Below are 72,089 nucleotides of genomic sequence, written 5' to 3' on the forward strand. Positions count from 1 at the left end.
CTCTCTAATACACCCAGTTTCTTATATTCTGATCCAAATCTCACCAAAATCAATGACAGCAATTTTGCTGGGTAGTGGAGCAGCCCCTTTGTATTGGGATCATGCATTTACTGATATATAGAAGCTACAGGACACATTATGTAGAATTTCATCAATATGGATTTGTATGCCAAGTGCTTTCTAACTTCATTTAAAATACTAATGCTTAGACCAGAGAGGTACAGAAAAAGAAAATGCTATTTGGATGAAAGATTTTTCATAGGAAACACAACCTAAGGCATCTTTGTCTTTACTCAAGAACCTTTCACTAGAAATATTTTTTATCTTTGACTCATCAGTTTCAAACTACTTGTAGGTATAGCAATTGTGATTCAAAGCAGGTCTTAAGCCTGTTAGTAGAACCACTGATGTCTACAGGATTAACCTGATCATTAGGGATTAGTTATACATAGGAAGACGTGAATAAGTCATAGCAGACCACAGTTACTAAATCGTGATAATGGACATTGAATCACAAAAATAATAGCTGTTTTAAATAGTTTTCATTATATATATGGTAGACAAGATATTTGTATGTAAGTAGCAATGAGTGAAATAAATGACCAAGTGAAAAGCACAAATGAAAAAATTATGCTGTGTATCTAGCTCGTCTGTGTACAATGGCTTACATAATGCCCATGCAGTGTCCAGGTTTTACGGAAGGCCTTCAAATAGGCTAAATATTCGTAATATATATCTTTAAAAAAATCCGAGTTTATCATGTTAATCCAGTTGTCTTCTCATTCCCAAATCAATTGAAATTACTGTGCCATTTCAAAAGGAGAATGTTTCTCTTTTCTGGAAATTAAATATGCTTTCTTTTTATCTAATGAATTCCCACCAACTTATTTTAAAAGAAATGGAAATACTCTCGCTGGCTTCAACCAAGTGATCTGGCATAAAATCATATCTCTTTATCACTCTACTAGACAAGATTTGTGAAAGTGCATTACTAAATATAAAAATTCAAACTGATGTGCTTTCTCTTTGAAGCTTGAGGTCACTCAGTAGTCATAAAATAACTTTTGGCTGTAACGGATTGTCATGTTGAAACTAGACAGCATTTCAGGCCAGAAGTGAGCCTTGCCATTAAACATGCACGTTTTCCAATTTGACAGTGTTACATAAAGTTAGGACATCTTTCATGAGGTTTAACTATTGCAGAGCTTATAGTTAAACAGTGCCTTCCTTTAAAAACAAACTTCTAAATATTTTATCTGAAATTATTATTAGTAAGAAAGAAAACTCCTTCCTCCAAGGATATATCTGCTATGATATTCTTTTCCCACACTAATTATGAACTCTGTTTACATATTCCTAGTAGCAGACATGATTATAAAATCATCGTCTATCAGATGAAGTTAGTGAGAGAACTGACTTCCAAGGGGATAAAATCAGAATCATTTTAGTTTTAGTTTTTATTTTGGCTGCAAATATTATTTCAAGTTCTCTGGCTTAACAGTAATGAAATGATACATTTTCCATTTTTATCGAGCCAGATGATTTAATTTTAAAAGACCAAATTATATTTCTCATAGATCGTTTATAAATTAGATCACAGAATTCAGAGACTCTGATTTGTGCCCTGATGGCTGTATGCAGCTGGTTGGCCAGTAGCACGAGTGGCTTTTACAATAAGGATTACAATTTTGTTTCTTTTCTGTTTGTCTATCCACTTTGTTTTGTGTGTGTGTCTTTTAAAAACATAAATAAGTAAGTATATACTTTAGTTTTCCTGAAGGATGGGGCAAGGGCGTTAAGTGAACCAATATGTATGTTTATAGAAATACTGGCTATCTTTCAAAAATTAATAAATGTCATCCTTCTGCAGAGGAAGATTTCATGTTTATTTTGAAAGTTTTAGAAGTGTGAACAAACACTGAGATATCATGGCCTGAGGAGTTAGTCGCTGTCAATGGCTGAGCATATACCTGCTCCTCACCTATCACTGTGAAATAAAACATGCTAGCTTAAATCACATTTAGTGTGGTGTTCACAACTACACAGGTATAGACTCTAATCAGATCTGTACAATTATTATACAGGATAGCTGTAAACTGTTCTGGCAATGGTTCTATTAAAAATAATTTAAAACTAATACATGCTTTTTTCTCCCTCAATATTTTGGAATTGCCTGACCTTGTTTCAACTTTTTCATCATGGTAGACCATGCGAATAGCAACCAATGAAATAATTGCTCATATAGGGGCTATTCTGTATGGATACTTCATTGACTACATTGACTCAAAGTCAACGCTGTTAAAAAGAGTTCATTATTGAATCATAAAATCCTTACAGAGTCAAATCAGTATTTTCAGTTTTTCCCTCAAAAAATTGATTCTTTAGCTGAAATGTATAGACAGGATTGAAGAAAAAATGAGTCCGAACAGAATCTTGTGATATATCAGTCTACCCAGTGTCACAGAGAAAATTTTTTTTAAGTTGTTCAGGATAAGCTATTAGTTGCGGTGCTAGGTGCCAGCTTTTGCCTGACTCACATTGTCTACACTAGATGGTTTCAAGGAAATTACTGTGGTTAAATCTCAGTTGGGTTTTCTTCAATTCTTGCCTTTTTTTTTTTTTTTTTTTGGCCAATTCTCATTTGGTCAAAATTATGCATTGAAAATGATCTGAGAATTTGTTCAAACATGTCTTTAGTATGACCATCAGCCACATGCCTAGTAATAAGAGTAACATTCAAAGTAAAGTTTTTCTTCTCATAGTAGTTGATAAAAACACAATTTGTGTGTGGTTTCACTTAGTGCTAACATCTTTACTATATTTTTTACTTTCAATTCAGTTTGCTTTGTATTTTTTTGTTAGAAAGTGGTACCCATGGGTCTATAAAAGGAATATTGCTGATGTGAAGTTCATAATGGGAAAGAACCTGCTATTAGATGCCTGACCAAACCTTCTCACAGATTTTTCCCAAAGACTGAAGTCCTAGTAGAGAAAATTGAAACAGCATGAAGCTGTTTTCAGTGAAAAGAGAAGAAATCTTTTGGTGAATTCTCCTAAAACTACCTTTGTGAAGATCTCATCCATGCTATCAGGTACACACACAAAAATCCTTCCTAAGCTGAAATTTGAAAGCTTAATGCTCTTGAAATCCTTTCTCAATTTCCATATTTTTTCCCCCAAGACAGCAATAGGAAATTGGTTAGTCAGTAATGGATAATTTGAATTGAGACAGATTAACTTAAAACCCTCATGACTGGCACTGGGACAAAGTAGCTGTATTTAAACCACAGCAGAAGGTGGCTTAAATTCATCTGCTCGACCTTACAGCAGGAAAAAACAGGTTTTCCTTTTTCCATTTCAGGTCAAAGTCAAAGCTACAAGCCATCTTCAGCATGGATTAAAGATATTCAGATAGTCAATAACTGCTCCATATGTGTATAAGAAACTGCTCTCTCTCCTCTGCTAGCGCTCTTTGCAGTGATATAGTAGTTTATCATCTCCAAGGTTTTCAAATAGATCTGTAGGCCACTTTGACTTGTGCTTATGTGGCTTCATGACTTTGTGTGCTCTGGCACCTTCCATTTACCTCAGTTTTCCAGCTTTGGGTTGTATGTAGATGGCTGTCTTCTGTAGGGATGTGGTTTCAAGATCACAGTACCCAGGTAGGGACATCCCTTACCTGGGTACGTGAGTGGTCACCGATACACTGCAAGTCACCCTACAATGCAGATTATAAATGGCACAAATGCTAGCCGAGTGGAGGGTGTTCCTCTGCCAATCGTCCACCCACTCAAAGGCCTTTTGTGGTAAGCTTGATAAATAGTGGGTCTCCGTTCAGACAGTTTTATTGCTCAAGGATAGATTTCCCCAGAAATCCAATAAGCATATCAGTCAGCTTATCTTGCTTAGTTCAAGACACCACAAAAAAGGTGGATCCTTGGTTTGTCTGCTCCCCTTCGTTGGTCCCAACTCAGTGTCTTCCACAAAAATCCAAAGCAGAATGACACACACTACTTCAAAATAACTTGCAAAACAGCTATTTTGTATTATATCCTGTATTAAGAATCATTGATTTGTGTTGTAGTCTTATTTTGTTACAGTTATTTTATTTTGCTTACTCCTTCATGAGTTCACTGATACTGATCAACAATGCAAAAAAGCCTGAAAGAAAACAGGCAGTGTCTGCATCAAGGACTTCACTTTACAATATGTTTGTATGGCACCTACATCAGTGGAGTTTTGATGTGACTGGTTTCTGGAAGTTGCTGACAATATCAATATTAAGCAATGCTAATAAGACACAACTTCTTCCCCTGCTTCACTTTAATCATTTACTCAATAAAATTCAAATGTAACAGTTCACCATAAGGACGTGTATATCTTAGATCAGATTCACTCTCATTTACCCTAAAGTAAAGCAGGAATAATGCAATACAACTGGTTTAAGAGAATAATAAAAAAAAAGTTAGCACATTCCATTTTCTCTTTCAATTCCTAATTTCTTAGTTTCAAAACTTTTATGACAGTTTTCTCTACAACGGGTGTTGGAAGGTTAGATTAGTTCAGGTTGCCTGAAATTTCTCACAAGAGGAACCTTACTGTCAATCACGTGCAGCTTTGCCAGGCATCAGGCTACCAGCTGAAATTTTTCATGCCAGATGTCTGACTTAGATTGAATATTGATTTTCTTTTCTTCGGCATTTCAGCAAAAATAATTTTAGTTGTTTCTGAGATTTGTGTAAACACTGAATACAGCAGCAACTGAAATCGACGGGAGCTACATTTTAAATATATAAAGCAGTATAAAATGCTATCTATTCCCTTAGTGTTTTATATATACAAAATTATGAGTATTTGTGAAGCACTCACAGGCAGCACTCCAGAAACTCCTGCAAAAAATCACCAATTTTGTTTTCATTGCAAAGTCTGAATGCAGTGCAATATATAGGACCACACGTTTAATGAAGAAGGTAACTAGAAATATTAAACACCTACTAAAACCATTGAAAGAGACAGGCATCCTATGGGAAAAATAGCATGTGATCATGCAATTAATACTATCATAAAAGGTATATGGACACGAGTGCTGTATTAAGATTTCACACACAGTCTTAACTCTGCTTTTCTTATGTTTTTAAGTACTACACTTTACAGTCTTATCATTCTTTGCTGGGTTTTCTATTCTACAGATTGCCAGAAATTATGCCACACAGTATTAAACGATATGTCATGTATAGCATTTGCCACAGTGGGAAAAAGAGCTGCGTATTTGACATTTTATCCAGTTTGCTATCAAAAGAGTCACATCAGTGATCTACACTGTCTGGAATCCTGAAAGCTCGAAACTGTGACTGTGGTTGTTTCTTCCCTCAAGGTAACCAGGGACTGTTAATATCTTTCAAATATATCTTCCAAAACTGTTTTCATCCAGGTGTTTTTTCTGAACTATTGAGCAAATGGATGGATAATTTCTTTGGGGACTCCATGGTTAATAAAACAACTGTAGAGGGAATGTAAGATGAATACTATCCCCAAAACCACAAACTGATCAAAAGACTCTTTTTTAAAATAATTCTACTATAAACCTTTCTGTAGCATCTGTCTGAGGAAAGCTTTTATTACAGGCCCTGAACTAAGCTGTAGTAAAAGCTTTCTTACTACACAAACCCTCATCAAATATATATTTTTTAAAGGAAGTTAGTGACTTTTTTTAAGGAACTCTGCAGTCCAATCTTATAAAATGTATAATAACACAATGTAATATTTTAAACCTAGAAATATATCCGAAAATAGATTTTTACCTCAGGAGTATACTTAACTAGATAGATATTTATTCCTTAGAGGTCTTAGATTATGCATAAGCCTGAGGCATCTCAAATTTTTGAATTATAGTTTTTAACATAGATGCTCACTGAGGTCAGACTTCAGTTTCCGTTCCTCATGTTGCATTTTGTTCAGGTTCCTCTGAAACACCAACTAGCAGGAAGCATTAAGAGAAAGAAACTAGGTGGCAATTAGCCTGGCTGGCCCCAGCCCAAATGTTTTTATTTTGATCGGCTTCATGAATTGCATTTAAGGTGACCTTTTTCTAAGCAAAGTCGTAGTGACGGACATAGGTTTAAAACCCCAAAATCTTTACTGGTACCTAGACAGAGTTCTAGACAGAGATATGTATGTCCAGGAAATCATTAGAAATTTTAGAAATATTGTGATAGTTTTGCTTTAAAAAGGACAGATATTGTACATGAAAGTTAGCTTCCATTGCTCTAATAGCAAGGAAATGAAGGAGAAAAGTACCAGCCTCAGCTGGATAGTTGGGAACTGGCTGAAAAGTCAAAGCTTGAGGTAAGCTGTCTAATTTGGGTTGAAGAACTGTTTTCTGAAACAATCTGAGTAGAGACTTGTACCTTAGCCTTCTACTCCTTGATAGGTATCCTGCCACTGCACACACTCTTCACATATTATTCAAAAGATTTGACTGTCCTTGCAATAAACACACAGTTTGATGCTTGGAAAATTGCCACAGAACAGAGATTTGAGGATAGTTTCTGTTAGTGGAGTAAATCAAAAGTGCATTCAGTAACTTAATTTGAATTTTTCCAGGTTTGCCCATGGCAAAACCTGGCCCTTCATCAGTGTTTCATAAGGTGCTCAGAGGTAAAACTGCGACCTGAATAACCCAAAGTAGAATAAGACCTTGGAAGCTTGCAAGAGACAGGAGGGAGGGTTCTGGATTATTTGCAGAGGTAACTGCAATCAGCTGCATCAGGTTTATTCTTCAGTGCTTCACACTGGTTCAGCTAACTTAAACTAAAAGTAAAGTGCAGTAAGGGATCTTTGGTCAACCAACCTTTGGTCTGTTTGTCAACTTTGGACCCTGTTGGGCTATCAAGGCCTGTACTGTCTCTGTTCAAAGCATAACTTTTACATTGGGCAGAGATGGCCCGAGGCAATGGGCAGCCACAGAATCACTAACAGAAGTACAAAAATTGGTATGATTCAAGGTGAGCAAACAGAGGCTTCTGTGCTAACTCTCTTTTATATTGAAACAAAGTTTGAAGATTTTTTTTGACCAACATGTTTTCAAGCTCTGTTTATAAGAAAAAGGACAAAAGAGCGTTCAGAAAGAGAATAATTTTTTACAAGCACAAACTGTCAACAGACAGCAAGATTCTCCTTCCCAGAAGACATTATCTCAGATCTAAGCATTCCTATAACAGAAGGAATTTTCTTTGGAAATGTGATCATGCCTAACAAGGAATCTACCTTACAGCTGTAGTTAATATCTGTGGCTGCATGATGCAGATGCATGATGCATCTAATTCTGTCTTTTCCCAAGAGCCATAAAATTTACTGGTATCCAAGGAAACACTTACACGGACCTCAAATATATTGAGAAATTAGCTTTGTATATGGCTATAGTTAATGGATGCTGTTGGGCTGCAGCCGGCATAGTGTACACAGTGATTCAGTGTAGCAGGATCCTTTTCCAAGACAAATATCTGCAGCAAGCACCAGAAAACTACCTGAAATGCAATACTAGTGGGTGAGGTAAGAAGAGACACTAAATTATTAACTCAACTAACGTATTTGGTTCACATCTCACCAAAACAATCGTCTTTTCCCAGCTGCTTCCGGGCAAAGGTAGCTTCGAAACCCAAAGCTGTACCAGCTCAAGGAACCTACAGATTAGACTGATCCCTTACAAGCAACTGCATGGAATAACTCATCTGTGGTTAAGTAAGTACAGAGTGGATAAATGTAGAAGGTAAAACTTAGCCAAAAATAATGAAAATCAAAACTAATAAACTTCAAGATTCACTTTAATGAATTTTCTTTAAAATATAATTTAAAAATAATTAATTTTCAGAAAAGAGAAAAATACTGTCTTCCACTCCAGTTCTATAAACAGGGGTTAATTACACTTATTAAGGATAACAGTTTTGCAATACTTCAATGAAGACATGAGACTGTATTCATTCTAAGAAAAGGATTTTTTTTCTTTTTCTTTTTTGCCACTGGTTGCCATTTCTTGCATATGCTAAGGAAAGACTTTTGGCTAACTATTTTTTCCAAAGTTTCCCACACTTTGTGTTGTCATGGATTCTTCTTCTGTATAAACAGACTAAAATATAATTAATCCCTTCTGTAAATTTAAATCAACATCCAAGTGAGTATGCACGCACTTTCTATCACATTTCGCTTACCAAAGTTCATTTATTTATTTGTTACTGAGACATATTCAACATTGTTTCCAAGGTCTCTGACTTCTTATTATTTATATTGGGTCTATTTATAGGATTTTTTCTTTAGAAGATGCCCTGATTCTCCCCTCTGTCTGAAGTGTGTCTCTGTTGCCTTTTACTGGGAGAAGCTTTTTACTGCAGACTCCCAAAACAGACGTTGCATCACTAGCGTTACTCCACAGTCTATGAGATTGGCTGATAAAAATAGTAACACATATAACCTTTCATTCTTTGGTCACCTTTATTTGGGCATCTCCATCCAAGGCCAGGAACCTCAAACACAACTTATGATCATTATTTATTGCAAGTAATGTTCCTAATAAATGGCTGGGACTAACATACTACTTGGCCAAGCATTAATATCCTCATCTGACTGTGAGTGGGCAGCCAGCAAGGCAAAGACGTGCCAGCCCTTGTCGTTCCTTGGGCTTTGCTGAGCTGCCATCTTCCTCCTCTCTGTTTTTATACCTTCCCAGATCATGGTTTCTCTCTCAAGTATGGGATGATTTTGTATTTCTCACTTGAACTTAGTTCTATTACCAGCCTCAGTTCCATATTTATACTTTCCTCTCTTTTCCATCACATGAGCGAGCAGCCCATGTTACCTACCACGGATGGTGACTGCTATTACTCAGCATGACCTTTCCTTGGTAAAAACTCGGCCAAGGCCCATGGGGGCCAGTTTCACATGTGTACCCTCATTCTCAGCACTCAGGGGCCCACTGCCCAGCATTGTTTGCAACCAGACAGCAGGAGTCTTTCCACCTGAAAGCTGATATTAGTGAGGCTCAGCAGGTGCAGTTTGTAAGGGTCATGGCAAAAAAAGGGCTTTCCCTGCAGCTGGGAAAGATGGCTGCAGAGTCAAGCAGGTCTGCAGGGAGCTGTGGGGAAGGCAACCCCAGCAAGCCATCCCCTGGCCATGCCTTGGTTTGCTGCTTGCTGTGCGTTGGGCCCAAATGCAGTGACAGACGGGTGCCAGGGAGGCACCAAGAACAAGCAGCTCCTCTTCCCTCTCTGGTCCTCTGCTCTCCCTTTCCTCGACCCCTCTTTCCCATGTGTGCCTCTTTTGATGAGCTTTTTCGCTTTTTCTTTTGTTCCTCTCCCTGGTTGGTCCCACGCGATGTCTTTCTTCCCTTTCTCCCCCCACCCAGCTCCCTCCCTTCTGTCTTCTCACCCCAATATTATTCCCTACCCCTCGCTCCGCTGCCCTGACATGACAATCACTCTCCCTTGAGTCATCCTCGCTTCCCCCCGACGTCCCCTAGCCCTCTGACGTCTTCCCCCTTCCTCCCCCCAGCTCTGACGGACACAGTCCTCTCACCCCCCCCCCCCCAACCCTCCTCCTTTATAAAGGGATTTTCCTCTTTTTAACCCAAGAACACCCCCCTCCCCTCTTTCGCAGCCTCGGCGCTCGCACCGCCGCGGGGGGAAGAGGACGATCCCGCCGGCGCTCCCTTTCCACCTGTGGGAACAGGCAGCGGGACCCGCGGCCATGGGCGGCCGCCGCCGCTCCTAGCGCCCGTGCGTCCCCCCGGGGCCGCGGGCGCGGCGGGAGCCCAGGTCGGGGGCGGCCGGGGGGCGGCCGGGGGGCGGCGGCGCTCCCCGACGGCGCCGGGCGGGCGGCGGCCCCCGGCGCGCCGGCGGGAGAGCCGCCGCCGCGGGCGCGCGCGGGTCGCGGAGCCCCGCGGAGCCGCCGCGGCCGGGGCAGCCGGGCGCCGCCGGTGCGCGCGGTTGGCCGCGGGCGAGCGCTCCGCGCGGCGCGGGGAGGGCGCTGCGAGAGGGGCTCGGCGCGGGGCGCTCCGCGGTCGCCTCGCCGGGGAGTTTTCACCCACTGGGCTTCACGTACCTTAAAACCTCCGGCGTGCGGCAGCTTTGAAGCTTTCCGTCTTGCTTCGAAACTGATCACAAAAACAGATTAATTCTTCCGGTGCTGGAAAGTTAAATCTCTTACTAGAAAGAAAGTGCAGGAGACGGTAGAAGGGGGAAGAGACTCGCCCTTCCAACACAAAGACTCAGAAATGTGCTTTACTCCTGTAGTTACTACTTACCTGTAGTCTTCCTGTTCCTTAATATAGTTTTGTAGCTTGTCTTTTAACTAGAGACTTTGTAAAAACCTGAATGGCTGAGATCTTCTATCCTGGGTAACAAACTGTTCATTGACAGAAGAGTTTCCAAATGGTGGGGACTTGATGGGACTAAAAAAATTCTGTGTTTTGTAATTGATTTATAATTAGTGCATTTTTTTCCTCGTAAGTGCATGGCTTTTAGCCACAGCATTCACTTTCCATTGTTGGTTGTAATTGTTGTTAGAACTTGGTTGAAGAATTGTTGGTTAGAAGTCCATAGGCATTTTAGTTAGTATGTAAACTTAATTTCAGTTACTTCTGAAACACTCACGTCAGAATTTCACCAGAATAATCTCTGCAGTAATCATCTGCATTTTCTTTATATGCTTAGTTGAAAAAGCATCTGACTAGGTTTGTTAAAAGGAGACATATCATTGCATTCTTTCCAGAGGTCTTAATGAAATAGTGATTAAAGAAACAGTCGGGACTTCAACATGCCTTTTCATGTGGAGGGGCTGGTGGCCATAGTTGTATTCTACCTTGCTATCCTGGCAGTTGGGATATGGGCTGCTTGGAAAACCAAGAATACTGGCAGCGAAGGAGATCGCAGCGAAGCTATTATAGTCGGTGGAAGAGACATTGGCTTGCTAGTTGGAGGATTTACAATGACTGGTATGTAAAAATCTCCTTTTTTTATTTTTTCTTTTTCCTTTCTACACAATACATATCTTGTCAGTTTTCCCTCTGAATGAAAGCTAAGCGTAATCTATATTTTGAATAATGTAAAATGGAGGAAAAATATATACTTTTGGCAGGTCGATGCTAACACTGCTTAATGAAAAGCCAAATGTAACATTATGTGAAAACATCAAATACTTTAAAAATATGGAGAAAAAGTGTATTCTGTTTCTTTTCCACTGCTTTCATATTCACCTGTAAATCAGATACGTTCGGGACAGAAATGGTTTATATAGATTACTTAGAAATCTAATTTTAAAATAATTGTTATAGTTGTTACAACCATCCAAAATGGTGAGTTATTTTTTATATGGAAAAAAGATGGGGGGGGGTGATAGCAATTCAGAACAAGTTTTTAAAAGAAAACTGGCATAAATCCAAGCATGTAATTTCATTAACTTCAACAAACTTTCTGTGGATTCTTTTAGCTTCTTTTGCAGAAGTTTGACAAAATAATGCTTACAATGAATAGAAGTATCAGTAGGAAAAGCCTGAGTGAAGAAAGAGTTCATCATTAATTTTATAAACAGTGCAGCCTGACTCACAGAGACACCCTGCAGTGGTAGATGGCTTTTTGGCCAGTTGAACCAGACAGCTTCCCAGGGTAAACAAGGGGGCCACAAATATGACCCGAAATTTCAAGTTGTGTATGTTCCTGTATGTCACTGGATTAAAACCACATTATAAGAAGAGTGAAATGGCCCTGCATTTTTGTTTAAGCAAATAAATTTTGTGTAAGCATGCTTCATTTCTTTGCTATTCTAAATACTATTTGGACAAAGCCCCTACAACTCTCAAATTGGATTAATCGGGTTATATTTATGCTTTGTTGTTTTGCTGTGTTCTGGTTTCACAATTATCTAATAAGGAAGAGACACATAAAAACTTGCCCCAAAATTCTGTATTCCTTAATCAAGAGAAATTCACATTCACTTAGAGGCATTTTGCCAATTCAAAGACTGAAGATTAGGATATGGAATAAAGGATGTTTGTCAAAATCAGTTAAGTTTGAATCCAAGCTGACATTCCACTTCCAGCACTTTGCTGTAATGTATTGTATCATACACTGGCTACTGAAGCAGTCAGATGTGGCTAGATTTTACTGAAGACAAGAGCTAGTTTGACTGATTTCTGATGGATGAAATATTTTCAAGAGCACCAAAGCCAGAATATTTTGTAGAGACATTGCTTCCACAAGACTGTAATTGTTAGGTAGGTGGGTGGAGTGGAGAAGAAGCAAGACATTCCCTGTGTAAGTGGTTATGACTAACAGCCTTGTCCGCTGAAGACAAGGCTTTTAGCCTCCTTAATCCTGTTTTATAGGAACATATATAAGTATACACATATATATACTTTTATATGTATAGTAACAACTGAGGCAGAAGGGAGAATTGAACTGGGGTTTCCTATATTGCAGGCATTTTCTATAACCAATGCAATTCACACCTACACACACTCATCCTATTTCATGCAGCCTCTAGAGATGGTGGAGTAAACCATCTCTGCGGTAGATACCAGATAGATCCTAAAACTTTGGTTCAGCTAAAATAATCACAGACTTTATAGTATCAGGATTTACATGCTTTCTCACCTCCGTGCTTCATGAAATCAACAACTAAAGCTAATTGAGACAGTGAGTGAACAATTTCAGTGGACCCACACCTGGGACACGGTTAGGTGTATGCGTTGGTCCACACTATCAGGGGTCGGTTTGACTCTTGTCTCGGTTAAGGTGATTGGGATACTCAGTTTGTAAAGCCATAGCAAAAAAACTGTGAGTGTTGGCTGATCACAATCAGCCATAGTTTTTACTAAACAGTCACATTGACCAAGGGTTTATTTGCTGCTTTTAACGTTAAAGGTCTGGATTTTGTATCTCACAACCATGCCTCCAGAGCTATGTGGCTGTTCCAACATAGTCTCTCTGTTTACCGTTTTAACTGTCTAAATGTAAATTAACAATCAAAGCCTACCTGGTAAAACGGAATATAAACTAGAAAGTTTTAAAGGTCTCAAGAGAGTATATTGTATGTATGTATTTGAAGTACTTTCAGTTATGAGATAGGGCCTAATTCTGTCTCACTTGTCCAAGATGGACACTACCATGTTTCTTATGTATCATCTGAAAACGGCAGCGGTTTCTAGGGCTACTTGGGTAAGCATAACTGAACTCTGTCTATAAATTTAAAATCAAATTCAAAGCATCATGACTTCATAGGAATGGAGTCAAAATGTTTGAGTAAATATAGTTGATTTTCCAAGTGGTATCTAAAAGCCTTAAAGCAAGTACATTCCCTGTGAATAATGCCTGCAGACGTATTTGGATGTTTAAGAAACAGCTGTGTCAACTAGCTACTGAACTGCCTGCGCACAATGCCTATTGAGGGCTGAGCGTATCAGCAGTTATCGAAATAGAATGAGAAGCCTGAATTGTGGATGGATTACAGTAGCTCATATTAAAATTAACTAAAGCAGTACCACAGTATGTATGCTTTAATTTAGGTGGACATAGTTAAAATAGTGGATTAACTGTTAGCATTCCTTAATTTGTGGAGTGAAATTCCTAAATGGAATCTATGACCAGCTTGAGGCTATCCTGGTTTCTGTGATTGAGATCAAACCCTAAATTAAATATTGGAGATGGTATAATCAATATGATGACAAATACAACCAAAACAGTAATGATCTTTTACATCATTTTCATTTTAGTTGGATGGAACTATATATCCGTCCACAAGGAAGAAGAATCAGTATCTATATTCTACTTTCTGTAATCACTAGGCCAGGAATTTCATTTTACAGAACTTGATGAGTTGATTCAATAATTTAAGTGATCAGTCAAGGGATTATTTTACAAGGAAGTACCCAAATAATTGATCTGCTGTTATATATTGGTGGACTCTGAAGAGTTTCTGTGTTCCTCATCTGAATTAAGAACAAAATTCAACTCCATACCCTCAGTAGTTTTCTGATCAATAACATCTTTTAGAGTGTGTTTTAAGTGGAAGTAAGTATTTTCTGCATTTTGGGGGCCCTTCAGAAGGCAGGCAGAGAGAGGATTAGAACAGATTACCGCGTGAGTGTTTCTACAGATTATTAAATTTTGCATTCCTTTTGTCCGATTAAAAAAAAAAAAAACACCAAAAAAGATATTACACTAACTTTAAATTGTGGCTTAGCAAACTAAGGATCAGAAAATTAATATCTAAAGATGAAAACCCATTCTATCATATCCCATTATTTTCTTTCTAATGTATTTATTGATGTGAATGTACATACTGACTACCCATTTCCTCTCCTCTTCTATATCCCTCCCCCCCCCCCAAAAAAAAAAAAAAAAAAAAAAAAAGCTACACAGCTCCTTCCTAAGGCTTTGGGGTCATTGGCATGTTCCAGAACAGTTTTGTGTATGACAAATTGATAAGCATTTATTATTTATCCCCCAATACAGAAATCAAGTAATCAAAAATGAAAATGAAACTTAGATCTTCCATGCCACCCTACTAACCAGTACTTCTAAAGCCATGATGCAAGATAGCATCAGGTTAAAAAAAAAAAAAAAAAAAAAAACTCTGAACTACTAAGTAGTCGAGATGTATCACGGGTAAGTGGAAGAGAGTGGTCAGTTAGAGTTCCATTAAAGTTATTTAGAAATTTTAAATAAATTTGCATTCTCCTCCATTTGATTGTCTTAAACACACAGACACGTTTTCTGCTTACACTGGCTGCTTGGAAAAATCTGAGGAATGTTTAAGATAAATAAATCTCATTCAATTTTGAGTTTTTACATGGAAAGCTTGAGTTGTTCATATATGTGAAAGCAAAGGCTTCTGAGACAAATCAAAATAGTATCACAAAAATATAGTACTTGTATTGATCTACCCTTGTTCAAATATAGACTCAGTTATGAATTCATAAAAATTACTCATTATACATTAGAGAAAATCAATAACTATTTGCAATGAATCTGCAAACTGAAAAGATAAACTTAAGTAATTTGTTACGAACGATTTTTGCATGTCTAGTCACAATATATTTCTGTATTTGAGAATGTCTTTCAGACATATTGTAGTTCTCAAATTCTGAAATGAGGAAACTCATTTGAGTCAAAGAATCAATTTATTAAGGGCCTGAGCCTGGTATGTTAAAAATATTGTTGATTTTTAATGAGATTAAATCTGAACTGTTACAGATAGCACAGTTCATTTCTGGAATCTGTCTTCAGGGTGCACAAAAACAGATGTGTTAAAGTTGAGAATTTAAGCACCAATACAAGACCACTGCAGCACTATATAGAAAGGTAGCATTTAAAGAACTTGGAATTTGCTAAATCTGCTTAATGTAGCCACAATTTAAATAAGATCTTAAAAATAGTTTTTTTTTCATGAAGGTCTTAATATAAGATGCATTCATTGTATTCATTACACTGTTGTCTGATCCAAATGTTTTGAATTTTCCAGACAGGGATGACTCTATCATTGCATATTTATTGTTCTTCAGATCCCCCCTTACATCTCTCCTTTGACTGCCACAAGGACGATGATAATGGTAGCGAGCCGATCTGCTTCGTTCCTTGTAAACAGAAAGCGTGGCACTCAGCCCCCACATCTTCACTGACTGTGCAGAGGCTTGGATGCCTTAGTCGTTGTCTGAGTCCATGTGGTTTCTCTTGTCATATGCTTAGGCTATAAATTTTTTGAAGTAAGGATTATCTTTTATAGAAGGATGCCCTGCCTGGGACTCATACAGTAACATATATGATAAAAAAAATAGTAATGTTGCAAGTGATGACAATTTCATTCCAGAATGTGAGAGATTTTCCTTCTTTGTGTGCCTTAAAGATTTTTCCACCTCTTCTTTTTCAGCCACTTGGGTTGGAGGAGGTTACATCAATGGGACAGCAGAAGCTGTGTATGTCCCAGGCTACGGTCTGGCTTGGGCTCAGGCACCTATCGGATATTCCCTTAGTCTGATCGTAGGTAAGCAAGCAAGAAAAGCTCATAGCCTTTCATTTTAAAAAAATTCTGATGACAAGACCATCATTTGAAATGCCACAACCAGGGTATGATAAAAGACTATTAAATAAACTGTATTCCTTCTGCCGGTAGGCTGGGCTCTGGAAAAGAAAAACAATGAATGAATAAATCACTAGAAACTGTTCGATATCTTAAGTTCTCCAAATGCCTTGACAATGCCAATCTGATCATTACAACCTCACTAGTGAACTACAGAGACCACAATAAGAAAGTTTTGGGTTTTTTTTTTTTTTTTTTTTTTTGTAATGTATGCTCAATTCTATATAGTCAGGTTTAAGTGCTCTGTGACCTGGAACATTATAATATCAGTATACTTCAAAATCTCAGGCCTCAAGAGTGGCATATATTTTTGTATGTTAGGGAAGTGCTTATCACTTACACATCTCCATAGACAGACCAATTAATTTGCCTAATTTTATGCTGGAAATCTGTAACAGAACTAGTCTATTGCCATAAAATTGGACTTGCCTTCCTCCTAAATGCAATATGAAGCTCCAAATCATATGTCAAAATGCAGATACTTAATCTTGCTGTGTGCGGGGTCAGTGTCTAAAATACGAACAGCATGGCAATTTTCAATGCCATGCATCTATTCCCAGAAATGTAGTCTCAGAACTTCCTTATTTTCCCTAAAAGTAATAATAATACAAGAATTCTCACCATGTCTCAAACACATGGTGCAGCTCTTAGCGAAACTATTGTGCTGTGAGTCATCATGAATATCCCAAAGTTATCAACTGCATCCTCTCAGTTTGTGAACAGATCATGTCCCTACGGCAAGTGTTTATGCAACCACTTAAAAAGAACGTGTTTGTAAAAAGCATTCTACATTTTTCATCTTTCATTAATATGATTGATGTGTTAGTCTTTCTAATGATACTTGATTTCTCAGTCTATTTTGAGTTATTTCCTCCCTCTTATACAGCCCCTTTGTTTCCCGTTCCAGGTCTTCCTGCCTCTTTTATTTCTTTCTGTACAACTTGGTTTCCCTCATGACTCTTTTCCCCCTCCTGGAAATGCTTTCCTTCTCCCTATCCCCTTTTATCCGCTTTCTTCCCAGGCAGTAACCGTCCACATCATGGATATTATTCTCTGGCTTGTGCGTGCCAGCTCCGGTTCCACTAGTAGTTGCCATCCCTGAGAGTAGCTCTATTTCATGTGAGGAAAACAGTAATGGTAGATGCCTGCCTGGAGATCCGTTGATGTCATTGCGAGGTCTTGAGGGTCGTGATCCACTGATGTCATTAAGAGGTCATTAGGATCATAGCCGCAAGCATCTTCCTGCCTCTTAGCCCTTGTGTAACTAGGACAGATTAATAATAGCCCCCAAGGGGGTGTGTTAGTCTCTCCCCTCATCTCCAGCTGCTTTTAAAGAAATCCAGACTTTTTCACTGAAATGGTAAGGGTAGGTAACTGCAGAAAAGAGGTATGTCTGTAGTTTTGTGACCATATAGTTCTCTGTAGAGCACAGTGAGGAAAGGATTTATGTAGACATGACCTGTGCATGCAGACAAGGAGAAGGGGTTGTTTATCCTAAAAAAAAAAAAAAAAAAAAAAAACAAAACTAAGTCAAACTTAAAAATAAATGGCTAGAAATATTGTTGCTTTAGACTGGAAGGATTTAAGATTGGTTTAATCTGCCTTTTCGTTCAGTGGTCCACGGTATACAACTTTCCCTAGTTTTTCATGCAGTTTAGTTTTAAAGGTTGAAATAGCTTCTGTTTCCTTAGATAAATGATTTAACTGTCTAATAGTTTATACTACCAGTGCTTTTTATTTTTCTCTTTCAATTGTCTTCTGTGATGATGTAACAAGAAGAGTAGGAACAGGATTTGTGAACAATGCAGGAATAGCAGAAGAATTGCTGGAGAGTTTCTGTATCCAATCAAGCTTTCTAACGACAGAGTAACATAAGGGGTTTAAATGCTTTTTGATTGGTAAAACAGTATCTTCTCTTCAGGGAACTTTATAAAATGGAAAAGTAGGAGTGATATGAGGCAAGACAGAGAAATTTGGAAAGTGTTCTGTACAGTGAATATATCACATATGTTGTGACAAAGCACCTAATGAAGGGTCTGCAAACATTACACAGTTGATTTTATTAGGAGCTGTTTGGTTTCCTAGTTTTATTAGTGTTGGATATATATTACACTTCAGTAGTTTTATTGTAATAGAAGTCTACTTTGTTATAGCCCTGCACAGATCTGAACCACATACTTCAACAGAACTGCTATTTCAGGTTTCCTGAGATATATCCTTTCTTTTTCTTCCATACCAGAAGAAATCTGAGGAATCTGAGGATTTTTGCACATTTATGTACATACCCAGCCCATATGCCAGCCAGTCAGAGTAGAATTGTGATACATCAGACTTCCTGAACATGCACAGAAATAAGTCTATGACGAATGTTCAGGGAGCCTGACACCTGCAGAATCAAGAAGGCATCTGACCAACTAGCAGGTTTAGTAGGGTTGATTTAAGCATACATAATAAATCTGAAATGTCCTGAAAGAATAGTGTGCAGTATGTCATGTGTGAACTCGTATTTCTGAACCAGGAATCCCAGACAGTTTTATCTTTAGAGCAAAAACTAAAAGTCAGACCCATCATCATGCTGATTTCAGTACTAAGTTAGATAAAAAGCTATTCCCATAGGCTGATCCAAAATTTGACAAAACCTTGACATAATAGCAGGTTGAGTAAACTGACCCAGACAAAATAAACCAAACTCATTTTTTCATTGTCAGACCATAGACATTAATGGTATGGGCAGGCGTATGTAATTATCTAGATAGACATAAGGTAAGAGTTCTTAGAGGGTATTTTAATTGTACTTACTTTTGAAAAACAGTAACACAGATATTTTTCTACCTTTAACTAACTGACAGTCAGTGTTTTACTCCTTCATGGCAATGCACTTCTCCACTGCAGTTGATCTCTTATGCTACTTTTCTTTGTAGGTGGTCTGTTTTTCGCAAAACCCATGCGATCCAAAGGCTATGTAACAATGCTAGACCCTTTTCAGCAGCTTTATGGAAAAAGAATGGGAGGGCTACTCTTCATTCCAGCTTTAATGGGAGAAATGTTTTGGGCTGCTGCCATCTTCTCTGCCTTAGGTAAGGAATCATCAGTATAAATATTAACTTATCACAGGTGGAAAGGATTAAGAAAACCAGAAATGCATAAAAATCATGACTTCACATGCTAATAATCTTAGCCAAATGATGCAGAGCATGGTGGGTCTCTCAGACCCATGGTACTCTATAGTCAGAACGTTGCTCATCTTGGTTGTGCAAAGACACATAAGGTATCTGTTCATTTTCAGTTACCCAGAAGGAGTCCCTTTTCAAAGCAGCATGAAAAGATTTAACAACAAGTTTTCTTTAATTGTAAGGGTGACATGAGTGACTGCAAGTGTCTCTTTTATGTCAGAGCTGACCCAGCTTCTCTTTTCCTACATACAGATCACAGCAGTTGGTATTTAGTTCTTTTAGAGAGGGGATAGTCATGTAGCATTATTGTCAATGCGTCTAAATGAAGTAAACCTTTGCATATAGGAGATCGAGATAGACAGAATTTTCTATCGCACAAATTATAGAAGTAAACCAGATGCTGATCAATAAATTCAAGTATTATTAAATTGTAAATGCTTTTCTACTTGAGAAAAATGTAGAAAATACTTAGGATTCAAGACAGGATGCAGAGAATTAGTGGAACTGTGATTCAATAGAAAATCACCCAACTACTTATCCAGTCCTGAAAAAGCAGTTTCCAGGGTTTTTAATTATATTTCAGGCCTAAATTTCACTACCCCTTCAAGAACTGAGAAAGCCCTTGGCTTGAAGCACAAGCAGTTGACTTTTACCAGCTAATCATACTTACAGTGCGCATGTATGAGGTAATGCTTTCTAACACAAGCTATTTTAAACAGAAAATAAACTTTGAAGGTACTCTCCAACTGTGTTCTGATGAACTGCAAAGCAATGGGGAGCTTGTTTATCATAATTTCATCACAAAACCCTTAAAGGTCTAAGAACAAACTACATGCTGAGGTGATAGGAGTTGAATAGCTTGAAGAACTCCCTGAGTGTTTGGAATATACTTTCTTCCTGATTGAGGACCAGCTGATCTGTGATATTTCAAAGCAAGTGGTGTGAATGCCTTTCTAGCAGGGTTTATATTAAAAGCCAATAGTTAAAAAGAATGAAGGTGACTAGGAGTCTCTGTTTTAACTGTTATGTGAATAGACCTAATTATATTATACCTGCTAATCTGCACACCTGTCCTCACCAATGAAGATTTAATTCCAGTATTCTTCACCAGCTTGTTTATCATCTTCAAGATTCTTTGCTTGCAGGGTTGTAGAAAGGAAAAATAAGGCTTCCCACATTGCAACAGAGGTCCAAGACTGTAACCTTTGAACACATGAACCTTGAAGGTTCACTGTACAACAAAATGCCACCTGGCAGCTCTCTGCTGCTCTTGCTGGATCTTCTCTGCCTATGTGGTTAGGCCATATCCATAAATGCATTAAGACACTAAAAGTTATTGCAAGATATTTCACTTAAATTGTGCTAATCAGAGAGAGTTGGATGTTTTTAAGCAGGTTTTGTAAAGATTGCAGTCACTTAAAATGGCTAGTTCACCTAAGACAAATGTATATTCATCCTGATATGTGCTGGAAAGGAAACACAGCAACTCAGGAGGTTTCTGGAATACAAAGGTGGTAATTTCCTGACACAGGTGACTGATCAATCAATGAGGGAGGGTGCACTACTGAACCTCTTACTTGCAAATATGGAAGATCTGGTGAAGGTCGGTTTGCAGTGACCATGAGATGGGAGAGTTCAAGATCCTCAGAGGAGGGAGCAGGACAAATTGCAGGACTACAACCCTGGACTTTAAGAGAGTAGATTTTGGCCTCTTTAGGAACCTGCTTGGAAGAACCCCATGGAAAACAGTCCTGATGAGAAGAGAGGTCCAGGAAAACTGGTTAATTTGCAAACATCACTTCCTCCAAGCTCAAGAATGATCTGTCCTAATGAGGAGAAAATCGAGCAAATGCAGCAGAACATCTGCATGGATGAACAAGGACCTCCTGACTAAATTCATACATCAAAGGGAAGCATACAGATGCTGGGCACATGACCTGGGAGAATATGGAGGTACTGTTTAAGTGTGTAAGGATAGAGTTAGGAAAACCAAAGCCTATCTGGAGCTGAATCCAGCAGTAGATGTGAACAACAACAAAGTTTTCTACAGGTTTATCAGCAGCCAAAAGAAGACTAGGGAGATTGTAGTCCTGGTGCTGAATGGGGCAAGTGCTTTGGTGACAAAGTACATGGAAAAGGCCAATATACTCAATGCTTTCTTTGCCTCAATCTTCATTAGTAATAGCAGCCTTCAGAAACCCCAGGCCCTTGAAACCACAGGAGAGGTCTGGAGCAATGAAGACTTACCCTAGGTGGAAGAGCATCAGGTTAGGAAACCTGGACACACACAAGGCCATAGGACCTGATGAGATGCACCCACAAGTGCTGAGGGATCTGTCAGATGTCATTTCAAAGCCACTCTCGATTATCCTTTAAAGGTTCAGGAGATAAAGTTCTTGAGAACTAGAAGAAAGCAGATATCTGTCTTCAAGAAGAATTTTGGACACTGTCTCCCATAACATCCTCCAAGACAAACTAATGAAGTACTGGCTAGATAGCAGACTGTGAGATGGACTGAAAAGTGGCAGAAATGCCAGGCTCCAAGGGTGGTGATCAAGAACACTAAATCTAGGTGGAGGCCAGTCACTAGTGGTACAACCCAGGGAAAAATACTGGGGCCAATACAGTGTAACATCTTCATTAATGACCTGGATGATGGGGCAGATTGCACCCTCAGCAAGTTTGCAGATGATGAAAAATGTAGAGCAGTGGCTGGTACAGCAGAGGGCTGTGCTGCCATTTACAGGGTCCTCACCAGGCTGGAGAAATGGGCCAACAGCAACCTCATGAATTTCAACAAAGGAAAGTGCAAAGTCCTGCACTTAGGGAGGAATAGCCCCCTGCACCAGTACAGGCTGGAGACTGACCTGCTGGAAAGCAGTTTTGCAGAACAGGTCTTGGGAATCCTTTTGTACAAGAGGTGGAACAAGACCCAGCAATGTGCCCTTGTGGCAAAGGAGGTCAGCAGTATCCTAAGCAGAGCACTGCCAGTAGGTGAAGGGAGGTGATCCTCCTCCTCTACTCCGCAGTGGTGAAGCCATATCTGGAGCACTGTGTCCAGTGTTGGCTCTCAGTACAAGAGAAACATAAACATACTGCCCAGTGACAAGAGGCAATGGCTACAACCTGAAATGCAGGATATTCTGTTTAAACCTAAGGAAAAACTTTTTTACTGTAAATATGATCAAACATAGGAACAGGTAGCCCAGAGAGGTTGTGGAGTCATTGTGGTGTCTCTATTCTGGATACCTTCCAAGCCCGACTGAACACAGTCCTGAGCAACCCGTTCTAGCTAACCTTGCTTGGGACAGGCAGGTTCAACTAAATGATCCCCTGAGCTTCCTCCAACCTCTGCAATCCTGTGATTCTGCAACCATATGAGCTATTCTGTGGAGACTAAGTCAACAGTTGAACAATGTGGTTTCTTTTCTATAAATTAATCTGCTTGATCGTGTTTGCAGAAATGCTGCCTTTCTACACTGACAGTGGAGGATGGATTCTCCAATTTCCAAATAAACCACTTTGTCCTGTGTAAACAATTCAAGGGCACTTCAGAGAGGAGAGTGAGCAATTCTCTGTGTACAGCCTGTTGTATCATTCCTTCCTAGCCAAAAGGAGCCAGTTCAGAGATGGGCAAGATATGAAACAGTGTGATGGTATGTTGAAGCAGTAGTCCCTTGGGCCCAGTCAGGCCCAGTCCTCTACTGTAATGGTACACTTGCTCCCATGCAGCTGTAACTCAGCCAGGGAAGTTTCAGTTGTGTATGTGTGGCTTCTTTTCACCAATATACCTGGACCAAAGGGTAGAACATGATAGAGTAGTCATTGCAGAAGTTAAACAGTGTAAGGAAAGACCGGTGAGAGCCTTTCCTCCTCCTTTTGGTAAGAATATGAAAAAATGGCAGAACCTAAACTTAAACAACAGGGGCTTTCTTTTTCCTGCTCCCTTCAAAGGTACAGATGGTTCATGGAGAAGATAAAGAGGGCTATACCTCCCTGCTCTCACCAAATATCATACTGCATAGCAGACCAGCACCTGTATATGCAGATTCTCCCTGAAATGGTTTGCTTCACTGAAATGATACAAAGATGATCCTTGTCGTCAGATGTACCACTAGTGACATGGTGTTTTGTTTTTCCCCTTAGGTGCCACTATAAGTGTGATCGTTGACATTAATATCAATATTTCAGTCATTATTTCTGCCCTGATTGCAACTATGTACACTCTTGTGGGTGGGCTTTATTCTGTGGCCTACACGGATGTAGTCCAGCTCTTCTGCATCTTCCTGGGGCTGGTGAGTTTGGCTTTCTTTTCCCTTCTTCTTTGAGGCATGGGGGATTTTACCCTGAGCATTATGACAAATGCTGAGACCTACTACCTTCAGCTTAGATTTTGAACTGTATCTACACTGAATGGGAGGAGAAGGAATATCCCCACTCAAAGAGCAACAACTTTATAGAGTCTGCATTTACGTCAGTGTGCAGCCAGTACTTTGACTGCGATGCTGACAAGAGGCCTAATTCTTTGGGGGTTTTTTAAATCGGTTTGATAGAGCAAACAGCCTTGTAATTTCCCTGCTGGGTGTAAATCTAACTCAGGATAGGGCTAGAGCTGACTCCATTCCTATCTGTCCCTGAGACTGTGGCACAGAGACAAGACATCAAAGGCACAGAGCAGGAGGAAGACAGTCCAGAAATACTGGCATTGGAACTAGAGGGCTGAAATACTCTCTCGCTTCTCTTTTCTGTAGGTATTCACAGCACTTACCCATGGCAGCTCGGTTATCCTCCTGTTTCAGGTATTCATACCACCTACCATGGCAGCTTGGTTAACCTCCTGTTTTAAATCACTTTCTTCATTTTTCCCTCATTTCCTCCACCAACCATGGACACCATAGTTTGGAGATACTTACCAGATGACCCTGCTCTTTGAATATGGTGGTATGAATATCCTCTCATCATCAGTTAATGATATGCTAGTGAGTGGCCTTTGGGGTTTTTACTCTGTGCTTTAAGATGTTAATGCAAAAGATCTTCTCTGGGGTCGAATCACTGGGGCACAATGAAAGGAGCTGCTGCCTCTGTTTCCAGTGCCAGTAATAGTTGCAGGTGTACAGGGATCTGAGACATGCAGAAATAAAAGGAGTGGCTGAAGGTGAAGAAACTGAATGGCACCTTGGGGAACCAGACTTGTTTCTCTGCTTTCAACAGAGTTCTTGTGCAGCTCTGGGGAAATTGCTTCAGCCAGAGCTTGCACACAGATGGTCACTAATCATGTGTGAGTCCTCACTCTGTGGCTTCCTACAGTCAGGCTTGTTGCTGTATTTCCAGAAATGCTAAGCATTCCCAGTTGTAACTGACTTCATGGGAATGGTGCTAAAGACTCAGAAAAAGCCAAGCTAGGTTCCAGCTGGCCACCTCAAATGAGTAGTTACTCCAGATCTTATTTGCTAATAGCCTTCACATACACAGGGGAGAAAACACTATCCCTTTCCCTAATGTATAGGTTAATATCAGTGAACCGTTCTGTTTCAACAAATGATGTGCATACAGAAATTCCCAAAATAAAAAATAAATACCTATGTGGATAAATCAAAATATAGAAATGCTTTTCCAATGAGGATCACTCATGCATTGCATAAGACCCTAATCCTGTGGGAAGAATAATGTGTGATCATGTAAATAAAGGCAACGTGAACCTGACAGTGAGGGGGGAGGCAAATGAAGGTTGCATAGCAGTCTTTGAAATACTTGGTTTCGTAGCTTTAATAGTTTTCTCTTACTTCAGGTTGGGCTCTTTATGTCATTTCCCATTTAAAATAAAGAATAATTATGTCATGTAGAATAACGTCATTTTTATAACCTCATGGGGTTTCAGCCCATCAGTGGGGCTCAAAGCTTTATATAGCAGTCCTAAATGATCATGCTCTAGGTGGAGTGGTTTTAGATGAGATGGGACACTTCCACAGTAGGTGTCACAGCAGAAGATGTCACAGGCTCAACTATCTTGGCTGCCACTCCAGAGTCTTGAAGCAATTTTTATTCCCTTTGGCAGAGACCCTTGCTGTTCTTGCCTCTTACGTCTGTTCCTCTCCTACTCTTTATCCTCCTTATATTTTTGCTTTTATCGTCATTTATCCTTTTTGTGGCTCCTTATTTCAGCCACATCCTCACATCTCCATAGCTCCTCCAATCCAGCCTGCCTGCCTGCTATCTGCTGTCCAGCTTCCCTGGCTTTATCTTTACCACTCCATGTAGTATCTCTCCTTTCCTCCTCACCTTCCTTTATCCGCATATGCAATTCTCAGCTCCAGTCTGTCTCAGTTTTGCCCAGTGAGTGTCCTCTGACCCTGTACTAAATCTCCCCACTATTTACTGATCTTCTCCTCAGTTGTATTATTTATTCCCAGTTCTAAACTCTTTGTTCACCATGCATAAGTCTGGCTTCAAATTCCATGAGTCTCTGTTCCTCCTGGCTACCTGTTACTTCTACCCCTAAGCCTCAAGTCCATGGTTTCTTTTCCCAGTATATAGTCTCAATTTCTCCTTCGACTCCATCAACCTTGATTTTATTTGCTTTACATTCTAAACAGCAAATTTGCTACTCCATTTGGAAAGGGCTAAAGGAGGAAACTGGGCAAGAGAAGGAGGGAATTTGGGACTACGTCTATATTAGCAAATTAAGCAGTGCAAAGGTTTAATTTGACAAAATTAAAGACAAAAGATCATCCATACTGTTTAATTGTTAACATAGTCCTGGCACTATTTTGGTACATGCCAGTTAGTGCTTTCCCAGATAATTCCCATACTCAGTTCAGGGCCTAGCCAGAGAAGATTCCCAACAAGCGGGGGAGGCAGCCATCCATTTTGGCAGGAAAAGAGAGTCTAGCTGCATAGACATAAGCTATGACATGTCAGTGAGCTGCAGGGCCAGAGTATAGGTCTTGACTTGTTTTATGACTAATGCAGAGATACTCTCTGCGACCACAAAAAACTAGGTTGCTGTCAAAAACCTGAGCAAATTACAGAAGCTCATATTGCATTTGCAGTATAGTCCCTGTTAAAACCTGGGCTGTGACATGGAGGCTGCAGATGGACTCTATAGAAATTGACCTTCCTAAAATTCTCATCTGAGTATGTGCAAACTGCCATTCTTCAGAAGCCTATCACTTGAACAAATTTCAGATTTGAGAGTCATAAGCAAGAAAAAAAATCTGTTTCACATCCTTGTTTCCTGTGAACTTTTCAACAAAAAGAGTGTTAACATCCTTTCATTTTGACAAGATATACTTTTTCCTCAAAATGTCTTGGAGATGGTTGAAGCATTTTGGTGATATTTCCCAGGAAAGCCCAAGCAGATGCTAATCAGGGAAAAATTATGCCCAAGTGTTTAAACTGGCAAAGTTTAATATATAACTGAAAACATAATCCTATTGTATTTGTTAAATAACCTGAATTATAGTCAGTGCTGCCAAACATAGCAATAATTCTTGTATTCTTCACATTATATTGCAATAATTGTGCAACAAAATAGCGGGAAATGTGCAATTTCTCTACTCTTCACTGCTGTTGCCCCCCATACACTTAAATGTGATAATTTGGATTATGGTAGTCTGCATATTTTTTGATACCACTGGAGGCTTAAGAATGCTGTATTTCATACAGCAGAAAACCTTGTTTTTGTTTCAATAAAATCTGTGCAGAATCTGACCTTGGGGAGCTGACAGCTTACTCCACTGTGAAATGAACTGCAAGGTAAAATAGCATCTGTGCTCAAAAAGTTGGTGGTTGAAGGGAACCCACCTTCTGGCAGAAATTTTCTCTGGCAGGGTTTTCTCAGTTGATGTTTTGGTCCAGAGCAAAAAGCAAGAGACTCAGATAGTCCAGAGTGAGGGTGTTCTCTAGATAGAAATTGCTGTAGCTCCTTGGGCTGCTGGAACAAGAGAGATGGGGATCCACTTACAGCACCTCTCTCCTGCTACCATATAGCTTTGTGTTGAATTAAAACCCTTTCCCAAACATTTGGTTGTATTTATGATAGTTGTGCTTGTTTACTGGCAAATCCTGGCATTACTGCACAAGTTTGCTTGTAGATGTTTCTCTACAGTAGAATCCAGGAGAGGGTATAAAGAATACCTGAGGAGTATAGGGAAGATGTAGTGAAGATGTATAAATATGTCTTCTACTGAGAGTATGATTGGTTTCTTTTTCCCAAAGCTTTCAAAAGTTTGGGAAACAGTGATTTATTCTCATACTCGCACTCTCCAGAACCTTACCTTGGAGATGAGAGATAAGCATTACCATTGGCCATTATCGCTGGATTTTAGAGATGTTTCACTGACGTGTAACTTGATTATTCTGCAATTCAACATTGCATTTGATCTGTAGTATACTAGAAGAAAAACAGACCAATGTTAATATTTTAATTTCATGAGTTTAACACACCTTGTTTAGACCTGAATGAAGCATTACTCTTTGGTTACAGTGGATCAGCGTACCTTTTGCTATGTCACATCCTGCAGTGACAGACATCAGACTCACGGCTGTGCACCAGGTGTATCAAGCACCTTGGCTTGGATCTATTAATTCACTTGACATTTACACATGGCTGGACAATTTCCTTTTGTTGGTAAGTGATGGCTCATACAGAGGAATGAAGCGTTTAACTCATACTGTGTTACTGGGACATCTGAAAAAAGTAGAATCTACCTAAATGTTTCCAGCAAGCTGAAAACTTTTACCCTCTTGACTCCTCCTAAATATTTCTGGGCCTATTAATGATTTTAGTGAAACATCAGTAGAATATTGTAGCGCAGCCTCACAAATAATGCAATTTAAATATCATCAGGCAGAAAGAATTGACTTATGCTAAAACTAATTAAAAGTGTGTGGCTAATTAACTGATGTCATTTTTGGCAAAGAAATATATGTGTTGCAGGAGGCAATGCATATGTTTATACAAGTGATTAAATATGCCTTAATTATAGGTGTTGTAGAAAAAGTTTTGCAGAGAGGATGGATGAATTCACACATACACACGCACCAGAATGAACTGAGAGCTTTCGTTATTTAAAATCCATGTACTGCACATGGGACTGGTGGTTATTAAGTGCTTTCCATTAGAAAATCTAACCTCACATGCTAACATTTTCCATTCCCAGTGCCCCTGAGCAATTCTACATTGTTTCTATTATCATATTCTAGTATGGGATTTCTTTCTCTTTTAAAAGTAATTTCAGCCAAAAATCTTCAGAGTTTTGTGGTAATTGAGCTAGGAAAATATACTTTTTCATCCAGCTTAGGTTTTTTAGAACTGCTCAAAGATCCAAAGTATGACATTAGCTCAAATAGCTAAATTCAATAAAATTATAGTTTCATCTCTGCCTATGACCAAATGAATGCTCTGATAATGCCAAATTACGACATATTTTCTTTTCACTCTGCTTGTTTCTTTATAGATCAAGAAATTTACACACATTTAGAAAGCTTTATTAAAGGAATATTATTAAGGTTTCAAAGGAAAATGCTCAAAAATAGCATGTCAAAATCAGAGTTGCTTGTGCAACGTTCATTTGGTCCCTGCATGAGCATGAAACACAGATGAAACACCTGCATACACGCTGTTAGACCTGTATGCCTCCTGCCTCATTCAGCATGTAGATAGAACTGGACAGTACACCTTTAGTGAGAAATGAGTCTACCTACTGTTTTCTTTCCACACTATGTAGTCATAGATCCTTCTTTACTTACTGGAGACTATTGAAATCCTGCTCTGAAGATGGAATTGTTGCCACTTTGTTTTTCAGTCTTCAATAATACTTTTTTTGTGTCATATTTTGTAGATATAATTTTAACTCTCAGCAGGATCTTCTCTGTTATATACTCAACCCAAAAGAAGGGTTGCCACCATAAAAGAGAACTTCAGTTTACACCTTTGTACTTACTTTGTATTGGTATCATACTTGATGGAGAATATGGGAGAATAATTTTTCAGGTTCTCATATTAAGTGTATATAGAACATGTTGCCATGTTTAGATGGCCACATGCATTCATGAAGGAAAATAAAAACTTTGCTTTTAAATCGTGTCAGTGACTAAACTGATTAGGGTGGGGAGTGGATACTGAAGGCCAGATTCTCCAGGTATGAAATAATGGCAATAGTATTTTATGACTTTTTGTAAGGCTTTATCAAATATTTATGCAGCTCAGAGTATTTGGGGATTACAGGGATTAAGCATGTATAGTATTGATGCTAATTGTACAAAAGAATAACCTATCTAAAAGAATGGGATATAACTGAATTTGAGAAATCCTAACATGACTTGTGAGAATGAAAGTTACAGCTATTATTGACTCACTGACGTGCAATAAAGAAATAAAAGAGCAGAAAATGGGGAGAGGAGCATACTCAAGTGATGCTCCTGTGTGCTAACTGTATGATGATAGCAGAGAAACCTACTGCCAGCACGTAGTGACAGACTGCTGCCTGTTGTGTTTGCAGACATTAGGAGGAATCCCATGGCAAGCATATTTTCAGCGAGTTCTTTCTTCATCTTCTGCCACGTATGCTCAAGTTCTGTCATTTTTGGCTGCTTTCGGTTGCCTTGTGATGGCTCTTCCTGCAATACTCATTGGTGCTATTGGAGCATCCACAGGTAAATAATTAAATATAAATATTAAATACATGTGTGAAAAATTCACAAAGCTTATGGCAGATAAAATCTAGCCAGTTAACACCATTAATCAACTCCTGGCTTCTTAAATGGGAGACTACACTGAAAAATAATATTATGAAATGTTTTTCCAAGGCAAATTGTTCCCATTCCAGTTGCTGAGATGAAATTATTTTGCATGTTCAAGGTACTTACAGATCTAGTATTTCTATTACTGTTTGAGTTATATCCTAGTACTATAATTTGGTCATAACAACCATAACTTCAAAAACTGTGTGTGTGTTGTAGTTGTTTCAGGGAAGCCATTTATCAAGGATTTCTCATCTTAACCACAATATCCTTGTCAGCTTCTTTGTCACAGTGAGGGTGATCCTTACCACAATGATCATGTAGCTGAACTGTAGAAGCCAGTTATGTTATATACTAGCAGTGCTTGACATACAGCTCTGAGCTCTAAGTCTGTAATTCAAGAGAGTTGTTAAACACATTCCAAACCAACATGGATCTCAGGCTTGTTTTATTGAGGAAAATGATATTTACAAGTAATGCAAACTTTTAATTTTAAAATTCCTACTGGATAATCACTGGCTGTGGTCAGATTTAGCTTAGAGGTGAGAAATGAAAAGAAAAATGATGATCAGAATTAAATCTTCCTAACAGAAGTCACTGGGAAAATGCCTCTATGAAAGGTCATTTACCAGCTTTAGCAATGATTTGGGTTGGTCACTGAATGTGAGCAAAAATGTGACAATGTGAATAGTTCATTACACGTGAATTCAAGATGTACCATAACTAATGATTCAACATATTGATGTCGATATTGCAGCTTGGAACGAGACTCAGTATGGTCTTCCTGACCCCATGACTAAAAAGGAAGCAGATATGATTTTACCGATTGTGCTTCAATATCTTTGTCCAGTCTATATCTCTTTCTTTGGCCTGGGTGCTGTATCTGCTGCCGTAATGTCTTCAGCCGATTCTTCCATTTTATCAGCAAGTTCTATGTTTGCTCGGAACATTTACCAGCTTTCTTTTCGGCAAAATGTGAGATTACATTTTCATCTTTTTTGCTTTCAGAGAAAATATTAGGTGATACCTTAACTAGATGAATTATAGACCCACAGAACTGTTGAGGTTGGAAGGGACCTGGGGAGATCATCTAGTCCAACCCCCCTGCTCAAGCAGGTCACCTAGAGCATGTTAGACAGGATCGTGTCCAGGCAGGTTTTGAGTATCTCCAGAGAAGGAGACTCCACAACCTTTCTGGGCAACCTGTGAAGCATAAGCTGTCATTGTATACTGAAACATCTCTTCCATGTGCCTGTCTCTGACTAGAAAAAGTATAGCATTTCTTTCCTAACAGTATGTTCAACAAACTGAAAGCCATAAAAATGCTTATGGTTGAGACTGACTATGGGTGAAGAAGATGTGTTGGGGAGACAGCTTTCAAGTGTTTTCATGGCACTGCAGTGTATCCAGACAGTTCCTAATTATTGCTGTCACCATAAGTTTTACTTAAATCCTTAATGAAATAAGACATCTTTCTGAATTATTAATTTATCAGAAATCAGTTGGCACATGAGAAATGCACAGAATGGACTAGTAAGTAGACATTTTTGTCGGGAAGTAGAGAAAAGAGAGATTCTGATAGTGTTTTTCTGTTGATTCATATTGTACTTATTTTTTCAGTTTATTTCTACTGCTCTGTTTTTGGTGTTCTCCTTGCCATGCTATTCTACTTTTCCTTATGCTTAAAGATTAAGGACTTTGGGAATGGCGATCATAACCCTTGATTTTTTTTCCTCTGTGCTTGAGTTAGATATAGAGACAGAGATACTACTTTCTAAATAGTTCAATAGTCATGCAAAATTTTCTTTGATAATATAGTATACAATGTAGACTATGTTCACAAGTTAAGGCATATATATATATATGCATATATGTATATATATAAATATAAACAAACCTGACGCTGCACTCTTTTTGCAGGCCTCAGACAGGGAAATCGTGTGGGTCATGAGAATCACTGTTTTTCTGTTCGGAGCATCAGCAACAGCAATGGCATTACTAGCTTCATCTGTGTATGGCCTGTGGTACCTCAGCTCTGATCTCGTTTATATCATCATATTCCCTCAGCTCCTGTGTGTGTTATTTATTAAAGGAACCAACACTTATGGTGCCATTGCAGGATATTTATTTGGCCTTGTTCTCAGAATAACTGGAGGGGAACCATATCTGTACCTTCAGCCTTTGATCTACTATCCTGGCTGCTATCCAGATGAAAATAATATCTATGTCCAGCGATTCCCGTTTAAAACACTTGCTATGCTTACCTCCTTCTTTACTAACATTATAGTCTCCTACTTAGCAAAATACCTATTTGAAAGTGGGACTTTGCCACCAAAACTGGACTTCCTTGATGCTGTTGTTGCAAGGTACAGTAGAGAACACATGGACAAAGCAACTCTTGTAAAAAGTGACAATATTGTGCTAAATGAACTTGCACCTGTGAATCCACGGCACAGTCTAACTTTGAGCTCAACTTTCACAAATAAGGAAGCCTTCAGTTACGTTGATTCGAGTCCAGAACTGTCCAACACTGAAGATAATTGAAAAGTCTGGTACGCCCAGACAAAGCAGTGCAAAACAGGATAGCCTACAAAGATTAGTAAGAGGTATTTTATCAGAAGAAAAGCAAGAATTGGGAATAATATGCCACTGCACAATTCTTTAAATTGGTTCTAGAAACAGGAGCATCCTATGGAATAAACTGTTTTATGTTATTATCTAACATGTTGGATTAGATCATAGAGTATTTATCAAAAGATACGCTCAGATCCCATTCTTTCCACTCGGAACTATATACTGTATAATTTTTAAAATATTTAAAATTGAAAATATAAGTAACAGAGAAGTGCAACTGTTATTTAGCTAGGATATTATGTGAAGAGATTATAATACACTCACTCTGAAATACTATCAGTCAACATTTTATTGGCATTAAGTGAAAATATATTGTCATGGTTATAAGTGATTTATTACAAAAGAGCTAGTTGCTTGAGCCAAGACATAATTTCCTTGAATTTTTGTCTGTTTTTTTTTCCTTATAATGAATTTCAAAGATTTGTATTAGTATTTTTTTATTTGTATAAGACAGTGAAATGTGCAAATAGTAATAAATTCCTTATAGGAGTTTTGAGTATTTATTAACAAGTTAAAATGAATTCCCCATTTGAAATCACGTTACACTTTATGCAGGACAACCTTAAGTAACGTATGTAATACAGGTGTTCTTTTTTCCTAGTCTTGAGTGGCTATCACCAATGGAGGATAAAAAAAGATCTATATTTTATAGCAATAATGGAAGCTGAAACTCAACTTGTGAAAAATATCAAAACTGTAGGCTTTTACAAACTAATATTGCAATGTTGAGAAAAGAAGTCTTGACTTGTAATCCAAATGAATGTTGAGTGAAGTAGTCTGCTGTCATTCAGCGGTGAGCAAATATTAAAGGGAGTTAAGAAAGCAGCTTACCTCCAAAAACAGTGCCAGCTTGGAGGGGAACTGAAAGTAAAGGCAAATTCACAAGTGTAGCAAATAAAACGGTGGTGTCTTCCACTGAACGCTCTACTCGGTTATCGACAGCCTTCCTCCTGGGCAATCCCGGCGCCCGTGTGCAACGCCAGGAGCAGGCAAGACTTCACTCATAAATGGCAACACTGGCCAGGAGCAGTAAAGCAGGGAGATTAGGCCCCTTCCGACTTCGCCCTGACCAGCAGGGAACACATGAAGCTGTTTCCACGTGAATTGTCCACGGCCTCGATGATTGTGTCTGTCCCCGTTGGTACGTGCCTTCTGCAGTGGGAGATCTAACGGCTAGATTTCTGTACCATTAACAGTTATGCTCCAGTAATTCTTTTTACTCTCTACGCATGACACAGAAATTTTCAACTGAAATCCAGCTATCCTCCTGTTCCTGGTCAGTAATGAAAATTCCTCTGCAATGTTCACAGCACTAGGAGCTATACTGGAGGGTAGGAAGTGCAAGAATAGGTTTTGCTGCTAAAGGAAGAAGCCATCAACTTGTGCATTCAACGTTAACATAAACTTTCACAAGGTTGAATCTTCAGATATGTTTTTGCTCCTTTGTGGAGTTTTAATGGCATATATATATATATATTATATGTAGATAAAATTAATTTTAGAAATGTTAACTTTTTTCTCCATACACTCCATTTCGAAAATAACACTACATCTCAACTCTGAGTATGCACTGTGAACAGCAGTACTACTGTCTACCTTGCTAGCAAATACTAGGTGTGCTCTGGATGGAGGGAATCAAAATTAGGATCTACAGAAGACTCAATATAGCATAGAAATGGCAATTCCTGTGGGGCAAGTGAATGGGTGGCCAGTGAGATTCAGAGCCCTGAGGAGCTCCCGAAACAGACGTGAGCCCAGAAGTATTTATTCCTCACTGAACCATTGAAAAGAGAAGGAGAAAGGTGTCATATGGAAGAAAAAAGAAAGGGAATTCAGCCAATGCTGAATTGTTATGAATTCCTGGCCAAGCTTCACTAGCCTGAATCCCTTTTTAAGAGACGATATCAAGCCACATTTTTTTCTAACTTGCATAGCTGATAGCTGCCATTACAGTATCAAATTAAGTTAAAAAGTCCCATTTTACAGCCACCTGGAGATCTTCTTAAAAAACTATTTTTCTTTCGGTTTTGTCTAGCTAGAAAGTGCTATAATTTCTCCATGAGAAGATTCTAAGTGGCCAAGTAGCTTTAAATATAGCAGTATTTCTACATACCTGCCATACACAGGGATATGTTACTGTGAGGCTGCACTACAAGCATGCAGAAGAGAGAAAAAGATTTCTTTTTCAATGAATTTATCTCTTCTCTGGAGAAAAACAAAGTTTGGTATTACAAAATTCACAGAAGATTAGTGGGAGGAGAGAGAAGGGGGGAGAGGGGCTCAGCTGGAATCATTTAAGATATTTTATTTAGAAAAGAAAATCATTCCATTTCTGTTGTATTCACTCATTGCCATAAAAACATAGAAGTTCTGAAATGCTCAGAATGTATAGTTAAATGAAAAAATACAATGTTTTCATCCAGAAGTTTCAAACGAGGTGCTTTCAACATTATCAGAATATCTCCTACTGTTTCTGTCTAATATTTTTTGTGAGACCACTGTGATTTTACAAAGCTTTTCTGTTTTGATGGAGCTATGCATTTTGTAGTGGAAAAAGGTTCCAGTGAAGTTTTCCAATCCTCTTGAGGAAGACTGCAAACGTTGGTCCCATGGTTACTGGATGTCTGTAAATAGTAAACCATGGAAGCTTTATCCTACAGTAGAGAAAAGCAGACACTGAAGACTGTATATAGTGTGACGTTAACTCTGATTTCTATATACCAAGTCTTAATGTGTGTGTTTGCACATGTCCGACAACGATTGCAGTGGTGGGCTGCTTTCTGGATTGAAAAAGCCCAAAAGCAAAAGTAAATAGTCCCATGCAAAGCCTAGTTATATATTTTTTTTTGCCTTTGTTAGCTAACCAAGCATTAGATTTATATAAAGCTGTTAATATAACCAAAGGCCACATAGTAAGATTGATAGCAATAGAAGAGAGAAGAAAACAAAATGCAACCAAGTTACTGTAAAATGGAAAATGGCAACAGGATGTGAGTCTTCAAGTAGACTTTATTTTGATACGAATCATCCAGTGTTCCTTCCCTAGTTTTGCAATTTGTAGACAGTGTTACTGTGAACTAAATTGTTTCTACAATCAGTGAAGCAAAAAGTTCATTTTCAGACACTGAGGTTATTGTTTCTGAGCCCACCACTTGTGGATAAAATATTCGTATCATGATGATGTATTTTAATTTCATATTTTTAACATTTCTGTGGATAACATTTATTTGACAGGGGATTTTTTTTTACCTCCTTTGCATGAGACGTGTTCATAAAATTGAGGTTAATACATAGCTGAGATGTCAAGAGCGGTTGCAATTTCATCTATATTTGTCCATGTGGGATGGTATATGTATTATAAATAAAATACTCTTTTGTGAACCTGAACTGAATGTAAATGTTAAGTCGATCAAATAAAGTAAAAGTCAGATTTAGTCTTTTATTTTCATATAGTACAATAACTTAGGATTTTAAATACAAATATCATAGGAAAAAAACTGTTACTCATTTTTCCTTTTGCCCTTCAAGCGTATTTGATCAAGTAAAATGTGCAGTTAGACAGTAAGTTATTGTAAGACTGCTGTTTATCAGGGCAGTATTTGTGGCTGTTGTTTAAAAAAATGTATATTTTTGTCTGTGTCAGAAATGTTATATTAAGCCTATACCTAACAAAGCAGATAGGAAAAATATATAAATATATATGGATATATATGTTTTAACTGCATTTGTATTGTATTCAACAGTGCCCATGCAATTCAGGAAAATATTGTCTAGTTTGGGGTTTGTTCTGTTCATCTATTAAAAATAAAGGCATTTATTTTGTTATCACTCAGCATCACCTGCAGTTTTGCATCGAGGCCGTATCCTGGCAGAAGTGAATCGGCGCCTGGCCGAGTTGGAGTGGGTCTGCTCCAGGGTGGCCCCCAGCAGCAGCCTGCTTCAAGGCCCTGCCCTGAAACCAGGCCATTGCATCAGAAATGAAGCTTGGGTTTTCATGATTTCTTCCTTGACTTCATAGCCATGAGGAAAAGCAAAGGGAAAATTGGCCCCCACAAATGTGTGCGTGAGCACCGTCATAGCAACCTTGGGTAGCTACCGTGAAAAACATTTCGCTCTGCCCCTTTGGAGGTCGGGGGGCTGCACTTGCTTCTGCTCCCACAGCTCCCAAGGAATAGGGCATTTACTGCCTCCACTGCACTTGCTAGCTAGAAATCTGGCTTACTCTCACCTGCCAATTAAGTAGGAAGCAGGGCTACAAATGGAGATGGAGTTAGTGGGGCATAAGGGGCTGCATCCCATGGACCCTTTGCTGGAGACTTTCATGTTGCAGAAGTTGTATTAGGGCATATGAGGACTGTGCCTAAGCAGGGACTGTGGTTTGGACTCTGGAGTTGGTAGGAGCACAAAATACGTGAAAGGAGTAGGAATTCAGTTGCTTAGAAATTGCAGTTGCACTTCACCTTTCATGAGAGCTGATTGGAGCAAGGGTTTGACAATTTGTCCTATGGTGGAAGAGCCATTTGTACTGCAACACAAAGTCATCCTCTGTGTTGAGTACGTACTAAATATGATTATTTAGAAATCAAATTTTAAACTGACTTAAAACTGAAGCTCTGCATTTATCCTCTCGATCTAATGTCCATTGAAGTCAAAGGGAAGACCTAAATGGTTGGCTACTATAATGATACTTGTCAAACATATTTATCCCAAAACTTCTCTACAAAAATGTGTGGGCACTACTGTCCAATTATGGATGGGGAATGTAAGGCACTGTCCTGATTTTCCCGGGCACTGAAATGCTCGCTTGTGGAGGGAAACACAGACTAGGACAAACAACATCACACTTCCTTGAAATTGTAGGGCTCTGATCTCCCATGACAGTTCTGGAATCTGATTTCCACTTGCACCTTTTAATACAGAAGCGTATTTTAAGACAACAAGAGCTTGAATTCTTGTAATTCATATCTCAGAATGGAAGCAATCCCATCACCCTATATAGTCAAAAAGGTAAGAAAAAATACAATCTAAGTATGCACAGATCATTGCTTTGGAAATATTAATGAATTTTTCTGCTACATGATATCATAGGCAAAATTTCACATGCAGACTAACTGTGGTGAAAATCACAGCACTGTTAACCCCCCTAAAACATAGGAAACTCTATTTTGGAATCACTTGAAACCTTTTTTAATACTAACAGGTTATTTCTTGAAAAAAAATAATTTCAGGGAAAAAATAATCCATTTTTGCCGTCAAAATATGCCAAATATGGCAAAAAGTAACAGTAAGCATAAAAACAGACAGCATTAAAGCAAATGGGCAGAGAAAGATGTCAAATTCTTTAATGTAAGCATTTTTTATCCAGGAATATTGAGCTAATTGCTTCCCACCAGGCCCATACAAGGACTGATGGGGGTGAGGACCAAGCAATTACATGAAAGGTATGAAAACTCCTTCTCTATAAATTATATTTATTTGCCAAGCACAGTTAAAATCTAATACTAACCTACAGAAGGGACTGAAAAGATGACAAATGCTGAGTAGCCTTCCACTTAAAAAGAGCAAACCTACGCACAGCAAAATGCCATGAAATCTTCCTGCCTGTGACACTACCAGACTCCCCCAGAGAGGTTCAAGAACAATTACACCAGGCTGGGGAGACCTTTATAGAAGGCAATATTAATGCATGAAACAATGCCTGCAATTGTTCCCAGATCATTAAGGTGATCTCAAGTCTGCTTGTGGCTCAAGCCAAGCATCCTTCTCCTGAACAAACCCCCCAGGCAAGACTCAGGGGCTAGACTGCTCCAGTGGCTCTAGAAGGCCTTTCCCAATGGGAACTTTGCAAGCAGCCTTCAGTTTTCAAGGATGAAAGACACTGTTAGCTTAGACTCATGCTAAATAGGCTCATGCCCAGGAAAGTGCCTGAGTATATTCAATTTACTGATACAATTACAACCTTGGAGGGAAACCATGCAGGTCTCCGCTTCCCAGCCAGACCTTTTAGGCTTCCTCTGAGGTCAAAGGAGAGAAACTGGCATTTGTAAAACATGACTAGTCTCGTCCTAGTGCACAGATTTATATTACCATAAGATGAGTCACACCCTAGAAATGCCTATGCAGATGCTGAATGGTAGGTGAAATGTAGCCCACTCATTCCTCCTGCTCCTGGAGAAGGAGGCTGAAGCAATGAATAGGATCATATCAACCAGATGGCTGAGGATAGTCTTAGAAGAGGATGTTAGGCTGTTTAACCTTTAGGAAGCATTCATAGAAAAAGCACAGTTCTCAGAAGAGGATCCACTTCTGTCTGGAGCACTGACCTTCTGGAACTGAAACTAAGACAGGCAAAACCAAATTTCAGCCTACGTTGCAAGGGAGGTGTTTTGACTCAGAAGAATTTATGCTATCTCCATGGTTGGTTGTTAATAACAGGTGAAAAATAATGTAAATGAGGCTATAGTCAGCAATAAGGCTATACTAGACAACAAGGTGATGGGCAGCAGAGGCAAAAAAAGTACTTTCGTTGATGAGAGAATTGATCAGGTAGAGTATATTTAATTGTTTTAGAAAACTGAGTGAGGTCAGAAAGAAGCAATGAAGTTTTTTGAGTACTAATGCAGGAAACCTGGTTAATGATGTGGAAGAACTAGGACTACCGAAACAAAATGTGAAATCCTCTCTTACAGAGCTGGGGGATGCATGAGAGAATAGCTCTCAGGATAGAAAAGGATTTGAAAAGGGCTCTTGCTGAGGTTAGGCAGTATTCAAGCTGATTTAACTTGAATGTGGACAGGAACAATTTTAATATTAATGAAAGAAGCTACTGCAAATTGTATGATTATGTAAAAATTTGAACTCTGGTAGAGATTTGTGAAAACAGGTTATTATATTGGCAGAAAATAGATAGTTTCAGGTGCTGTGCATAGTAGGCTTTTTCATCAAACAATATACAGACAAGAAGGGGTGATATTTCACTTTGGTGTAAAAATACAGCATTATAAAGGAGCTGATGATGGAAAATAACCTTGTGTTGAAAGCTGAATATTTAGATAAACAACAGGGAGAAGATACATTTAAGTTTAAAATATTTTAATTCAAAAATAAATGGGTGTTCAATAGCTAAGAATATATTCAGGATACAAAGAGGCAGATTTCTCATCACATGATTGAATTTCTGAAATATTCTTCCAGTTGTAATATTATAGACAAAAGGCAAACGTAGTTCTAAAACAGACTTTTGTGAGTGAAACAGCAACAATGTTTGGCTTCTGGATTTGTATATATTTTTTGCTCCTGATTCCCATATGCATCATTTTGGGATTCTAAGCACACCTGAAGTAAGTGTGAATAACAGCTCTTGTTAGTAGTCATCATTTGATGTAAAATTGCTGTAGGAATTCAGTCCTTAGTTATTTGTTAATTTTGCCAAGAATTTTCTGCAGTTGTGATCCAAGCGCTAAGATTCCTGTATTTATTTGGAAATGGATGAGGCATACTTTGCCAAATTGCTAATAAATTTCACTGCAAGCAAAAGGAATTGAATATTTCCTGCCAATTTACTAATGAAATGTAATTATTATCTGTGCAATAGTAACAGAGATGAGTGCTGCTCTGCACTTTGTGTTACTCAGCAGTTTACATCCATCAAAGTCTCAGACATGATTTTCAAGAGGACCAGATGGGAAAGATGCTCCCAGCAACGACGACTCATTGAGGACATGTCGTTCAAGGAGTGGGGCAGCAACCTACAATTTCAGCATGATTAGGTAAGACAAAGATTATCTTTGATTGATGATGTTTTAATGATAAAGGTGTCTGCTTTATGTTGGCGCTGCCAATAACTGCTGCAGAGCCATGACCGCAAAAGGCTGTGTCGTCATCTGAGGCTGGACAGGAGCATGGGCCAAGCTGAAAGTATCAAAATGCTCCTGCTGCCTGGCCAGCTTTACTTCCTACCTCTGTTTCTCTCTCCTTTGGTAGTCTGGTGCCTGTGCTGTTCTCACCTATGGTCAAGCATAGTGATTAAGCCTGTCCTCACCACCCCAGCAGGCATATGGCCTCCACACCAACAGTCTGTCGTGGGAGAGAGCTATCTATAAAAGATCATATCATCTCACAGAATCACAAAAACTGAGGTTCCGCTGAGCCTAGCAATATGTGCAATATTGAGCAGTTCCATAAGCAATTCCTTTAGTTAATTTTAAAGGTTGGATTTTTTTTCTTTCTATAAACCAACACCTTTAAAATCTACTATTTCTTAATTTGCCTTCCTCCACAGAGAGGTTTTCCCAGTACTGATCAACTGCTATTGTCATAACATGTAGTGCAAGCCCAGTTACTCGGCATGTAATTAGCTAGCAATAAAAAAGATTTTTAGCTTCTACAATTTGTATTTTTACACATAAAGCTGAGGTGACAGAAATACAGCAGAGATATAAACTGAATACTAAAAGTAATATAACTGACCAGGGTTAGTATACTAGCGAGCCAGGTAAATGTTATTAGTCTGTGTGACTGTTAGAAAATATTGTATGTTCTAGCAGACAACAAACTAATAAGTTCTTCTGCTTCATTCCTGTATCCTGCACACCAGGAAACTAATATTGGAAGAAGTGAAATCTTTTTATATCAGTTATCCATTCTGCAGGTCATTGTTAAATATACAGTTTAAGTATACTTCCAAAACAAATATACCAGCTGCAGATCAGTGATAAATTTCACTACAAGATGCCAGATAGCCAGCTTAAATAGGATCACTGCTTTATCTTAAGTTTTAAGATAGGCCATTAAAATGAATTATTCAATCTGTATAAAGCTGCACAGAACACTAGGTTCTGGCTCATTTCTACATACTAATGGAAACCAAAACTAATTATGAATCCTAGTTCAGCTGGCTGAATATTCTACTCCAAACTTTGTCAAGACCACTGCCAACACAAACGACTAGAGTGCTGCCTTATACCACCGCTGGACTGTAGCACATGAGATCAGGGACACCCTTCTTGGCACGACACATGTGAAACACTCAAGCAGGATCAGCTGCACATATGGAGGAAGAAGTTGTAGAAATTCATATCTCAGGAGAAAAAGAAAGAAAGATTTGGATATAATAAGTTAAAACTCTAATCAGCCAGTCATGCTGTAGTGGTTATACTGCTGTAGGCTAATTGGAATTCCTCCTCTGCTTAAATTTGTATATTTGCACAGTGGCTGATACTTGTTTATGCATTCACTACAGCAGCTATCTATGTAACGACTCCACGTTGAGGAGCAAGAACAGTTACCAATTTTAGTTTTGATAAACAACTTTGTATTTCCTATCAGTCTGAAGGCTGTTTTTCTACTCCTGGTGAAGTATCCTCAAGGATTTCACTTGATCAGAAGAGCTCATAACAATAGAAATGTCTTTCCAGTGGCGTAACGTACTATCTGAATAAGAAAATAAATAAGATAGGCTATTACAAGTAGCTTATTTCCTCACTAAAAAGAAATAATGAAACCTTCACTCCTGATCAAGACTTCCCACGTTTTCAATGCAAATATTTTCAGATAGTGTTGAGCTTCAGTTCCTTGAATATTAAATCTATCTAAGCTACTTCACAATAAATATACAAATGTAAGAAAATCTGGGCTGTAAAATCAGTTCACTCCCATGCCCAGTAAACTGACTATACTCTGTGCATAGCCTACTCTACATAAATGTTTGTATTTGGACTTGGGATACTTGGCACTGTTTTTTTGTAGCTAATTTTTATTCATAAGCAGTTTCTGTTCAAATACAGTATAAGAAAGATGCATTCATCATTGGCAAGGAACAAACAAAAAACAGGTTAAGTCTTGTAACTCATACATTCAAGAAGAAGTGTTTTATTTCAGGCTTTGATGATGTCATTCCCTTATACCTAACCTAAAGAATTTCAAGTTGCATTTCTCACCCATTTCCCCCTCAGCATGTTATCTCCTATAAATTTATGTGGCTCTCCAACAGCCTAAAGGGGTTTTTAATGAATATAGAGAAACTGTCAGTAAACAGATTTATTTCTCAACACTATCACTTAAAAATGATCACACCAAAAATGCAGACGTTTCATGCCAATTATGATAGATGCAGATACGAGCAGAAATGCCAACAGAAATAGGCATCTGGCAATACGACACTGAATGGCAATACCAAGACAATGCTGAGTATTTCCATTACTCAGTTTCATAACGAAGGCTAATGGTCCTGTCTCTGCTGTCAGTGTGTGCCAGAGTCCTCCTGACAACAAACAGTGCGTATGCAATTACAGAGGTGCAAACTGTAATGGAGCGTTCAAAAATAAGTCGCATTAATAATAGATTCTTCTTAATCATACAATGAGCTGTTGTGCTAAATGTTATCCATTCGGAGCATCTAATTTATCAACCCATTTGAAATAGACTGGGATGGCTTTTAGTCAGGCAGAACATTGTAGGATAACAAACACCTGTACTAAGAGCAAACAATTTTTATTTAGCAACACACACACACGCACACACACAAGCTGTTGTACCTTATTAAGCATGCAGTGTGTATCTGGAAACCTTGAGCAAGGTAGGAATAATGATACCACTAATAATGAGCTAACCTTCATTCCTAAGGCACTTCCAAAACAAATGAAGATAGGAATGGATACATTAGATATGCTTGTCCTGCAGTCCATCTCACCTAAACAGTAGCCAGAAGTGGCCTATATAAAATTATTTTGTATGGATAGATGATCTACTTCTGGATAGCCTGTGGAATCCATGTAATTGACAGTCACTAAGATGTCAAGAAACCTCTTTTCTAAACGCAGCTGCAACGTAACATAAACATGTAGTTAGAACAGAGGGTCTCTGAAAAAGAGTAGAAAAATAGGACTTGCCTAGCCGGTACCTTTGGTACTGCACTAGAAGCTGCATTAGAGCAGGCCACGGGGCATGGAGCAGGCAGCAGCCACATGCAGCAAACCACGAGACCAGCAGCAGTGAAGGTGCAGGGGAATGGAAGGCAGCAGCATCCTACCTGTGCGCCTGTTGCTCACTGGCTGCATAACTAAAAAGAAGTAACTCTCTTCTGCTTTTCTTCATCTCGTCTATCTGGCTTTGATTTAGCTCTTTAAGTCAACATTTTTTTCAACACGTCTGCACTGTGCCTAAGAGTCCTAAATTTGTCTGGAATGTCTACATATTATTGTAATAGAAATAATAATAGAAATAATAAATATATCCCTGCTCTGTTTTGACAGTCATTTCCTCAATACAATACTATTAGCAATATTAATTCAAAAGCTAGCTGTTCTTTGGCTTTCATTTGTTATGAGTAATGTCTGGCTGGTTTTACATAACCTTCTTGTGAATGCAATGTGGAGTTAACAATTAGACATGAAGAAGAATTTCCTATAATATAGTATTTATAAAACTGTCATGTTGCTGTGCAAAGACACCTCCTTCTAGTCAGACACTGTGTTTGGCACAGCATTTACCACTAAATTAGCAATTGCAAATTTGGTATGATAATATTTTTGTTTAAGGAAGAATTTCATTTCACATAAGCTGCCTATCCTTTTGCAACATTCGTCTATTTGATAAGGAAATTAGAAACATTTTAGAGGCTTATAAATTCAGTGCTCTGTCTCTAGGCCTAAAATATCTCCTCTTTAATGAAATGTGAATCCTTCAGGATTAGCAGGTAATGAACTATGTAGTTGCTCATTTCTCCAGCTTGTTTTTAAGGCCTGAGTTATTGCCTTTAAAATTTATCTGTTCTTTCATTCTCTGAAACTCGAGATTTTACTATGTATACCTGATCATGCAGATATTTGAATTCCATTGCCGGCACTTTCACAACAAAGAACTGTTCTCTTTCAAATACTGAAATTGCTTTTTGAGGCCAATTACTGAAGAAACACTGGAGTAACAGCACATCACCCACATGTCCTAGACAGCCTGTCAAACATATGTTCCCCATATCATACATTAATAGTAATCCTGTGTTAGAAAACAACCATTGCTTGGATTTCACAGTGTGTAACTTTAACATTAATTAGATTTTTCGTATGTTTGTGAGTAAACTTCCAAAGGACTTTAAACTGTAAACTCTTTAAGCTAGGACTTATATTTATAGTTGTCCCAAGTTCTGGGTCAAGTATTTTTAGAAAAAAATAACTAAATACAACAGCTCTTTTCACATGGCACCCAGGTTAGTTACCCAACAAACTCAAATTTAGTGTAATACTCTTTGTAAACCTTGGCTTGAGTTTGGAGATGGCTGGCAACATAATCTCAGAAACACTGAAGCGATTTTAATAAGGATACTGAAAGACTGGTAAATTAATTATATATGTAAATGTAAGCTTGTAAGTATATTTACAGAGAGATAACTTAATTAGAACTTATAGAAATAGGCATATATATATTTTAAGTCATTTTAAAAAAATAAAATGTGGAATCTTTGAAGTATATTGACTTGTAATAATAGAACAAAAATATTTCATTTATAATCTTTTCTTTCCATAGTTCAATGTCTTTTGCTTATAGAATTTTAATATTACCTAAAGAGTAATATATATAAGAGAAATGTCAAAAGTATCTTCACAATAACTATGAGAAATTCCAAAGGAAATATACTGTACCACGCAGTCAAAACATTTTGATTGTTGTAGTAGTCTCTTTTTCCCAAATAAGAGTGATACACAAATATTCTTCTTAAAACAAAAGTTCTGTGATTATTTGTCTTCACTCTCCAAAACTGAAATGAAGAAGAAATACTTTGAAGGTCAATCATTTTGTATGGACATCAAAGCGAAATCAAGAGGGGGAGTGAAGTGTAAATCATCACCATCAATTCTGATCTCATTGCAGTCAAAAATCTCAAATGCAAGGTCAGCGCAGAAGGAAATGAGAAACTTCAGGTGCTGAAGGTCTTGCTTCCAATAAATATAATTCCCAGAAACATATTGGTCCCTTTCCACTGTAACTTGAATGGATTGGTGTATTACACTGCTGCCACCATGAAGGATTTGGGGCGGGTTAGTTTATCTTCTGCAGTGCCACTGTCTGACCATACTAACATAAACGAGCTCTGCCCAATCCTAATGCCTCGGATAAATTGAGGTTAAGCTTGTTTCTGCAAAACAGTTCCAAAATAATCCTGTGCAAACCAATGGCATTTATAATCAATCAGAAGGATATTAGAACACTTCGGTAATCTTCTCTTTAATGAAGATCGGAGTGTCTATTTTAGTAAAGCGTATCAGGTGAAGCTACATTACTACTCTATCTGCCCTGCAATCAATCAGTGCTTAGGCTGGAGGCTTTCTGGATTAAGGCCTGACATGGCACAGGTGTCATATGTCACCCTGCACCTTTGTAGGTCTGTATTATAGAAGTCAGATGTACAGATGTCAGTAGAAATAATTCATGAGGGAACAAAGCATAACTGCCTTAGCCAATCGGGCTCTTCTTGATCTAAAACTTTTTTTAATTCTTTTTATTGTTTTATTACTAAAACAAAAATCTTTCAATGGTACTATGACTTTGCCATTTGCTGGGTTGGTTATTCCAAGATACACTGAGCTATGCCAACTCCTCAACAAACATCACAAGTGGATTGTTAGCCTACAAGCTGACAAGCTGAAGCTGGAAAGACATTTAATATCTGTCTTTAAGACTCTAGAAGGACTCTGAGAGGTGTTAAGACAACAGCAAGATATTAGCATATAGAAGAAATAAAGGAATTTATGGGTCTGTCCAGCTCTTCATACTCTGTCACTTGGGTAGCTCACACAGCGATTGGTCACTAATCTGAAAATAGGCTTCTAAAATTATACAGAGAGTAACATGAGCAGAAGAGTCCTGTTTCAAAAGATCTACTGGTTATCCAAAATGGAAAGAAATTACGTCATCAGCTCACCATAGGCAGAACGGCAAAGGCAAGCTGTTAGAGAGCTTAATGATGGTCCTGCTCTGAAATACATCTGCAGAACCGCAAAACATGGTGTCCTGAGAATTTATGGGATCAGGAATTCAGACTGAAGATGTGGACTGTCATGTTGCATAAAGAAGTTATTATTTGTGGTAGGTAAATGAGGCCTCAGTTTTCCGCTCCCATACCTCTGCAGCTCATGTTGCCTCATCAATGAAGAGAGGTACCTTCCTACAGGTCAGCCCTTTAAACACAGTAAAGGCAAACAGTCTGAAAGATTAAGATGGCTGTTTTAATGCTAGCTATGTAATACATTTGTATCAAGGGAAAAGTTATACTCTCAAAAACTTTTTTATTACTGGCCCCTGTACCTGCATCTTCTGGTATCCTACAAGAGAAGATATATTGTTCACTTTGAATAGGCTGCTGTGTTCCAGGTCTGTGATATGATGCCGTGTACATTGGCGCTTAGCTGTTTCTAAATTGCATTGAAATCACTATATATGTAAAAATTCCTGGACACATACTATATTAATTATTATTAATTAGAATCACAGAATCATAGAATCAGTAAGGCTGGAAGGGACCTCTGGACATCATCTAGTCCAACCTCCCTGCTCAGTAGGGTCACCTAGAGCATGGTAGACAGGGTTGCATCCAGGCAGGCCTTGAAGATCTCCAGAGAAGGAGACTCCACAACCTCTCTGGGCAACCTGTGCCAGTGCTCCGTCACTCTCACAGGGAAGAAATTCCCCCTCATGTTCAGGCAGAACTTCCTGTGCTTCAGTTTCTGCCCATTGCCTCTTGTCCTGTCACACAGGACAACTGAAAAAAAAGTTTGTCCCCGTCCCCTTGACACCCTCCCTTCAAGTACTTATACACATTTATAAGATCCCCCCCTCAGTCTTCTCTTCCCCAGGCTGAAGAGGCCCAGCTCTCGCAGCCGTTCCTCATAGGGCAGGTGCTCCAGCCCTCTGATCATCTTTGTAGCCCTACGCTGGACTCTCCCCAGTAGCTCCATGTCTCTCTTGTCCTGGGGAGCCCAGACCTGGACACAGGACTTGAGATGAGACCTCCCCAGGGCTGAGTAGAGGGGCAGGATCACCTCCCTCGACCTGCTGGCAACACTCTTCCCAATGCACCCCAGAATACCTTTGGCCTTCTTGGCCACAAGGGCACACTGCTGGCTCGTGGTCAACTTGTCATCCACCAGCACTCCCAGGTCCTTCTCTGCAGAGCTGCTCTCCAGCAGGTCAGCCCCCAGCTTGTACTGGTGCCTAGGGTTATTTTTCCTGATTGTAGGAATATATACATATAATTATATGCTCCTTGTAGAAAGATTTTGTTTGTTTGTTTTAGTTAGTTTTACTATCTACATTTATTAGGAAAATGTGTATTTACCAGCTGTAAATATCATCTGGTACAGAAGACTGCATAAATCAGGCAATTTAGATATCAAAATGCAATACAGTGAGACAGAGATACTTGACATTTGCATGCCTTGTACACTAGTTTAGAATGATGGCAGATTGTGTCAGAACTTATATTCCAGCTAAAAGACATTTTGATTTAATACTTAATATTGTTTCTTACCCAAGATCTTGTGTTGCAGGCATTCTCCAAGATGGTTTCTGATTTTGGTTCTGTTATTCTAATGGACTCAATTTTCTAAGCCAGTCTCCATTTCTGCTTAGCACTGCTATTCACGGGTGATGTGAACATGCAAACATTGGGTTTGGCATGCTCTTGACTTGCAAGTAAACCTCACAAATGGACAACTGAAAGAGCAATTTTTTAAAGCAAATAAACTGCCATGCAAAAAAACTGTTTATACTGTTAAAAAAATTCCTGTGATTATTTCTGTTTGATTTCCAAAGTGGATTCATTAACCAATGTTAACCATCCATTGGAAGATGTGTGTTATATATCCAAGCAATTGATATTATGTTGATAGCTGAATGAGGACATAGCAACAATTTTTAGAGTTACAGACTTTAAATACAGAATGGCAAACAGATAAATGCCTCCCTGAGGGGCTTTTAAGAAGCAGAAATCTTAATGAGCTCATCACTCAGAAAAGCTGAATACCTGCCTGGGGACAGGCGATGTGAAAGGTAGGGGAATAATGTGTTATGCTTCTGTTCAGGCTTAGCCTTCCAGTTAGGCTCGCCTGATGACTGAGGCCATGCAATGCAACAGGCACCAAAGCAAGACTGAGTAAGACAAAGGTTATGTTAACCCAAAGTGACACTTTGTTTTCAAATTATTCTCGTAAAGAATGAGAAGGCAAACTCTTGAAGCAAAGAAGGCTTCTTTTGCAGAGTGTTTTCTCCTATGTAGTCTGTAACCACTAATACGGCTCTCAGAAATCTTGCCTGCTTCTGCATGTGTTAAGCAAGTGGGTACTGTTTGTGTTCTAAAGTTTAATCATGCCTGGCCAAAAGAAAACATCCACTAAAACATTGATTTTCATTATATCTCAGACCTCATAAATGCACAATACTGTCATGCTGGAGCTTGATTTTCCTGTGGAAGAAAGTGTCTTACACATAGAGATTTGCTTTTATTTTCCTGTTGGTTTCTGGGCAGTATTTATAATAAGTAAAACAAAATCTGCAGATGTATCTTTCTGTACACAACATACCAAAAGGCTTTAGCATGCACCGGTTTAATCTGGAATATTCCAAGTTTCTCAAGATCCAGTTATCCTTACAAACAGGATATGTTTTAAGGCTTGTTCTATAAGCATTCTGCTAAACGTCTTTCAAAGATCTGGAGGCAACTTCCTCCAAGGGCTGGTTCAGCCTGGATAACATGAGCTGTTTTTGTTTTCTTTTCTTTTTAATTTCCTCTCAACAACCCAGGGACTCAATGAGTCACTTGCTCTGTGAGATGTTCAGGACAATGCATGAAGCATGGGTAAGAGTTAAATCAAGATATCACAGAAATCACAGAATGTGGAGGAAGGAATTTCTTTTACTAATAACTGGATTTAGGAATGGGAAGCCTGACTCCTACAATAAGCGGGATGGTTTGGGGGCTTCAATGCAGAGTCCCATTTATGGATACCCCATAGGACAGGGTGAGAAAGGAGCTCCACTCCTGTCCAGGCTGCTCTGCATTAAGGAAAAAAAATACAATTGCACAGAGAGCATCTTCTACAAAGCACTTTTCCTGGCTGGCAGCACTAGCAAAATTGCAGCCTATCTCTACTCCTGGACCTTTGCCTTCTGCGGCATCACTTATCTGTGGATTACATAGCAAAGTCAGGACATTCCCAGACACCATAATCCATTCCCCTTTACTTTCATAATGCATATTCTTCTATTGTCTACTGGCTATATATGAGGCTTATCACAATAAAGCCACAATTAGGCATTTCCCAGCTGTCCAATCTCATTGTATGTCACCTGCCTGCTTTTGGGGCTGGCATTAGTCAAAAAAACAGGTGTCTCAGCCTCCTTTCTAAATCACACAGAAGGCCCGCATCCCCTGTGCATTTCAGGCAGCTAGGAGCAAGCAGCTGGTCACCCTAACATCTTTCTTGGTGATGCAGGAGAGCAGCAGACAGCTAAGTTATAACCTTTAGTTATTGACAAGTGTCTTGCAGAGAGCTAAAATACATTGTGGCTTGTAAAATATTCCTGTGGCTTGTATGACATTATTTCAGACTAGGCTGTGTCTATAAAGAGAATTAATTAGATTATGAAAAAATACACAGGAGCAGGCCATTATACAACAAATTCACATATGACAATTACATGCATTTCAAGGAGAAAAAAAAAACAAGAGATCAAAATTGTTGTATTACAGTAGCATTGTCATCTCTATCCCTCTAGCTGATTTCTCTGTGACTGCTCAGATTTCCAACAATCTCATGTAGGTACATATTTTTTTAAACCACTCTTTCCTACTCTTTCTTCTTCAGACTCCTTTTATGACCATTTCAATTATATGCTTCAGGTAGAAACCTGAGTTACCAGTGATCAACAACTGCGGGAGCTGACTTCATGCAAACTAGGCAAAACTCCAATGCGCAACTTAAAAGCAGTTCATTTTGCCAGAGTTCATGACATGGAGGAGTTAACCACAGCCCTGCTACTTGTATCTATAGCTTTTCAGTCATGACAGGGCTGAAGGCTGTACAGGGCAAATCGGCTGCACCTTGTCTCCCTTCATCCCACTTAGAGCTAAATGGAATAAACCAGCACTGCAGAAGTAAATGAGCCATGGCAAAACTGATCTTAGCCACCTCCCTGATTTGGCAGCCAGGCACCAGGGCAGGAGACAAGATAATTTCTGTCAGCTTCAGCGGGTTCTGTAATGCAATTTGACTAATCGAATAGATAGCTCTTATTAACGTAACTAAATGAATTATTGCAAATGGGAGAGGTGGATATTGATCTGCCTTCATACACGGATTCTGCTTTGGAGGAGGGGAGGTTGGCTTTAAACTCAGGCTGTTGCTGCCTGAGGTAGGAAATCACTATAATGAATCAGCTCTGCAGTTTCAATATCCCCAAAGCATCCATTTAACACCAATATCAATAAAGATAAACACAGAAGAGTGGCCTGGATGCAGAGCTATCAGTGGTTATACTTGAACCTTCAAGAAAACATTCAGGATCAAATATTCATAGATATGAATGCCTGCTTTTCTGATGATGGAATGGGACTTATAAAGGTATGTAAGTGCCAAGCATTTAGTTGGGTGTTAGGATACCATAAAGGACAAGGCCACCCTGATTGTTCTCCTCAGTAATATCAATTTATACATAAACTGCTAAATACCATATTTTAGAGAACTTATGGTGCAGAATCATAGGCATCTTCAGCAAGGAATGTCCGATTTCAGCCACCTAGAATCAGGCAAATAAATTCACAGCCTAAAGAAACAGTATTTCTGCCGTGTCATCACAGCTAGGACACTGGAATACCCACATAACTCAACTGGTTATCTGACTCGAAAAAGTAATTTCTTGTGCCTTCATATTCCTGCAAGTTAGGTCTCAGAAAGGTAGAGGTTAGTTTGTGCTCTCACTCTCCACTGTTGTCTGTACTCGGAGCTAAAAATCTCACCATGCAGATGCCTGTGCTGGCTGAAGTACAATATAGAATTTCATAATAGAAAAATTAAAATAGAAGCAAAATAAGGACTGATTTAGCATGAAGTAGAGGAAGCCTTCTTGGAACCTTGAAATGTGGGGAACTTCTGGGAAAGGAGATTAAGCAACTCTTGGCTTCATATCTCTATCACTTTCAAGACAAGTCTGGCAAAATATCTCACTGAGCTATTATGCTGAGCACATGAGATTTTCTCAAGTGGTTCAGCTAGGGTAGCTCAGGTTTATGCATCCTGTAGACTGGTGATATCTTTTCTTTGGTCCTCACCCAATATAACACATTTACTGTTCAGATGTACAAAAATATTTGTTTTTTTTCCTATTCTCTCCAAATCAGAGAGATTTAGTTTTATTTTTATGAGTATTTCTTTTGGTATGATTAACAATTGATAAATGATTTCTGGTACTACTGGCTATTTCTATTGTATCTGTTCAGACCTTTTTAATTACTATTCTAAGGTCATAGTGGAATATTTTTTGTGCAGACTTAAAGTATGCTATGTATAAATGAAATACTTTAGGGAGAAAGTTTAACTGGGATTGTAGAATTAGCTTAGATTTATTTGCTAAAGGTATGTGATTTCAACATACCTCATGCATCAATTCATTATTATAAGGAAGATTGTTTACATACTAGAGGAGAAACCTGTTCTTCCAAAACTTTTGAAAATTCCAGGCAAATAAGGTGCATCAGAAGATTTAAAAAAAAAAAAAAAAAAAAAAAAAAACTCCCAAAATGCTTCTTTAAGGACAGAAGTCCTGGCTGCAGAGACAGAACATATCACAGTGGTCATAAAGGCATGGCCTCTCTGTGCAAAGAGCCTTCTGCTACTGACAGTCCTGCAGTGACCTGCGGCATTCAGGTAATTTCAGTAGCAAGTTATGCAAGCAGCATAATTGGCAGATAGCTCTCGGAGAAGAAAATATTAGTTTTCCTTGGCTGTCTCTCCGTAGAAGGGTACAACGGTGACTACTGAAATACAGAAATTCTTTGCATTATAATAGGAAAGAAATCCCAGCTTCTCAGAGTGAGTCCATGAAATGAAACCTAGGATCATCCTATTTCCCTAGGATCATCCTATTTCCCCAGTATTTTGCAGTTCTGTTACAGAGGAGGGGTGTGTACCTAGCACTGAGAATAATCTGATCATTGCCTTTGCAATCCCAACTATCTTTTGCAGGCTGAATTATTGGTATCTATTATTTGCTGCGCCAATATACTATGTTATAATACGCCAGGGACCTTGAATTAGTTTTGACTTCATCCCTGTTTTGTGTTCTATAAACATGCCTGTTCCCACAACAACCAGTGCTAATAGACTTTCCTAAAATATTGCATGGCCTTATGAATTTAATTAACTGTTCAAGTCAGCATACCTCAAATTAGTTTCTAAAAGGGACCTGGGGCAAACACTGAAGCAGATGAATGACTGTGTTGCTTAATGCATTAAGTCATCGAAGTGTACAGTCAAATCATCCCTATGTAGGTTGTTGGTAAGGTAAAAATGCATTAAATACAGGGATATATGAAGAGAAAATAATAAAAAAAAATGTTTGAATGTTGACTCCAGTTCAGAATGTCCCTACACCACTAATTGTGGTGTACACAGCCCACTGCAGGGGAAGGATCACTCTGTGCAACACCTCTTTCTTTAACATTTGTCACAATCTACTGTCCACCAATTTCAGAAACAAAAAGGGGAGGTCATAAATCTTAGAATCACAGTACAATACCACATGGGTTTTAGAGCGGTCTTAAAAAGCTGTGTGTGCTTGTGTGTGTGTGTGTATGTGTGCGTGCGTGTGTGTGTGTGTGTGCATAGGTACATATATGTATCTATTTATATTTTAGTCAAGAAGAAAAGAATCTAATGGGTCTAACTTGAGTGAAAATAACACTGGTGATAACTGATTCTATAACCCTAGAAGCTCCAGAAAGCTTAGAATGAATCCTGAAGACTAACTTCTCCTTCCTCTTAGAGAACAAATCAAATGAGAGAGCAACTTTTATGCTCCCGAAAAAAAAAAAAAAAAAAAACATTCTTTTCCAGACTCCAGTAGGCCAGACTTCGTTTGAGGTTAAAAATGGCAGTGACTATGTCCTCTCATCATAGAATCATAGAATCAGTAAGGTTGGAAGGGACCTCTGGACATCATCTAGTCCAACCTCCCTGCTCAGCAGGGTCACCTGGAGCATGTTAGACAGGGTTGCATCCAGGTGGGCCTTGAAGATCTCCAGAGAAGGAGACTCCACAACCTCTCTGGGCAACCTGTGCCAGTGCTCCGTCACTCTCACAGGGAAGAAATTCCCCCTCACGTTCAGGCAGAACTTCCTGTGCTTCAGTTTCTGCCCATTGCCTCTTGTCCTGTCACATGGGACAACTGAAAAAAAAGTTTGTCCCCATCCCCCTATACACATTGATCAGATCCCCCCTCAGTCTTCCCTTCCCCAGGCTAAACAGGCCCAGCTCTCACAGCCGTTCCTCATAGGGCAGGTGCTTCAGCCCTCTGATCATCTTTGTAGCCCTACGCTGGACTCTCCCCAGTAGCTCCATGTCTCTCTTGTCCTGGGGAGCCCAGACCTGGACACAGGGCTTGAGATGAGGCCTCGCCAGGGCTGAGTAGAGGGGCAGGATCACCTCCCTCGACCTGCTGGCAACACTCTTCCCAATGCACCCCAGAATACCTTTGGCCTTCTTGGCCACAAGGGCACATTGCTGGCTCATGGTCAACCTGTCATCCACCAGCACTCTCAGGTCTTCTCTGCAGAGCTGCTCTCCAGAAGGTCAGCTCCAAGCTTGTACTGGTACCTAGGGTTATTTTTCCCTAGGTGCAGCACTCTGCACTTGCCCTTCTTGAACCTCAGGAGGTTCCTCTCTGCCCAACTCTCCAGCCTGTCCAGGTCTCTCTGAATGGCAGCACAGCCCTCTGGTGTCTCAGCCACTCCTCCCAGCTTGGGATCATCAGCAAATTTGCTGAGGAGGCACTCCGTCCCTTCATCCAGGTCACTGATGAAGAATTTGTACAGGATGGGACCCAGGACTGAGCCCTGGGGGACACCACTAGACACAGGCCTCCAACTAGACTCCGCGCCACTGCTGACGACCCTCTGAGCTCTGCCTTTCAGCCAGTTCTCAATCCACCTCACTGTCCATTCATCTAACCCACACTTCCTGAGCTTCTCTAGGAGGATGTTTTGGGAGACAGTGTCAAAAGCCTTGCTGAAGTCAAGGTACACAACGGCCACTGCTCTCTCCTCATCTACCCAGCCAGTCACTCCATCACAGAAGGCTATCAGATTGGTTAAGCAGGATTCCCCTCAGTGAATCCCTGCTGGCTACTCCTGATCACCTTCTTGTCCTCCTCATGTCTGGAGATGACATCCAGAATGAGCTGTTCCATCCCCTTTCCAGGGATGGAGGTGAGGCTGACCGGCCTATAGTTGCCTGGGTCCACCTTCTTGCCCTTGAAGACTGCACTGACACTGGCTTTCTTCCAGTCCTCAGGCACCTCTCCAGTTCTCCATGACCTTTCAAAGATGATGGAGAATGGCTTGTCAACAACATCCGCCAGCTCCCTCAGTGCCCATAGGTGCATCCCATCTGGGCCAATGGATTTGTGGATGTCTAGTCTGCCCAGAAGGTCTCTAATCCTATTCTCCTCAACCAAAGGAAAGTCTTCCCTTCTCTGGACTTTCTCCCTCATGACCAGGCTGCAGGATTCCTGGGGGCTGCCCTTAGCAGTGAAGACTGAAGCAAAGAAGGCATTCAGTAATTCTGCCTTCTCTGTATCCCTTGTCACCAGGTCCCCCGCCCCATTCAGGAGCAGGCCCACATTTTCCCTAGTCCTCCTCTTGCTGCTGATGTATTTGAAGAAGCCCTTCCTGTTGTCCTTGACATCCCTTGCCAGACTCAATTCCAAATGGGCCTTAGCCTTCCTCGCAGCATCTCTGCATACCCTGGCTGCATTCCTATAATCCTCCCAAGTAGTCTGTCCCCTCTTCCACACTCTGTGTATTTTCTTCTTCTATCTGAATTTGGCCAGGAGCTCCTTGCTCACCCATGCAGGTCTCCTGCCCCTTTTGCTGCACTTCTTACTCATAGGCTTGCACCACTCTTGAGCATGGAGGAAGTGATGTTTGAATAGTAGCCAGCTCTCCTGGACCCCCCTCCCTTCTAGGGCCTTAACCCATGTGATTCTACCAATTAGGTCTCTGAAGACCCCTCTGAAGTCCGCTCTCCTGAACTCCAGGGTTGCAATCCTGCTTATTGCCTTACTTCTTTCCTGCCGGATCCTGAACTCCACCATCTCGTGGTCACTGCAGCCAAGGCTACCCGCAACCTTCACATCTCTAACCAGTCTATCTCTGGTGGTAAGGACAAGATCCAGCAGGATACCCTTCCTTGTAGGCTCCTGCACCATTTGTGACAAGAAGTTATCGATGCACTGCAGGAGCCTCCTGGACTGTTTGTGCCTTGCTGTGTAGTCCCTCCAGCAGATGTCAGGGTGGTTGAAGTCCCCCACGAGAACCAGGGCCTGTGATCGTGAGGCTACTTCCAGCTGTCTATAGAAGGCCTCATCAACTTTCTCTGCCTGGTCAGGTGGCCTGTAGTAGACACCCACAACAGCGTCCCCCATGCTAGCCTGCCCTTTGATCTTTACCCATAAGCTTTCGACTGCCTCCTCCTCCTCCCCACCTAGGAAGAGCTCGATGCATTCCAGTTGCTCTCTGACATAAAGAGCAAGTCTCACGATTCAAGGCACCAAAGGACTCATATGGACCCCAAACTCATCCTCCATATAGTATCCTTGTGTTTTCTTTGGTCTACAAGTTAGCTTTTCCAAGCACAACATCGTCCAGATTTAATTAAACTGAAACGTATATTGCCCACTATTTTCTCATTTTCTTGTAACCCCACAATTTTCAGATCACTTGGGAGAGTGAGATCCTGCCATGATAGCTGTAAAATAGTAAGAAGGGCAGATATGCACAAGCACTTCTGCTTGTCTTCAGTTTCTATTGTTTCCTGAGCAATAAAGTATGGTGCAGAAGCAGCAAACAGCAAACTTTCACTTCAGATAAGGTTAAACTACAAGTCCTGTCGCCTCTGTCTTTTTGATGACCTTGTTTTAGGATTTGCCCAAAATTTATTCTTCTGAAACTTTAATAAAACACTGTGTCTTCTCTCAATATCAAGTAATTTCTCTTGTATTGGAGAGCCCAGACTGGACACAGTACTCCAGATGTGGTCTCACCAGGGGTGAGTAGAGGCAGAAGACCACCTCCCTCCACCTGAGGGCAATGCTCTTCTTAATGCAGCTCAGGATGCCATTGGCCTTCTTGGCCACAAGGGCTCGTTGATGACTCATAGTCAGCTTGTCCACCAGGACTCCCAGTCTTTTTGATGACCTTGTTTTAGGATTTGCCCAAATTTTATTTTTCTGAAACTTTAATAAAACACTGTGTCTTCTCTCAATATCAAGTAATTTCTCTTGTATTGGAGAGCCCAGACTGGACACAGTACTCCAGATGTGGTCTCACCAGGGGTGAGTAGAGGCAGAAGACCACCTCCCTCCACCTGAGGGCAATGCTCTTCTTAATGCAGCTCAGGATGCCATTGACCTTCTTGGCCACAAGGGCTCGTTGATGACTCATAGTCAGCTTGTCCACCAGGACTCCCAGGTCCTTCTCCACAGAGCTGCTTTCCAGTAGGTCAGCCCCCAGCTTCTACTGGTGCTTGGGGTTATTCTTCCCTAGGTGCAGAACTCTTTATTGAATTTCAGGAGGTTCCTCTCTATTCATCTCTTCAACCTGTCAAGGTCCTTCTGAATGGCAACATAGCCTTCTGGTGTATCAGTCACTCCTACAAATTTATAATCAGCAAACTTGCTGAGGGTGTACTCTGTCCCATCATCCAGGTCACTGATGAAAAGGTTGAACAAGACTGGACCCAGTATTAACCCCTGGGGGACACTGCTAGCTGTGGCCCTCCAACTGGACCTTGCAGCACTGATCACCACTCTCTGAGCTCTGCTATTCAGCTAGTTCTTAATGCACCTCACTGTCTGCTCATCTAGCCCATATATCATCAGCTTGCCTATGAGGATATTAAGGGAGACAGTGTTGAAAGCCTTGCTGAAGTCAAGGTAGACAACATCCTCTCGTCTATCCAGACAGTCATTCCAACATAGAAGGCTATCAGATTGATTAAGTATGATTTTCCATTGGTGAATCCATGCTGACTACTGCTGATCACCTTCTGGTCTTTCATGTTCTTGGAAATGGTATCCAGAATGAGCTGTTCCATCACCTTTCCAGGGATGGAGGTGAGGCGTGTGCTTCCTGGACCTTTTTGCCCTTTTTGAAGGCTGAAATGACATTAACTTTCTTCCGGTCCTCAGGCACCTCTCCAGTTCTCAGTGACCTTTCAAAGATGATGGAGAGTGGCCTTGCAATGACATAAGCCAGCTCCCTCAGCACTCATGGGTGCATTCTATCAGGGCCCATAGACTTGTGTATGTCCAGTTTGCTTAAGTGATACCTAACCCAATCCTCCTTGACTAAGGGAAAGCCTTCCTTTCTCCTGACCTTCTCCCTGGTCTCCAGGGTCTAGGATTCCTGAGGGCTGATCTTAGCAATAAAGATTGAGACAAAGAAGGCATTCAGTATGTCTACCTTTTCTATATCCTTTGTCACTAGGATTCCTGCCCCATTCAGCAACAGGCCCACCTTTTGCCCAGTCTTCCTTTTATTACTGATATATTTATAAAAACACTTCCTGTTCTTGACCTCTCTCACCAGATCAAACTCCAGATGAGCCCTGGCGTTCCCAGACCCATGCCTCCATATTTGGACAACATCCTTATATTCCTGCTAGGTTACCTGTCCCTGCTTCCACCTTCTGCATATTTCTGTCCTGTGTCTGAGTTTTGCTAAGAGCTCCTTGTTCATCCATATAGGCAGGTCTCCTGCCCTCTTTGCTTGACTTCTTGCTCATTGGGGTGGACCATTCTTGAGCTGGGAGGAGGTGATTCTTGAAAAGCAACCAGCTTTCTTGGACACCTTTTCCTTCTAGAACTCTCTCCCATGGGATTCTTCCAAGCAGATCCCTGAAGAGGCTAAAGTCTGCTGTCCTGAAGTCTAGGATTCTGATCCTGCTCTCTGGCCTCCTCCCTGGATCCTGAGCTCTACCATCTCATGGTAACTGCAACTAAGGTTGCTCCAGACCTTTGTGTCTCCAACCAGCCCTTCCTTATTTGCAAGCACAAGGTCCATCAGAGTACCTTTCCTCACTGGATCCATTATCACCTGTATCAAGAAATTATCATCGATGCTCTCCAGGAACCTCTTGGACTGGCAGTGCACTTTTGTAAGTGCTGAAAGATCATGCTTTGTCTTAAGTTGTGACTGTGCCTGAGGAAGAAGAGTTAGGTGCTGTATGTACTGACCTTGGGTTAATATAAGAGCGTGAAAGAAGAAAAACAGAGAAAAACTGGATCTGCCAAACTCCAAATACCTCTCTGGAAAAAAATGTACCTTTCTATCTGTGGAGAAAGGAGATTATTTCCTATATGTTAACAGTATTTTGAGGAAGTGAATCATTTGAATTCTCTCTCTCTCTCTCTCTTTTTTTTTTTTTTTTTTTTTTTTTTTTTTGCTACTGAGTTAAATAAAGGGGTTCTGATATTATACTGCGTGGTGGCCTGGGTTTTGTTTTTTCTGGACAGTAACGATATTATTTCAGCAGTAAATTGTATTAGACACAGTGTTTTTGATGACTTGCTTACTGGGAATAAAATGCAAAAGCTATCACCTAAAATTTTACTGGTACTCAATGCCAAGGCCAGAGTGAAAGAGCCAAAGGAGCAGCACTGGCTTTATAAGCAATCTTTACTGCTCACAGTGCTAGAAACTGGGAAAGGAGAGAAGCAATAATCTGTTTTTTTCATTTATTTGGAGAGGCCCTTGGGATGAAAGTGTGCATATGTGTTTCCAATAAAAATCCAGCACTTGAGCTGACTACTTTGCTTAGGGAAACAGCATTTGGATAGTATTATTCCACTATGCTCATACCTCTTACCCTTTTTTTTCCTGTAAATAATATTCATCATAAAAAGTTCTATCTTTCATTTATCCTTTGTTCTATCTTTTGCTGTGTATAATTTAATAAGCCATTAAAGCATATTACTATTATTCTTTAAGCTTCTGATCCCATTGTTTATGGGGCTAATGGGCTTGGAAATGCTTCCAGGCTTCTGTGTTCTGTTGTCTGTGCCCTTATCAAGTCCTGCCTATCTATTAGAGCAAGGCGCCAGCATGCAGCCTTCTTCCCCTCCACCATGCACTGGTTTCCACAGAGAGAAAACCAAATTGCTCAGGGTGGGCAGCAGCCATGGTGAAATCTTGTCAGATTCCCAGTTCAGACAGCTGGGGAACCTGTATCCTGGGATGTACTTCAGTGCATAGCCAGCACTCAGCATAGAGACAGCCATGGTGGAAAAAGGATGTGCTCCTCAGCTTTAACTTAAAGAGCACGTTCTCAAATAATGTGTACTTTAAAGAGGGGATTTGGCCTCTATAAGAACCTGTAGCCATTTTGCAGTGGCCTGTACTTCTGGAGAGCCAGCTGGTGACCTGCCAAGTCATTCATCTTCTTTGAATCATTTCTTCTTACTGAAGCTGAAAGTCCCAAGTGTCTCCAATAAGGCATATGTTCTTAGGTCTTGGTAAAACCCCTCCCCACAAACTAAAAGATAAATGAACACTGTACTTGCCTGACTTGTCCTTGGGCTAGTCTCCTGCCAGCCATGATTGCTTGACTATCCCTAGCCAAGGATTTCACTCCATACCAGAACCACCAGTTAGGTTTCCAGCTGTTCAGGCAGTGTGGTAAGCAGAAAGCACTGGTATGTTGCTGTCCAGTATGCAGAAGGTTATAGCAGCCCAGCACCTGAAATCCAATTACCGGTACAAAGTTTTATTTCCATACAAAGGAAGAGTCCAACGTATTTTATTGCATGTTCACTAATTGGTTCCACAGTTTATTCATGTATTTCATACGTAAGCACATACAAACTCACGCATCTGCTCAGGCAAATGTCCTTCTAGGTGTCTGGAACTGTGCCCACTTGGAAGTATTTTCCTTGAAATTTGCAGGTGTGGTTTGAGCCTGGTTTCTGTTAGACATGTCAACACTGACAGGGTCGGTATTTTACCACAGTAAAGGGCCACTGCTAAAGCTGACAGTTTCTCTGCCAGCTGTCAAGTGTAATTTCTGTGACTAAATAGGCCCAAGGCTGTTTTAGAGGTATATAGGGCTCTTCAAAGGGCATGGATCTGTTGTCCATATTGCCTGTCCCACAGAAGACACCTGAGGGAAAGAAAACAGTAGGAGGTTTGGGTCTCTGCAGCGCGGAGCCCTGGAGAGTATCTGTATTCAGCTCTTAGCTTAGCAAAACAGTTATTTTCATTGTGATGGGGAAACAGTTAAAGCAGTAAGTTGAAAGGGAGAGGAGAAGCCAGAGACGTTTTCACTGTGAGAGAAGCCAGCATAATTTTTGTATTGTGGCAGTCTAAATGCTGCCCTCTAAGTAAAAAGGTGAGAGTGAGATCATGTGGAAGGAGAAGTAGCACCAGCAGAGAGAAGCATCTCAATGATTCATCCGAGACAACTAGAAAAAGTGATGGATGATGCACTGACCACAATGGATTTCCAAAGAACAACGGTATCATTACAGCCAAACATATTTTGCCTCAGCTCCCAAAGAGCAACACGATCAGTTCTAGGAAAAGCAGCAACTCCTGGCTGGGCTCCCTCTAGGTGGGACACCCAAGAAAAATGAGGTACAGAGAAGTTACTCTCTCTTTTACTTGCATTTTTAAGGCTGGATTTATGCCTGTCAGGTATTCATAAACTAAGCTGTCTGTTTCAAACAAAGAAACAGAACGGTATTCTCAGGTAAAACGTTCCCATTCATCTACCTTCCAAACTGCTGACATCACTCCTAAGGGGAAGTCTAAGCCTGAGTCCAGAAATAGCTCTTTGCAGTGTAATGTTGGGAACATAAAATAGTCTTTACGTACTCTGAGATCTAACGAAGCGTCACCAGCACCTATTGTTCTGAATAGGCCTATTTTGAGCAACATGACAAAATGCAGAGATACCTAAGATAGGGTAAGCAAATGAGCATGATCCAGAAACAGTCAAGATACAGCTGCAGAGCATGCTTCCCCAAATAATGTAGCCTGTCGCTGGAGTAAGGCTGCTTTCAGCCATTGTGCTACCTCTAAATTAAATCTCCCTCTGTTATCCCCAGAGCTAAAGCCCCAAGAAGTAAGACTGTGGTTAGGCAGGGCAGCAATGACTCACGGGAGACACTAGTGAGATGGAGCAATCCGGATGAGTGGATGCACCCGCAGACCTTGCACATGTCCAGCAGGCAAAAAATGTTTCGTGGTAGCTCCAAGTGTTTCTTTGCAATATTGAGTTACAAGATGTAGTTGTATCAGTCAGGTCCCTCAGGTCTCTTTCAAACCCATTTTAGGGAGAGACTGTTACTCTAAGGTAAGTGTTAACTTGAACTCAGAATAGCTTGTTTCCCAAAGGCTGAAACTCTGAATGTTTCACATAATGTTATTCTCTCTCTGATTCATTCTGTTGGACACAATGCATTACTCTTTTTGCAGACATAATACAACTTCCTTAAGACCACGAGCTTAGAAAACCCCTAGAGGAGAGAAAAGTTAAAGCATAAAAACAGTTCTTAGGAAGACAACTTTATGGTAAAATTGACTGCTTAAAATATAGCAAACATATTTCCAAAAATAAAAAGATTCAACCATAACCAGGCCATCAGTGTGAATTTTTATATTTGAAGAAGTGCACTTATATTAGACTATGGTTACTACTACTCTCACATGCAATATCTGCAGTTCATCACACTAAATTCATTTACAGACCCAATGGGCAGCATCATTGCCATGGACACACACAGTTAACTGACTGAAAGGTGTACAGATCTGTGAGGGGCTACAAGCATTTTAAACAAATGCTGGTTTTAATCACACTAAATAGACCACAGCAAGAGTCAATCTGTGATTTGTTGATTTTTGGACTGATTTCCTTTTGCTGAGGCCAGTTTTGAATATGTATGAGAGGGTGGGGGAGAGAGGAAGGAATTAGTTTATAAAAGTCATGTGTTAGCAGTTATTTTCTAGAATGCCTCAGAAGAATGAGGTGCCACCTACCACGCTCTTGGTTTAAGCTGTTACCTTGTAGTCTGGAACTATTCAAATAAGCTCCTCTTACTAAGGTTCCTGAAGTATGAGGTAGTTTCCCCTTCAAAAGAAAGGGATGTTTCACAACTCCTTGTAGCCTGTGTGCTTCTTACAATGCTAGGATCAACTCCATTTTCAGTGTTCAAAAGTCAAACGCTTTTCCAAAAGCTTATCATATGAGCTGCATTTACTGAAATGGGATTTACGTGGATCTTATCTCTGTTAGATAGGAGGATATTAGGTATGCTGATTTGATAGTATTCATCCAGCCAATATAATAATGTCATTTATCATGTTGTAATGTAAAACTCCCCAATTACTTCAGAATACACAGTCACATCTCATAAGGAAAAAATACATAAAAGTCTTTTCCCTTTAGTTTTTGCAGTCTGGTTCCAATTGTTTTATGCAAAGGTTCATACCCTCTTTTATACAAAGCCACGTATAACATGCCTTTTAATAAATAATCTAATCTGCCGTCTATACAACATCAGCATAATATAGAGAATCAAATATTTCTTGAGTTTATCATGCTGTAATTCAGGCCAATATGCGGTCATAATGGTCTAATAATTTCATCAACAAACGAATGTCTAACAAGTGTTCATGAGGCTTTTCTTCTTCCTTAGTATCAAACATACTTGAAAGATCCAGCTTTTCTTGAAAATAAAGATGTCTAAGATTGCTTGCATTCATCTTAGAGGGATATTTTTCATATTTAGTGATTTTTATACTAACCCACTTCCTATTAGCAATTTGTCTCCTATATAAATTTATCTGAAGGTCAAGCATTAAAAATAAAACAGTTCCTTTCTCCTGGCAATAAGCAAATATTTCCAGACAAGTTAACAAGAGTTATTTCCCAAGCTACAAGCATTTAATTCTTTTGTACTTGCCTCAAATTCAGTACTTCTTTTCCCTAAAAAAAAAAAAAAAAAAAAAAAAATCTTCTCTTGAATTATTATTCTATGCATTTCGATCTAGAAAGGTGCAGCTGAGGTTAATGTTATCATTAATTACAGAAATAAAGAGTTACTCTATAGTTTGTTCATAAGCAAAATACAGATTTACATTATATCATATTCTCATTTGTCATAAAATAGTGGGGCTGCACTGATTCATACCTAGCAAGGGCTGGTACAGCTTTATATATTCCTGCTAAAAGAAATGTGGACAATATTACATATTCTAGGTTGGAAAGGTACCGTTCAGTTCTGATGTTCGTGACCAGTACCACTGACATCAGTGGATCATGAATCAGATAGGTGAGCCATGTTTTCTGCAGAAAGTAAACAATTAGAGTTTATTTCTTACCAGTATGTATTAAAAATTAATTAAGCAGTTTCATATATAGGTATGTATATATGTACACACATATATATATGCAGTGATCCTTATCTCGCAAATTCTTTCTGTGTGAATAATTCGCTCAACACAGATCAGCAGGGTTTTGTGTTTCCAGTAACAGCTCCTGTCATTAAGATTTAAGGTGCATGGAGTACTTGTAATGGAATTATAAAATCTATTTCTAAGAGAATGATTGATTCAATTCATTATCAGATTTCAATATAAATAAAAAAACTTTCCAAACCCTGGAAAAAGTCATGAGGCAAGCGCAAGTGATAATAAATCTCCTGTATAAATGTTAACAAAATGGACTCAAGATGCAAAATCACTCTGCATTGCCATGTTGAATACTCTATAAATAAAACATATTTTCTTTTTCACTAAGTAACAATTCAATGAGTTATCCTAATTCAGTGTAGCTGAAAATGCTTAAAAGCTGGCTGTAGTGGAGTGCACAGTAAAGATCCTTATTGACTGATTAGCAATTTGTTTCTACAAACACTGCACAGCAGTTGCCCTACTTTGCAGCAGGCTATTAGACCCTAATGAAAAATGTGCATTTTCATTAGAGTTAATGGTCTTGAACAGAAGCCCTATGCTTTCAGAAGGCCTTATTCTGTAGTTAAATTCTGGATTCATGTCTGTGATTATAGCTGTTGTCCCATGATGGTATAATACATGCACCCATTGCAGAGGTTCATGTTATAGCATGATTCTGGTGAACATGAAGAGTCTGTATCTCTCAGATGAGGAAGGCACTTTTCTGCAATAAGACAGAATGTGTCTTTGTCACCAGATCATCTGAGGCCTGAATGGCAAAAAATAAAAATACCTTTTCCTTTAGCTGGGTGTTTTCTGCCTTTGATATTTTTGGCAGGGAAGAGCAATTGTCACTGCACTTCAAAAAGTTGTTGGTGGGGTGTGTTCTGCTTCGCATGACAATTCAAGATATGAAATGACGTGATCAAGAATTGCCCAGTCTAGGGTTGATAAAGACCATCAAGCGATTCAGTTACGTACAAATCTGACAGCGCAGAGCTGCACGAGGTGCAGGCACCAAAGGGTAGAGAGCAGGGCGATGCTGCAATGCAACTTCTCTGCTCTCACCATGCTGGGAGCACCCAGCACAGCACACCCCTTGCTGTACAAACCTGTAGCAAGAAAAAGCTAAGGATGATCCAAATGAACAAGGAAAATGAAAGAAGTATTATTTTGCTATTTAACAGATATAAGAGGTAGACAGACCACAAGCAAGCAGTCTTCCCAAGCCCTGTCTGAGCTGAGTGCTGAAACGAGATACCTTGAGCGCTTGCTCCAGTTCTCAGTCCAGCAGCCATCCAGAATATTTTCTCCTATTAACCTAATAATACTGTCCTTTCTTAATACTGCCCTTCTCTTTATAACACTAGGCAGCATGTTTGCACACTATGAATATTTGAAGTTTGCAACTCAGTTGATCTTTTTAACAGTACATTCACATTTGCCCTAGTAGTAAGATGCTTCTTACAATCTTCAGCTACATTTTTGGATCATTCATTGCCTGTTTTCAAATGTACTTTATAAAGTATGCATTGGGCTGATTTTCAAATTGAGCTGTATGTTTTCCTTCCTATATTAGTTCATATCTAATTGGGGAATACTTGTGCCCAGACTAAGCAAGTTAATCTATATGTATACACATATATGTGTTATATGTTGCATATTATTTGTCTATGTGGCTAGTTGTTTACCTGGTTTGGCTACATGTGCATTGGAGCCAGTTTTGACAGACATCTTTGATCTACAAGCACGTAAGTTAAACATGCTTATATGATACTTGCATATTTCTGACTTTGAGACTTCTCTTAATTTTTCTTCTACTTTTCTTACAGCTCTGAGAACTGCAATGCTAGGTCCTTAGCCATCTCTGTTTCGTAATTAAAGTGGAATTTTCCAGAATCTATTGTCCCAGACAAAATCATGAACTGTCCGTTTTCCTCCATTTCTTCTTTTCTCCTTCCCTCATGACCATTTCTTTGGATGTTCTCTATTTTCCTCTCTTCTGTTTATTCTTTACTTTGCTTTCCACTTCTTCAGCTGAACCAGAGTTGTGATGATAACCATAACAACAACAGCAGAATGCAGTGATTTCTGTGCTCTCAAGATTCTGCTTTCTGTAAAGACAGTTATTGATTGTTCATCAAGGTATCTGCAGCAACCCATGATTTATATCCACTTTAGTTCAGATTTTCAGGAGGGAATTACGTGGCTGATGATGTGAACAAGTGTTCTGTATCTACAATGTTGTTTTCTGATTGCTAAGCTTTCTGTAAAAAACTTTTATTATTATTAAACTTCGCAGTTCTTGTGTTTTTTTTTTTTTTTTTTGCCAAGAACCAAAAACTTCTAAAGCTAATCTGAATGAAACAAATACCTGTGTTCTTAAAATAAGAAACATATAGAGGAAAGAGCAACTTCCCATCCTGTCTGAATGCATTGAGCATTTGAGTAACTACCATCAGCTAGTTACAGCCCAGAAGGTTAAATCCGTATGCTTAAGTTTGCAAACTACAGAGCTGCATTCAACATCTTTACTTGGGGCAGGCAAGAATTAGGAGGTGAGCAAGATGTGAGTTCTCCCCATTTTTTAATATGAGCTGGGTAGGTTCCTGAAAGAAACAGAGTCTTTTCTTGTCAACTCACTCATCAAGTTGGTTCTAGTCCCTTCCTTTCAAAAGTGGGTTTGCCAAACTTTTGGGTTGGTTTGGGAAGTATTTTGGTCTGATTTTACTCTATGAACTTTTTTTTTTTTTTTAAAGCCAGCGTCTACCTAAAGCTTTCTGGAGATTCCTGGAGTGTAAATCTGAAGCTTCAAAGCATTAGAATTTCTCTTCCACTTGCAAGTAATGCAATGTAGTGTTAAAACAGTATCTGAAGTCTTAAAGTGAAAATCAGGATAGTTATTCATCTTATGGATCTCTCTCTTTAATGTCTCTTAAGAGTTACTTTTAAGTTTTAGAGTTTATCAAAAGCATCAGGCTTAACCTTGTACACTCAGTGAACTGTGCATTTCAATAAATGCTGCAATTTAAAAATAATACCCCACGCATTTTTCCTTAAATAATTCTCTGTACTCCCTTCTTCTTTTTTCTCTTCTACCTGGTAATTCTCTTGAGACAATTTGTATATCTGAAAATATAGTTTTACATTATCTTGAACTTGACATACTTTTATACTTCTAGGAGGAGAAACTCTTCAGCTCTACAATACCTGCTCTTTCAGGAACACATTATTCTCCACATTGACAGCACCTGAAATTTATTGGAAGTTGCACATCTCAGAGAACCCTGATGTGATAAATATGACTGCACTAACCCTCTCTGAAAATGTTGATGTTTTCTTCTCCTGTAACCTCTGTTATTTTATAAAAGGTGAAAAGAAGAGGAAAACACTGTTACTAAATTTTAACCTATTGCATTTCCAGAAACTGACTTCTGGTTTCAGGCTTTCCTAAATGAATGAAATTCAGAGTCTAATCTTCCAAATGGCTAATAGCTGGGCTGGGTTTCTGCAGTGAACTCAGCTGACATTAGAAGAAAAAATAAAATTACATTATGCTGGACAAAATACAGATGCCCTGCCTTTTTCCACAATAGCTCTTGCTTATATAGGAGCTTGAGATTATGGAGCTATTAAAGGAAATCTTAAGGAGACTGCAGGATATATGATTCGGTGTAAAACTTTAAAATATAGAGAAGGAATGAGCTGTTCTAATTTCTTTTTGTTCACAAGCATATATGCTACTTGATTGATTTTGCTATAATTCATTTTAAATTACTACCATTAATTTAATGCATTAGTCATTAATTATTTACAGTTAGCCACAGGAGCATGTCATAAACATTAGAAGAGAAGAAAAATGATTCTTACTAATATTACTGTGTGTTTAATTTTGCCATATAATGCGACCTAAGTCATTAGTCACTGATGTGATTCTTTCTGGAAAGGGCAAAATAATCAGTTATACAGCTGCCCAGCAAAATTACAAAACATATTTACTTTCTGCTGGGTGATATCAGCTGACAGTCACAAAGGGAGAGGCATTCTCTTAGCCCGAACCATTAACTTTTACCAGATCAGAGACGCTTACTTCTTTGAATGTGTTCCTTTTCCCTTTCCTCTGCTTCCCACGAGAGCACATAACAACAGTCTTCATGGACCTGTACATTAAATGGATTGTCACATTGGCCAGGAGGAGCCAGTTGCTGTGATGTGCAAAGCTCAGGATCATAGAATTGCTGAGGTTGGACAGGACTTCTGGGGATCATCTAGCTGAAGTCCCATGCTCCAAGCAGGGTCAGCTAGAGAAGGTTGCTCAGGACTGTGTTCAGTAGGGCTTTGAATATCTCCAAGAATGGAGATTCACAACCTCACAGCCTCACAACCCATTCCAGTGTTCGACCATGTTCACAAAAAAAAAAAAAAAAAAAAAGATTGTTCTTAGGTTTAAATAGATTTTGCTGCATTTCAGTTTGTGCCGTTTGCTTCTTGTCCTGTCACTGGATACCCCTGGAAAGATTCTGCTTCTGTCATCTTTGCTGCCTTCCATCAGAGGTCTATACACATTGATAAGACTTGCTCGAGCCATCTCTTCTCCAGGCTGAACAGTCCCAGCTCTCTCAGCTTCACATGTCGGTTATCCAGCCACACTTAATCATCTTCCTAGCCCTTCACTGGACTTGATCCAATACATCCATCCATGTCTTTCTTCTACTGGGGAGCCCAGAACTGGACAGAGTACTGAAATGTGGTCTCACCAGGGCTGAACAGAGGAGAAGGATCATCTTCTTTGACCTTCTGACAACACTCTTACTGCAGCCCAAGATGATGTTGGCCTTCTTTCACATGATTGGCTCATGTTCAGCCTGTTGTCCACAAGGACCCCCGGGTCCTTTTCTGCAAAACTGCTTTACACCTGTTGGCCCCTAGCCTGAGCTGGGTATGGGGTTATTCCTCCCTTGGTACAGGACTTGGCACTTCCCTTTGTTGAACTTCACAAGGTTTCTGTCAGCCCATTTCTCCAACCTATGGTAGTCTCTGTGAATGGCAGCACAGCCCTCTTGTGAATCAGCCACTCCTCTCAGTTTTGCATCATTTGCAAACTTGGTGCGGGTGCACTCGGTCCAATCATCCATGTAACTAAGGAAGCTTAGGGTTAGGATCCTTCTATTTGCCTTGTTTTCTCCCCGCAGGATTCTGAACTCCATCATCTCATGGCTGCTGCAGCCAGGGCTGCCCCCAGCCTTTGCATCTCTGACCGGTTCTTCCTTGCTTGTAAGCATGAGGGCCAGCAGAGCACCTCCCTCCCCTCTTTAGTTCCTGAATTACTTGTGTCAGTTAGTTACTTGTGTCAGAAAGTTATCATCAGTGCACTCCAGAAATGTCCTGAATTGCTTGCACTCTGATGTGTTGCCCTTGCAGCAAGTATCAGGGTGGTTCAAGTCCCCCACTAGGCTGCTATCAGTTGTCTGAAGAAGATCTCATCTGTGACTTCTTTCTGACTCAACACTACTTCCTCACTGAGAACTCAAAAAACAGGCAACCCACGAATACCAAAAACATAGCACAATATATCACCCGGACATTACAACCCTTTTGAGTAGGACATTAGTAGGACTTTAGAGAGAATTGTGTGAGGGTTAGCAGTTTCCCATTCCTCTTTGTGTCATCCCTGCCTGCCCCACAAGAAATCTCTGCTCACTAACTGATCTGATTTCACTGGAGGCAAGACCTTCACCCTTGAGAGCCACAGTGCCAGGATAATTTTGATGATACTGAGCCCAAGATATCACTCAAAAACACACAGTGTCCTCCAGCCTGCATTTTCCAGGACCTCCTTGCTAGAATGATAGAGAAGCAGCACTCAGATCCTCTCCACTTTAATGTTTAGTCCTGCAAAAATAGTAGATTTCATAGAATACAGGACTTATAAGATGCATATTATGGAAAAGAAGGATTAAGTTTCTCTCTTTTTTCTCACTCTCACTAGAGAGAAAGCATCCACCAGGCAGGATTTCAGGAAAACCTGCAACTGGAAAAATTACAAATGGAATTACCAATTAAAGAGCATTAGTGCAAGTTTGCATTTGGCAATGATGGACCCAACAGCTAACCTTCTGCCACTCTGTTCTCAATATCTTCAGTGGATTTCTCTCCAGAATTATCATCACCATGCTGACTATTGTTCTTCAGAAACACAGACTGTCACTTCTAGCTGAGTATCCAAGAGGGTAGACATTAATGTTGAGGAATCACTTATTTTCCTTGATAACCTTGTTTAGTTATGGTTCATGCAGGTGGTGTATCTTTCAGCTTGTCTCATAGATTTGATTCCTTGATCCCCATCGAGACTGGGGTTCCTGGTAATTGCCCAGGGGTTCTTCCTGCCTCAGATGCTCAGAAAATGAAGGCGCCAGATGGGAACTGCCTAGTGTTTACCTAAACTTTAGTTTGACTTCAGGTCAGGCATGCCCATAACCAGGAGCTAGGAGTACTTTCAGGTCTCCCAGAACAGATGTGGCCTTACTCACCTTTTGTGATTTGGTAGCAAGGCATCCTTGCTGCTCTGGTGTCAGAACCCACTGGCTGTACACAACTACATATACTTAACTGTCCATGCATACCCTTTTCCTCCTCACATCCATGAAAAGCAACTCAGAAATGAGACGAAAATTCATAAGGGAAGCATAAGATTTTTACAACATCTACGAACCTAGCAGGTGCTTTATGTCACATACAGGTTTTATTTTTCTCACAGTGGGAAAAGCAAACCTCAGTGTCAGCACTCCTCTGCTCTACCTTTGGGTATAGCTGGATGGGGCTCTTTCACCTTTCAGCAAACAAGTTATGATGAAGCAGGAGTGGTGATTTCCTATCTTAAATAAACAAGTAGATAGCTGCCAACAGCGGAAATAGGGTATACCAGTTACAGTGTGCCTGGAGGGATTTAATTTCTCCACTGAACCTTTTCATTCAGCTTCTGAGCTTTATTGCCAGGTGATTAATCTTCCTGAACACCAGGCCTCTTTTAATAAGTTCTAGAGGTTCATATCTGGAGTGTGCAGCACTGCTAATTAGTGAATCCACAGAACAACGGACACGTGTGGTTCCTAAATGAATCTGATTTATTAAGTAAGTTTATTAACACATTTTACTGTTAGATATGCAGAAATGTTATGGGTAAACCATTGGATGCACCTAGGATGAATAATTCATCTTGTAAATAAGCCAACAGAGAATGGGTTATAAATCAAGGCATCTGCTACTTGTCAGGTGTGTCTAAAATAAATCTTTGTTGTTTTTTGTTGAAAGATGTGTGGTCCTTAGTAAGGCTCATCTTCATGTTTGCAGCAATGTCCAGACACTGTATGACAGAGAAGGAATTAATTGACGGCCAAATGTATTCAATGAAGTAAAAGCTGCTATGATCAGACAGCTGGTTTTTATAGACAGACACAAAGAATAAGAGTACTTTCTTCTACAGGAAAACAGTACTAAACATTTGCCTAAGCTCAATATGGATGTTCTGTCTGCATTATATAGTACCTGTCCATTGAATTTACCTAACTTTTTATGCAAAGAACTACATAAATATTTTTGTATACAAAAGATATTAGCATAATGCCTCTGATTGAAAAAAGTGCATGCATGAGTAAGAGTGTGGTTTGACACCACAGACAATCAAAATACTGCAAACA

General features: G+C 39.6%; 1 protein-coding gene across 1 annotated transcript; it reads left to right on the forward strand.

Moving 5' to 3' along the window:
• Nucleotides 1-9,719: 9,719 nt before the first annotated feature.
• SLC5A7 (solute carrier family 5 member 7) lies at nucleotides 9,720-32,719 on the forward strand. Its single transcript, XM_062575210.1, has 9 exons — nucleotides 9,720-9,806; nucleotides 10,762-10,984; nucleotides 15,916-16,029; nucleotides 19,047-19,202; nucleotides 23,445-23,593; nucleotides 27,784-27,927; nucleotides 29,801-29,954; nucleotides 30,799-31,016; nucleotides 31,962-32,719. Exons 2-9 carry the CDS (start codon nucleotides 10,807-10,809, stop codon nucleotides 32,583-32,585), a joined length of 1,737 nt encoding a protein of 578 aa, XP_062431194.1. The 5' UTR covers nucleotides 9,720-9,806; nucleotides 10,762-10,806; the 3' UTR covers nucleotides 32,586-32,719.
• Nucleotides 32,720-72,089: the final 39,370 nt, after the last annotated feature.

Source organism: Rhea pennata, chromosome 1 (genome assembly GCF_028389875.1).
Source record: "Rhea pennata isolate bPtePen1 chromosome 1, bPtePen1.pri, whole genome shotgun sequence".
NCBI lineage: Eukaryota > Metazoa > Chordata > Aves > Rheiformes > Rheidae > Rhea > Rhea pennata.

Coding starts and splice junctions, on each gene's coding strand:
- SLC5A7 (XM_062575210.1), top strand. CDS start 10,807: ATGCCTTTTCATGTGGAGGGGCTGGTGGCCATAGTTGTATTCTACCTT. Junction 19,203..23,444: donor TGCCATCTTCTCTGCCTTAG/GTAAGGAATCAT, acceptor TTTTCCCCTTAG/GTGCCACTATAAGTGTGATC. Junction 27,928..29,800: donor TGGACAATTTCCTTTTGTTG/GTAAGTGATGGC, acceptor TTGTGTTTGCAG/ACATTAGGAGGAATCCCATG.